This window comes from Nelumbo lutea, chromosome 4, assembly GCF_056320005.1.
Source record: "Nelumbo lutea isolate HS-2025 chromosome 4, American lotus-T2T, whole genome shotgun sequence".
Lineage (NCBI taxonomy): Eukaryota > Viridiplantae > Streptophyta > Magnoliopsida > Proteales > Nelumbonaceae > Nelumbo > Nelumbo lutea.
The window spans coordinates 32,338,675-32,410,763 of NC_142687.1; the positions used below are offsets into that span (position 1 = coordinate 32,338,675).

The window sequence follows — 72,089 nt, forward strand, 5'->3', positions numbered from 1 at the left end:
TGTGATGGAATGTCGGCAGTGGGACTGAGCTGCGTCAGCCCAGAAGAGAGAATTCAAGCTTTACACAACCTTTAATGCATGCTCATGGAAGCAGTGAAAGTGAACTCACCAAACGGGAGAGGAGCTAATCTAATCAGCTAATGACCCATAATTAAGCTTATTATCATGGTTGTTTCCCACCGGCAAGTTTGTGAGGAGTGACTTGGTTCTGTGTTTGCAATGACGTGACTCATTTATTGCATTGGAGTGCTACAGAAAAAGTCCTCTTCTATCACACAGTGCTGCACTGCTGCACTGAATTATGTGACTCCAAAATTGTTTTGATGAAAAGTTTACATCTCCCGAATTTAATCCAGAGTATTTGCACTTGATGATGGCTGTATTAGAGGCTGTTTATAATAGAGTATGGCCAGTTGGTGAGGAATTCAACTGGAAATCCCTAGTGTGGGATATCAAAGTTTTATCCTTCTACTATTTAATAAAGTGATTTTGTAAAAGCATTTTTATGAAAATATTTTTATTAAAATGCTTTTATAAAAGTATTTTTATATAATTTTTTATTGAATTGTATCCAATCCAATCCATTTACATTTTAATGAATTGGATTGGATTTGGTTTGTATTTGATTTTCAGTCTATTTGTAAGTGGACTCACATTGGACTGGATTGGTTTGGATCAAATCCATCCAGTTGACACCACTAGGCGGTGATGGGAGGAACATTATTAAGTCTCACAAATTTCATGAATAATTTGAAGGAGTGATGGATCAAAATCCAATGAGGAAGATTGTAAAAATAACTCAAAAATAAAAGAAAGATGTGACTATTTGCTTTGGCACATATGGAAAAATAGAAATTATAAGAACTTTTCGAATACCTCGCATCCCCCCCAAATAATTATTGATAAAGCCTCAAGGGACTTCAATTCTCAGAATTCCAGAATGTATCTAATGATTCAAAACGAAATCCAAAGATCAAAATCTGGCACAATGTTTGCTGGACTCCACCAGAGGAAGAGTCTATTAAAATTAATTTTGATGCATCCTAAAGGAGCAATGGTATGTGTTCAGTTGTAGCTGTGGCGAGGAATAACATATTAAAATATGTGCAGTTGATGGCAGATAGAGTAAAAGATTGAACAGAATGTTGAGGCTCGATGATGAATGCATAGACCTTAATCGAGGGGTTGTACAACATTAAGAAGTCCATGGAAGATGGAGTTTTACAGATAAAAGAAACTAAGAAGATTACAACAAGTTTATCCTAAGGATAATAAGAGTTAACAAAATAGAATTCTATAGTGACAAGAAATACACTTGGAAGTGTATCTCCAATAATAATGGCTAATATGACTTTATCATTAGTAGATAGACCCTAAAAATATAACCATCATGTAAAAATTTTGCACTGAACAAATTTGTATTTGCATTCTTTTCAAATGGAGCATAGAAATCTTGTTTTGTTGGAATGCTTGAAGTTTGTGTGTTAAATTTAAAATTTATATATATATATATATCATGGAGGGAGATGCAATAGTCTTAAATTTAAATTATATATCTTTTTTTATCTATCAAAAAAATTTATAAAAGATAAAATACAAGCATCAATGAACTAGATTTGGATTGAAACCAATCTAAACTAAAACTAATTTAATAAATTAAACGGTTTAAACATTGAATTGGACCAGTCCAAAATGATCCAAAATATTTGTCAGGTTAAATTGAACCATGTCTATCTATAATGAACTGGATTGGATTGGACCAAATCCAGTCCAATCTAATGAAACATGAATATGCTAGAATTTGAAATAGATTCAAGATATTATGTGAAATGATTTTTTTAATTTTTATTACAACCATTGGTGTGTACGTACGTATTTGGTTAGGGTTTCAAGGGAGTGCTGACACCAAATGTGACTTCCAGAAGTAAAGTAATTCCACTGGATTCGATCGAATTAGAGACAAATCGGGCTGTTCATCCTCTCCTAAGTTCATCATATTGAAAATATATACATGGATTAATGTCCATGATTTTTTCTTAGATCACCTCCATCCATTTTGTGTGTTGACTTTTGGGTCTAATTAACGGTGGACATTAAAGGTGCAAAAGAATTTTCCATATTGATCTGGCTTGGCTAGGGAGGTTCACGCCAATTTTAATCCCAGTCCACTCATATCCAAATTAATTATTTTTACTTGTATATAGATAAATAATTTCGTCATTTTCTGATGAAAGATAGAGAACATTTGGACCCAATTCAATGCAATTAAAATTGACGGGCTTATTTAATTATTTTTAGGGAGATTTTATTTTTTGAATTTTGAGACAGGGAAAATTAACACAATTTTATTGATCGGAAAATTCATTTTTTTTTTTTATATTTATGTAGGAAATTAGGAACTAGGAAAATTTTATTTTCTTTGATATATTTATCTCCCAAATGGATAAATAACTTTTTCACCTGGAGAAAAATTAACTGGATGAGACAAAAATGTCCCTTTTACTAATAAAATTCATTCCTGAAGCAACTTAACCAATAAAGGAAGAGATGCTTTTAAATTGACCATTAATTGGTTACTGTCATATATACCACCTTGTTTCGCTTTATATAAGTTTCTTCTTACTAAGACTAGTCAGAGAAGATTCAATACCTTTTATGGTAAGATAAGAGGATGCCTATTTTTTCCACAAGTTTGGATCTCTTAGGCTCAGTTTGGAAGGAGTACAAATATAAATATATATATTATAAAACCTTGTATTTTGTATTATTTTATATATATATTTGTACAATACATATTTATATTTATACTCTATCCAAACTGAGCCATACCAACAAAATGAGATTAGATTGACGCTATACAGAAGGTGCACCAAAACACCTCTCACCTATCTGTTGGGAACATCTCTTTATGATAAGCATGGTTTTTAAAAACGAAACGGAGATTAAACCGGTCAGGGGTCCGGTTATCGAATCGAACAATCGGCCTGTTTTGATAAAAAAAATAAAAACTGATCAAAATTATTTGAACAATTCGAATGATTAACCACCCGGATCAACGATTTGTTGACTAAAATCAACGGTTTTAAACAAATTTCCAATTTTGAAAAAAACCCAAAACCAATCACCAAACTGATTTCCGGTTTTCCAATCCGATCCTCCGGCCCAATCCGATTTTGAAAACCATTATGATTAATTTGAAAAGTATTCGCACTGAATTATACATATGGAGTAATCGGATCTCCGACAAAATACATTCCATCATCCTTCAAATATGATATGATTAACACCACGCATCATATACATAGCGGTCCCAGTCTCATGCGATGTTACAATATTAATTTAAGTCGTTGCCAACAATATTAATTAATTAAGATGGATTTCCGAGTGGAACGAGGATACTTGCACTACAAGTCACGTCTTGTTTCATGGCAATAGAGAAATATATAGTTATATACAAAGAGACATTTGAAAGGATCTTTTTGGATTCTTCTCTATTTAATCTTTTCTCTTTGTCAAAACCTAACTAACTTTTAACTTTTCATGTCCTCCACCATAGGGACAACCTTTTAATCTAGGTAAAAGGTCCCATCTCATTTCTTACTTTTTTCTGTTCATAGAAAAGCTCAGAAGTCTATGTTTATTGGTTAAATATCTGCTTCATATAACCACTAGCTGCTTGAAAAATGAACTCTGAATAAAAAAAAAATGATAAATATACTTTTTAAAGTTAATTACTTTTTCACTTCAAAGAAGTAATTCTGAGAGTGAATTTTGAACCCACAAAAAGAATAATCAGTGGCCAATGGGTTAATTAATAACGTGCACTCTTCACTCACGTTAGCTCCATACCAAACCAACCACACATCCTCTGCTCCTTTACACTCCGGCAGACATTGAAATCTTACCTTCAATTTTTTAAAGAGCAAGTAAGAGGTATCTATCAGAGAGGAAGGTCAAGATGTCCAGTTGCTTTAAATAATAGTTGTATTTGATATTTATTTGATCCACGTACATGAAATATTCCTGAGGTACTGTTTGGTACTTGTATCGATCATACTTGCAATAACCATGTTCTCGTCTCCTTGATTTCGACTATATATATACAGTACGTCTTTGGCTAGCCATATACAAAGGAATTAATTATATATCGCCAATGAAATTATTTAATTGGGTCCGATTGGGTTCTTTGGACGTTGTTGTTCTTGTTCTCGTCAACATTTCGTGTATGGATCGGTTTCTCCGGCTTAACGAAGAAATGTTCAGTGCAGCGTCCAATCGTCGTGTTGGAATCCACCTAACACCTTACTCCATCCTCTATTGGCATGGACCTTGGCTCCCTACTAGCTACATACAACTTAATAAACAGGTTGATGAGGAAGAAATTAATATGCGTAGTGGCTTTTCTTGACTCTGGATATATTTAATTCGAAACAATACTACTAACCAATGTTGTCAAACCCAGATGGGGCCTGGGCCTAATGGTTAAAATCGTTCAAACTACTGGGAGTCTGACTATGATAATATTCAGTTTCATCTCCTTTGGTTTTCATTGTATAGATAGTCAAGCATGTCTAATAATATTAGCAAGGGCTAAGAAAACAGTATTGTTTCTAATAGGGATTTCGATCGAGCCCCAACATAATCAATCTACATGTGTTGAGCACGTCTGGACTTGAACATATCAAAGCTAGTGTGTCAACTTTCCTTAAGTCGGATCTAGCCCAGATAAAGAAGATACCTGAGGAGTAAGTGATGAATTTTAGGTTCTGGATAGGACATCGGATCATTAAGAGAAATGCTTCTATTATTCTTAAGGCAACTAATTGAGCAATTAAATGTCCATACAGATTGATTAAAAGTTCGGCTTCTGTTCGGATAACGTCCATTCGAATAGTCTTTACAGTTTTGCATTGAAAATATCTCCGTATTTATGTGTTTTATTTCATAGAAAAACATTTCTGATACATTTTAGTCCTGACTGAAGCGATCTATACATTTTAGCCTGTATCTTTGGGCGCTTTTAGTTTTCGTTTTTACCCTTGACTGCTGAGTGTTGAGTTGAAGCTCATTATTGTGTGTGCTGAAGCCTAAAATAGGTAAATTTGATAAACCAAGGCCTAAGCCAAGTTGTGCAAAGCTAATTATACTATACTGTTATAAACAATGATAGCAAGATAGGAATCGTTGTTAACCATTATTATTCCTTGTCATATTAGCTTTTGTAGTGAGCAAAAGAACACTAAATTATTATTTAATTTATTAATACTTGTCAAGTCAACTATGGATTTATCCTATTTTAAATTGTAAATTGCTAAAGAATTGAAAATCATGGAACTGTTTATTGATAGAAAATTGGTAAGTAGTCAATTGTCAGTAGACATCAACATCCATAGATGTTATGTTAATTTAGACCTTGGTGGTTTGGCCTCATTAATTACTCTATTTGAAGAATCCCTCCTCAACCCTTTCCTTGCTGCCGCTGCCATTGAGTCCCTACTCCACAATTCATTCAAAGTTCAAACAACAAACAAGATACATGGCAGAAGAGGTGATATATTGGGGGAAGATGGGGGACGGAAAATTAAACTGATATAAGTAATAAAACCGATTGATTTGTTCTTAAAACCATACTCCGTTGTGTATTGGCATGAATTTTCTTGTTTGGCAAGTTGCCCACGGATTCCATCAAAGAAATTAAATGGTGGTGTCAACGGTTGCTGAAGATTATGTTGACGATAACCTCATCATCTTCTTTGATCAGTCAATCAATGCTGTTCCCCTCTTAATTACAAAATGATAATTTGTGATTATATATATATATATCACTTAGGTTCGTTGTCATAAGGCCAACTGCCACAGATTATTCATACATTGTCCATCTCAGATTTTATCCTTGCATCAATCAATTGCTTCTATTGTTCTTAGAAAAATATTATTATATATTGCCGACACATTATAGTGTGGTGTCAGATCAAATTTTCTAAAATCCTTTCACTTGCCATACTAGAAATTTCAGATAACACCTGAAATCGTAAACTTCTTCAATTTTGAAAAGATGATAAGGCAGAATGACGATACAACCCAGGGTCAGAATGTCTAGGCCCAAAGTACAGTTGAGTTAGTTGCCAGATCAATTGACGTCAATTTACAGGCGGGTATTGATATATAGAGTGGGGAATTTTGATATTTTGAATGTTTATAACTCTGCAATGGAGTTCAGAAATTTGGATTGGACATATCCGTACTTTTCCCTAATATTAATATTTATAGTACATAGCAAGAATTGAAATTTATTTCATTTTACTGTTTATGAGTATGTATTTTGGGTAAGGGTGGCGATGAGTCAAACTTCTCACAAGCTATTTGAGTTTGGTTTGGCACGGTTTAAACCAAGCTTTGAGTTTCGAATCGAGTTCAAATCCGAAATACAGGCTCGTTTGTTAATCGAGCCGAGTTCAAGTCCAGTGAAACTTGACTCATGAGGCCGCAAGCTTAATCAAACTTAGTATAATAAATAAATAACTTTTGTTATATATAATAATATATTTTATATATAATATTTTTATATGTATAATTTTTATTTTTTAGAAAAAGCTTGGCTTGCAGTTAAGCTCGAATTGAATCGAGCTTGAACTTGCAATCTTTTGAACTGAACCCTTATCTATTTGCACTTATAATGGGTCTTCACTTCACCAAGGTTCAACACTTAGCCCTTATCTATTTGCACTAATTATAAATGAATTGACAAAACATATTTAGAAAAACGTTCCATGGTACATGTTTATGAATGACATTATTTTAATTGATTAAACTAATGGAGGATTAAATACAAAATTAAACTTATAGACAAATACCCTAAAAACAAGAGGTTTTAAAATAAGTAGAACTAAAACAAAGATTGATGAGTGGAAAAACTATAAAGAAAATAGATTATGATTGTTTGGTCGTTTGCATAGAAGACAACCAACCGCTCTAGTTTGAAAAAGTGAGAATAACTCTAATAAGTGATAAAATGAAAGAGAATAGACTATGATGGTTTGGTCGTTTGCATAGAATACAACCAACAAGTCTAGTTTGAAAAAGTGATTTGTTACACGTGCAAAGGGATAAAAAAAGCTTAGAATAGACTAAAAACGATATGAACAGAAGTAATAAAAAATGATTTAAGCACTAGGAATTTAACAATAGATGTGAGTTTAAATAAAATAGATTGACAAAATAGTATTCATGTAGTTGGCTCCATATAGTTAGGATAAGGCATAAATGATAGTGATATATATAATCAAAATAAACTTGTGCTAGACTTAAGGCATGGATCCAGTTCAAAAAACCTTTACTTTTGGGCCCAAACCTAACCCAAAAACTGAAAATCCAAATCCATTCCATATAAAATTGAGTTGAGTAAGCCCAAGCTTGGGTTAAGTCCGCCCACATTGCTCCCCTAAGTACGGTTGGACAATGCCTTCATCATGAATTACTCATTTTGATCGCTTAGGTCAACTGCTTGTATGTTCTGTATGATTCTATAAGCTCAAGGCCAATTTGATTAACACACCATATGCATATGCAGGGAAATTTAGAATTCAACCCAACTCAGTAACTTTTATTAGTTTTTTGGCTGTATTTATCAACACCTCCACCTCCACTTCCACCTCTGATTCAGTATATTCCCTTGCCCATTTGTCACTCACTGTTTTAACTGTACAAATTGTACGTAAACATATGGGGTGAGCTGAACAATAAAAACCCGGCCCTCATAAAGTATGGTATGCCAATGTGGGAATGAGAGTCATACCAAAATCAAGTCAAGGGGCATTTGCAGCCACCCAACCAATCATTCAACTTCTAAAAAAAATGAATAAAGTTGTTATCATTACCTTCTTACTAACCTAATTCCTCTCATCAATTTCTTTATTCTTCAGTGGAGAATTCTTATATTTCATTTATGCTGTTTGAACCCAAGTCATAAGTATACTTGAATTGTGTATACATAGCGTGCGGAGCCTGAGCATACGCTTTTTCTCTTTCCTTCTTCTTTTTGCAATTTTTACGTTTTCTAATTTTTTTTTATTTCTCATGTAAATAAAATAATGACCATTTTAGTCATAAAAATTTATTATTAAAAGGGGAAATTTTATCCCATTCAAGTGTTGATAATTTTTTCTCTATGTGAAAAAGTTATTTACTCATCTAGGAGATGGTCCGAATAATTGATACCTAAAAAAATAAATTTTCTCTAATTCCCACATAAATCTGAAAAAAGAATATGAGATTCTTGACAATGAAAACTAAAATCATATTGACCAATTTTCTCAAAATCCCAAAAAAAAAAATGCCCCCTTAAGACAACTCAGGTTTCCTACAAACTTTTCCTACCCACGTGAATTAGGACCACACATCTCCAATTCACGGCGGGGAGAGAGTGGGTAGGAAAAGTGAGTAGTAAATAACGAGTGCGTTAAAAGTATGTATTGCAAGTAAGGCATGGGCCAACTATTCTCTCTCATCCACGTCCATTATATTTCTAATACCTTCAGTTGCTTCATACCTCGGCTGAACTTGTTTTAAATCTTACCACTCACAGTACTGTACTGATGATGATACTGGCCACTGCATATAGCTAGCATATATATATATATATATATATATATATATATATATATATATATTTTTTTTTTTTTTTTTTTTTTTTTTTTTTTCTATCTGTATTTCATTTGATTCTGTACTAATCACTTTCTTAATTAGAATATCTTCTTTCTTCCTTACAGACAAGTAGACAACGATCGAGAATATAAAACATGATATCCAGCATCAAACTTTTGTAGCGGCGCAACTCCACCACCACCGCCACCTCCAGTAACTGACACAACCCTGACTCAAATAGCCGGTTCTTTGCAAATGTTCGTTGATTCTCTCCCGCAGATGCCCCCAGTCTTGAGCTATTCCGGCACAGCCGCCACCTCGCCTCAGCCTGGCAGTCTGACCATTGGCATGTATCAGAAGAAATGGGTATATCCTTGCCCTCTTTTTGTATGGACTTGCACCACCACCACCACGGTTTAAAACCAAACTATCGGTCCAACCGAGACAAACGGTGGAATGACTGGATCATCGTGATTTACCTCCAACGGCAGCGTTCGCTTATGGGACGTCATCCGCTAAAGCAACTGTGCCCGGGAAGGCCTGGCCATTCATGAACGTCCAGAGACGAAGGTATACTTCCACCTCTCGCTGAGCAACGGCGTCTACTTCACCCAAATAGGAGCCGACGCCTCCTACCTCCCCGCACCCCTTCAGCTTCAGACTATCCTCTTAGGCCCCGCCGAGACAGCCGACGTCATCATCGACTTCTGAACTGCCACCGCCACCGTGATTCTAATGAGCAACGACGCTCCCTACCCTTACCCCAACGGAGAACCGGTGGATAACCTCAACTCAAAGGTCATGAAGCTCATCATTGCACCCGGAAACCCCATTAATTGTACCAGACGAATCCACCATCCCGGCGAGTCTAGTGAACTACCACGGGTCCACGACAATATACCTTGCGTTGCACGAGTACACAGACCCATCAGGGTCACCCACACCCACACAACTTTATATAAATGGAAAAAGAGTTGAGGACCCCGTAATAGAGACACCGAAATCCGGCACTACAGAGATATGGGATGTGATCAACTTGACGGGCGATAACCACCCACTGCACATACACTTGGCTACGTACCAAGAAACCAGGGTGCAGCCACTCACGAATGTGGATCACCGGCTGCTTGACACAACAGTACGATGCTGTTGCCTGCAACGCGGAGTCCAACCTCTCCGGCCAAGTGCTTGACGTACCGGCGAATGAGAGAACATGGAAGACTACGGTGAATTTGGCCCCCGGAACCATGACAACGGTGGTCGTCAAATTTAACCTGGTAGAGACCAATTCTCCCTATCCATTCGACCCTAGCTTGGCACCCAGGATATGTCTACCAATGTCGTGTAAGCTCTCATTCATTCCTCCACTTAACCATCACATCATTTCATATTAATTCATGCCAAATTTCTGCTTGATTTCTGACTTGATTCTAATCCCGGGTTGGTTATATATATATTAAATTCCATTAAATTCTCATGATTTTTATGCAGATTCTGGACCACGAAGACAATGCATTAATGATCCGACCATATTGGTGGTGGTACCATGATTTGATCAACAATTAGAGACCAGAAGAGAAGAGTCTGGTGTTATTTCTTCTTTAATTGCTGCTGTTTGGGCTCGTAATATTTTCTTTGTTCTTTTTTAAGATGAGAATCTTATGTATTATTTTTTGGGATTGTAATCTCTCTCACTCTTCAATGGTACTTATTGTAATGAGTGCATGAGTGCATGAATGATGGCACTAGTCAATTTTTAATCATAATTTGTGATTAAGAATTGTACCGGAATTTGAAGATAGCAAAGTTTGGATTTTGGAATAGAGAATATACGAGATATGCATGTGGATCTCTACAAATTAACAAAAGGAACAAATCGGATTAAGTCAATATTGTAAGCATATAATGAAGATGAAATGAATCGCATGTATCCAACCCAAAAATTGCATGTTAAGTTGCTTATGATTGACCTTGTGCAAAATCCTTATTTGCCCCGAACCCACTAATGCCCTGTTCACATTTCGGTAAATTATTTATTTGAGTAAATACATTTTTTCATTGTTTTTCAGGAAAGACTTACTCGAGCAAGTGCATTTATGCATGTTCTTTTATTTTTCATGTAAATAAGGTAATGATCATTTTATCCATAAAAATCCATTATCACAAGGGGTATTTTTGTCACTTTCAAGTGTTGGCAACTTTGCTCTAAGGTGAAAAAGTTAGGGGATGTTTGGAACCGTGGCCATTTTCTAAAAAAAATGGTGTCACATCAGATCCACAGGTGTTTCAACAAACGCCCATGTATCTCATTGTTTGGTTCAGCTGATTATTAAAATTCGGACATACCTCAAAAATTTGGCGTTTCATGCATCGATGAACCGTTTCCCCCAATGGTTGACTAATGTGTATCCTATGTAGTGCTTACCTGTCAGCACATACGTGAAAAACGGTGATGAAGATCACCTTACCAAATAGCATAGTGTTTCTCACTACCTACATGGAAGAAGTGTTTTTTTGTGAAAAGTGGTCTTGGAAGCATGAACATTTTTTCTTGAAAATCAGTCCCAAAAAGCACCCACGCTTCCAAACAGCATGTTATTTACCCACCTAAGAAATGGGTATCACTTACCCAGAAAAATAAAATTTCCCTACTCCCCACATAAATATGAAAAGAGAACATGGGGTTTTTGGCCAATAGGAATCAAAATCATATTTACCAACCTTTCCCCACTCAAAATCCAAAAAAAGAAAGGCCCCTAAATGTTATCTAACTGAGAATTTCATATTTTTTGTATCCGATAAGCCCGGAGCTCTGATGAAATTTGTTTCAGATAGACATGGTGGGGAGTAGGTAAGATTCCCTGCTGGCCTCTGAGTATCCTAGGCAACTTGACAGAGATTAATAGAGCTAGCGGAAAAATAAAAATAAAAAGAATCAGAAGGCGCCCTGGTTTACATGCAATTTGATACAGATGAAACAACTATGAACTTCCTTTGCCTATACCCTCATTCATTTTTTCGGTAAAGTCAGTACCCATGTAAACATTTATTCCATAGATTGATTACCTTTTTATTCAATGTCCATTGGTTAAAGCTTTGGTTTCTTTCACCTCTGAACCTAAGAGTGGAATCCAAATCTAGCTGGGCTTTATTGGACTGATTAATATATTGGAGTGAGATTGAAGATTCTAAGAGGAAAGAGAAAGCCTCCATCAAATTTGCTAGGTGATGGGCGATTTTTTGGGAAATCTGTAAAGCTTGATGTAATGCAATCTTCAACAAGGTGCTTAATTGTCAGTTTGAAACCATGGGTGATTCTTCTAATAATGAGTGACAGTAACTCTCATATCTAAGCATTGGTTGCGGCCCACCCAGCTCCTATATTAAAATAAATTTTGATCTTATGGTAGTTCTCCTTGGCGTATCAAACAGCATATTGCTGACTGCTGTACTACTCTCCTAATTGGGATCCCTCATTCTTCACTACAGTTCAATAAAAAATCTGGAAACCAGGTGGTGCATTTGTGGCTAAGAAGGCTCTTTTTCCTTGTACCTCGTCCACTGTTCCTAATTTCTTGCATTATGCAATCACCAATGACTATATACTCATTTGAGTTGAGAATGATCGAAGCTGACATTTCTGGCATCAAAAAAAAAAAAAAGTAAACATTTATTCCGGTACGTGCATTTAATCTATGTTCTTTTGATCATAAATTTTGTTCAACTAATTTAAACAATTGACATTTTTATACATATAAATTTCATTATTAAAAAGGGTAAAATATAAAAACCTCCCCTTAGGTTTCTAACAATTATAAAAGTCTTCCCTTAAATTTTATTTTAATAAAAACCTCCCTTAAACTTTTGGAAAATTCAACACAAACCTCCCTTTAGTTACTGTTTCAAACGGAAAACGTTTAATTGATTCATTATTTTTTTAAATACTAATTTTACCCTTTTACCATTTCACAGGTTCCGGATGAAGAAACCCAACGCCACCAAAACCTTGCCCGTCGATGCTCCTCCTCACAGAAAAGATTATGTGATCTTCAATGAAACGCTCAGGAAGCCCTTGATTTTGATATTCATGAATGACTCAAAATTGAACTTTGGTAGTTGGCAGACGGTGGGCAATGGGTGCTTGACTACTGCTTGCTTCGGACTTCGCACAAGTTGGGGTTCTTCTGGATCATTCTCCGGCAGGCAATGACTCTCTTGGTCAAGGTTCTGGATGAAGAAACACAATGCCACCAAAACCGTCCTCGTCAATGCTCATCGATGAGGAGGAGCATCAGATTGTAATAAAATCTGTACAGAAGACCTAATACTTGATCCAGCCAATCCCTTTGGAAACCATGGATCACGTGCGCATCCACCATAAGGTTTTGGATGGATCTACTAAGTTGATCTTTCGACTCATCCAACTTTCTCGTAAGCTCTACTCTATCTTGTTACAGGTACTCAACTTTTTTGGACCTAGTTGGCTTGTTCTGATTTTTTACGGAGGCTCAGCATAGCCATGAGAAGAACCCAGGTGATAGTTCAAAGGGCCTTTGTTGGAATAAGGGAAATTAAAGTATCCGAGACCTTCGACTGCTACAGTTCTGGGGGCTCTTCTAGAGTAGGCAAGCTACCAGTTTCTTTCCCCACCTCACCGCAAGTTCAGAGAGTGTTTAAGTTCCTACGACCCATTGCCATTTAAAAGAGTTCAGGATTTTACTTTTCTAATTCCTTTCTCCACTCTCAGCCAACATAAGGTCTCTCCGAAGATGTAAGCTAGTATATTGGTTGCATACTTGCATCACCATTGGAGAAGGAGAAAGAAGAAATGAGGGTGGGGTAAAAAAGCGGAGGAAGAGAAGAAAAACAAAAGGAGCAATGGTACACTAGTTCCGTTGCAGAAAACAAGGGAAAATGAGAAACTTGCTTCTACCAAGAAAAGAAGAAATAGATGGTCATTGAAATTTTTCACCATGTTTTGAAAATTTAACCAACAGAAAAGTAAACAAGGAATTTCACTTGGCGAAGAAAGATGTGAAAGACTTTTCAAATGAAAGAATTTTGTTTATTTTGAAAAAAAATAATGCATCGGCCAAACGTTTTTCGTCTGGTCAGTGACGGAAGGAATGTTTGCGTTGAATTTTTCAAAAGTTCAGGAAGGTTTTTGTTAAAGTAAAACATGAGGGGAGATTTTTATGATTATCAAAAACCTCAGGGGAGGTTTTTTACAAAACGTCAGTTTGAAAAGAGTGCAAATACATACAAAATTCAAGGTTTTGTACTCTATAAATTTGTATTCCTACTCCTTCCAAACTGAGCCTTTTATTCAATAATGTTTTGAAAACTTCCCTCAAATGGGAAAATTACTTATCCTTATCCACATGAGAAATAGGTATCACACCCATGAAAAAACCCATTTACCATGAAACCCATGGTTACCAATACATGAATGCAAGTCCCCTCTCTATTTAACAGAACCGGAGCCATTTGTCCAATGCAGCCTGGTTATTCATTAGCCAACAAGGAATTCCTCAACTATTAATTAGCACATTTCATCCTTAACCATAATTGGACGAATTTAGTAAATATTTTCAGGAACCCTTATTAGTAACTTGTAAGAGATAATAGGTCGAAACTGTCTTCCTTAATTTGGAATTACAGGACTTGCTGATGGGTAGGGTCTGGGATGCTCATTATACGCCATGTCTACCATGCTTCATGCTTTGAAAATTCTATTCACAGATGGCGTTGATAGGCTCAATTCAACTTTGACCCCCTTAGGGTCTATTTGGTTTACAGTCAAAACTGGAATGGCTTATTTTCATAGTCTAATTCAGACAGGAATGGGAATGAAAATTGAAATCAGCTGAAATTAGATTTATTTCCAAGGGAGGGGGTGGGGAAATGGTCATTCCTTCAAATGAGGGAATGCCATTCCACCACAAATGAGAATGGGATTCTAATTCTGCCCAATCCAACAGTTGAAACCAGAATGGCCCATTCCAATTCCAATTCCAGACCCTTATTCCTTCAACTCAAACGGGCCCTTAATCTCTTCACAGGACCCTGTAATGGAAGATATACGATCTATGAATTTTACAAGGATTATTAGGATCCCGTACCTTTTATGGGCCCGAGCCCCAGACCCAAGAAATTGCTGAAATTTCGCACGGTAAATCAGAAGTTGGAATTTAAAGAATGTAAATCAAAATTGTGAATGCAGAAAGCTCATCCGGTTCCATACTATGAGTACACTCAAAATGTTGGGAAGAGTGCAAATAGAAATATCTACCGTACTGAGCTTAATTTACTCGATGCAGATTATGAATGCAATTTTTTGCGAATTCTCTATAAGCTGCCCATTTCTCTGGTTGGGCAGTACAAGCAAAGTTACTAGGTATGAGCATCATTGCAATGGTGCATTTAGCTTGTATATCCTGGCCCAGAAAACAGAAGAGGTCTGAGAAGATCCTTGGCACATCTACAAGGTGCATGGTAAGTAGAACAGTATAGAAGTAACCTGCTATGATTCTTCTGAACGACCATAGTTGTCTATGCTCATTCGAAGGGGTGATCCTCTTCTAACAATCCTGGATCATCACATGGGTATAAATCTAGAGCAAGCTATAAAAGCAAATAACCAAAAATAAATATCTGGTTCAAAAAAAACAGAAAATGGTAAAATTGATAATTGTCAGAACTAGATAAGGTGGAGATTAGCCAGATCATCAACTTCATTTTTAATTAGCTAATTATTTAGTTGTTTTCTGTTTTTCATATTATTACATTGATAAACACACTACAAGTGCAAGTTTCCACTTGTGCCTGGAGAAAATAAATAGATGATTAGTAACATTGTTTTATAGATGAATTTAACAACCACTTTTTACTCATGTTTTCTTGCAACTGTGAATGGAGGCTATTAAAAAAGAGTGAATAACAAGAATAGCAATCATCCTGTCAAAAGAAGAAAAGGACTACAGAGTCGGTACTGGAAACACAATCTGGATCCCAGACATAAGCAGTACAAATCGCCAGTCATAGGTTTCCCTCCAAATATCAATCATTCAATGATATTTCTCTGCCTTGTAATTAACCTGTGGATTGCAAATGTCATCCTTGCTCTGAATCAATCTGATCTCTAAACTACTTGATTGGGGATCAAAGCCCACGCTTTTGTAGTCATTGACTGTTCTGTGTAGAAGTGCCTGCACACACTAATAATGCTTAGGCTGCAAGTAGAAAGTAGTCACTGACTAACTGTTAACAACTCTCTTTGAAAGTAGACTAGTAGGAATAAGCACCAAAGAGGATGCTAACATTTGATGGTTTATATTGATTAGTGATCAAGTATCGACTTATGGACTGACAAGACAACATAAAAGTAGAATATGCTTCTGCAAGAATGAACATAACAATCAATAAATATAAAAATATCATGGGTTATATAACCATATTTGGTGTTGAGACTCAACAAAGATTGCAGTGTTACCAAAACACCTGGGCTCACTTAAGCCAGAGCAGAATGGCTTCCAAAGCAAGAGCCTGACCAACTAGATGACTTAGGTGAACATAAATAGAATATATTACAAATTTAACCTAGCGTACCATACTAAAACTAAAATGCGTACCCATATAATTCATTTTAATATATAAAGGACATATTCACTGTTGGTCCCAACTCCCAACAATGGGTAATGGCCTTTTCATATGTTAAAAAGGGGCATACAAGTTATTATATAAGTTTTATTATATAAATTAGTCATATTATATAAGATCACTTGGCTGGTCAACTGCCTACTCTTGATGATGTCTAAGCAAAAAAACTGATAAAACCTAACGAAATAAAACAACAGTAGCAATGTCACAAAGCATACCTGCAAGCTTGACACAGCAAGCTCTGATGCTCTATCAAGGTCGTCAGGATATTTCTATACAGCACAAAAAGCAATGGAAATAAGTCCAGCAAGAAATGAACTCAGAATAGATAATGATGCTCAGTGACAAGATTAATCTAATATAAAAATCTACGAGGTCTTACATTACTCCATCCCAGTAATAAGGCAGTTGTCAGATCTCCGGTGCCCTACAAGCATATCCAGGCATGTGCATTGGTAAGAAAGATGTATAATGTAAGTTGTCATTTTCCAAAGGCTTTTACACTGTCCATGTTGAAGCTGTTTGTCTTTTCACATGGGAATGATTTTGTATTTATACCACCTTAAAATACATCTCTCACTCATGAGAGTATGATTAGCACTCCTCTTGTAGAAACGAGTAAAACATGAGAAAATGACCCCTAACTTAGTAATTTCTACACCATTTAGCCAAGAAATATATAATACATGTAAATCGTCTATAAAATTTGACCATTTTGGATGTGGTCACGAAAACACAAAATATTGCCTTTATGTGTGAGGTACTTTAGACAAGAGCCCTGTAGATCTCTTGTATTAGGGACAAAGGTGAGCATGGACATACAACACTCTTAGCAATATAGAAATACATGTAATATCCAAAATATGCACATTAGTGTGGCATGCAGAACTTTTCAGTAACAAATAATAGGAAAAGAGTCTTTAAACAATTTTTTTTTTTATCAATAAGAGTCTTTAAACAACGGTAACAAGGTCTATTCAATAACCCAGATCGACGGAAGAGTGAGAATGCATCAAGCGATATTTTCTATCAATCTCATCAAGCGATGTTGACAGAAAAGCAGGAGGTTTAAGTCCTGTAAGTTGCCAGAAGCTTGAAAATGTTGGCAACAAGGTAGGTATTGGTGATATAAAGATCCGAAGAAGTGCTTATCAAGTGATTAGCACGACAGGGGCAGTGGTAAACAAGAAAAGTAGGGAAGGGGGGGAAAGCATGAATGAAAGTGAAAGATTAGAGGGGATAATAGAGGAGAATGGAAGTGAAAATTTAGAAGCAAGAAAGGACATTGAGGTTCAAGGGGTGATGGAAGTGGTAGGGTTTCAAAAAGTGGCAGGGCTTTAGAAGTGGGGTAAAAGACCACAAAAGCTCAATTGAAAACCGTTTAGAAAAGTGAAGGGGAAGGAGGTAGAGATGAAAGAAAAGAAGGGACTAGGGTTGGATACCACAGTGGGTAAAGAAGGGTTTGAGGATGGTGATAGCAAGGAGATTGGGATAAAAGTGTACAGTAGAATGATGAAGAGAATGAAAATGAGATTGAAGGGGAAAGAGCATGAAGTTGGAGATGAATTTTCAGAAAACTGATAACAGATGAAACACATTAATAATAAAGGAAGATCGAGATTGAGAAAGTAGTGAATAAAGAAATGGAAGTAAAATGTTGCATCTGTTTTTTTTTTTTCTTGGGGTGAAGAATTTGCAAGAGCAGTGTTTAGAGAATTGGAGGAAAAGGAGCAGGAGGAAATAAGGAGATGGATACAACTGAATTCAATTTAGAAATAGAAGAGGTTCAAGCTAGTTTAAGAGCATCCAGAGTGATGGAGGAAGGTGATAATGAGGACTGAGAGGTGGCTCCAAGACAGGTTTTTGAGAAGAATATGGTTCTGGAGTTAAAAAGGATCAATGCATGCTATGAGAATATGAAGGATTGTAAGACTGGGTCCTAATGCAGTAAGAAAACTCAGATGGAAAAAGAATCAATTGAAGAGTTCAGGTGTCAAAAATTTTGGCTAGACAGAAGGGGGATTATTTCGGGTTGTCCCAACAAAAAAGTGAAGAAAACAAGGAAGTTTGCAAGAGAAACAAAGCGGTTCATGCTCAAACCACTGGTGAAGCTGAGTAACTGGGATTCTTGTCTTTGAGTTTAATTGGGAGTTTAGGGTTAAGATGTCAAGGGGGTCTCAGTTGTATGTACTATGTAGAGGATTTGGTTTAGAAGCCTTAGGAGGGTTTGGAGGTATCTTTGTGAGTTGTAAAGTTGAATTGTGATCAAAGTTTATATATATCATATAAATACATAATGTATCAAAAAACATTATATGCATATTATATGTTATTTAATATAAAATAGGGAAAATTTCTTAAACTACCCTTACTGTTTAGCTAATTGACTAACTCTACCCTTACTGTTTACATATTGTCTTAAAGTACCCCAAGTTTTCTGACAATTGACATCGGCATTAAGTACTAATGGAAAAAATGAAATGTCAAATTTGCCCTTCACTATTCCTCAAATTTTCAAAATAAAACACAACCGATGAAATTTTCAAAAACTGTAATTTGTTCTACGCTCATCAGACAACTACTGGAAGTTGCATTCAACAGTTGGGCATGAGGATTTGACCCAATTAAGAAGATCGTTGAGCATGAGGATTTGCCGCTGAGAAGCTCCAGCAAGAGAATCCCAAATGAATAAACATCAGATTTCGGGGTTTGCAATCTGTGTTCATTTTTTTATTTTTTTTATTTTCTTTTTGGGTTATTCTACCCTTGTTTTTACTCGGATGAAATTGTCTTTTGGTTCTGATCATGATCATAAATTACCCAAGACAGCGATGAGAAAAATTAGGGAGGTTTAGGTTCATGGTTTATGTGTCTTGGGTTTGGAGTTGGAGTAGTGAGAAGATTAGGAATAGGAGGTATCACCAAGGAATGAGTGACATATGGAAGAGATGTATCTGAATTGTTTTGCTTTTAAGCTCCAAGTGTAGAAGCCCTTTGTATCCCTTGTTGATCTTTTGCTAAGATGATATTTTATGCACCCGACTGAAACTCAGATTTTGGAAAGAGAGAAATGGGAATTTTCCAGTAACCCAGCTGAACCATAGATGATGCTTGACAGAACTGAGCTGAACCATAAAGCCAACAGAAGAAGCCTCTGAGAGTGAAAGAGGGAGAGACTGAGAGAGTTGCGCCGAAACGGAGAGAGAGATAAGCCTCTGCAATCAGGGGCATAACAGATGAAACAAGAACGGAGATAACACACCAGACAATGCCATAAGCACCTCTTCCAACAGGCCATATCGGCAGAACATACTTAGTAGGGACCTCAAAAAGATTCCCATAGACATTGTACTGAATGTATCGACCTCCATAAGTGAGTATTCCCCTGATATTATTTTCTTCAGCAAGCAGCACCCACCTCTGCAGACATGACTGCACAGAATGAAGACTCTCAGGCAAAGATCAAAGAAAAAGACTTTTCCCTGATTTCTTCGCAGCTGAGATTCCTCTAAATTTGGTTGGAGCAAATTACTTTAGGAGTTTAGGGCAGAGCTGTCAGTGGTCTCTTATATGATGAAGAAATTTCTTGTGTTTTATCTTCTGACTTCTGAGCATAAACAGAACTTTCCATCTCACATGCCTTTGAAAATCCATGAGAACTCCAGTTCAGATGTCACCCTTTCTATTTATTTTGCTCTTTTCTCTCTGTAGTCCTACTCTCTTCTTTGGTGTTGTGCTCCTCCCTCTCTCGAACTCTGCATCTCAAGATCCTTCTGAACAAAGGAAAAATAAAAACTCCAGTAACAGAAAGTGTATTAGTGTCATTTTGTCAAAATATAAGTCATGTGGTGTGACATGTGAGCGGATTGTGACGGAACCCTAACGTCAGGGGAGTAATTAGTCAATTGTTAAGAAACTTAGGGGTACTTTAAGACAATATGTAAACAGTAAGGGTAGAGTTGGTCAATTAGCTAAACCATAAGTCTTTTATAATTTACACATAAAAGACTTAGGCCTGACTTGACCCATAATCACCCCAACCCCAACAAACATCCACTAAAAAGAATAAGTTCATTTAAGGATGAAAATGGATAAAATTTGAACAACAAAATAGATATGGATGCAGTGGTAGATTCATGGTCATTGTAATCATGTGACCAAAGTTCAAATCTTCTTATGGCCTACTTTAGATTTTATGCCCAAAATCATGTGCATTGGGTGTTAGTCCAATTTTGAGATTCAAATTTGAACTTGCCTTAAAGATTAAAGAGAGAGCGAGAGCGAGAGAGAGAGAGAGAGAGAGAGAGAGAGAGGGAGTAATTAATGTAATTATACTAATTAATGAGAGAGAGGGAGAGAAATTAATTAGAAGGATTAGCAATAAGAGAAAGATTAATGAGAGGGAGAGTAATTAATTTGTAACATATCTGCCCATACATTAAAGTATCAGCTCATATAGGGTTTGTATTGGCCGACACAAACCCAAAACGGTCCAATATGGTCCTGTATTGGCTCAATACAGGTGAAAAGAAATGAAACAATTGATTTCTATGCATTCCGTGTATCAGGCCCTTAACGGAACGATACATACTGGTTGGTATGAGCCAATACGTTGTGAAATTTTGAACCTTGATTTTGATCGAATGGTGTTTTCTGGGTTTCTTGGTAAAGTTGAATTTCAACCGAGTGGGTGTTGTCTGGGTTTGTTGGATTTGTGACCTATTTTCTGGATAGGAGAGTTAGTTTGTTAGAGTGCGTCTTTTGCTGGAAGTTGATGGTTTGGTTTGGCTGGTGGTTGAATGTAACGCAATTTTTATTCTTCTCTAGGGTGACTTCTGGTCACCCCCCTTTAGTGGATTTCTAAGTTCCTACTTTGTCAGAGGTTTGTCCAGACCTTTGGTGCAGGATATGGGATTACCTCTTTACCACTTCAGATGATATTTGGGCTGTAGTCCTGTATTGAACATCTTAATTGGTGAAGGACCATAAAATTTTAGATGTATTGGAAACTTATGGACTCCTTTTATGGTTGTCTTGTATATCATTGTGTTTTATGTGACCTTATTGCTTTTGTATGTTGGGTTCTTCTTTTTCTCTTTAATGAATAACTTATCAGGAAAAAATAGCATACCGTAAAATATGCAGGAATCTTGGGTATCACAATCTTGAATTGCTGAGGCGGCTGATCCTGCAATTATCATGGACCTAGTCAGAACTTAAAATAGTATTATGGTAACTATAAAAACCTGACCTGATTTTGATATCAGGATGTATGTTCTAACATAAAAGAAAATCACATGGTAGAGAACATGGATCACTTTTAGAGGTTATTGAAACACAATTTTTTCAAATAAACATAATTTAAGATTTGGAAATTATAATTGAACATCAATACAAGGCCTAAACAAAGATAAAAAAAAATGGTAAGCAATCACATCCTGGCTCTAAGGATAAGGCAATTCTCCACATAGGTGACTAGTGAGTATCCTAAACAAATGATAATTATAGTTTACTTTCAAATAAAAGCTCATAATTGGAGATGAATGTCTTATCGAAAACCTAAGTTCCACTTCACTAAGAACACAATTTCCTTCATTAATCCCATTAAGGGATGTATACTTAACAGTTTAACTACCACAAAATTTGGTGTAGCTTTCCATATGGATGGAATAAACTCCTTGTTCAGTAAGAGTATAGACTACATTTTCCTTTTCCTAGAATGGCAGAATAAAGGCTTTAATTGGTTGTCCTTTTAGCAAACATAGACAATGGAAGGGCTGGAACCTTTTCTATATTCTGAATCCACCTCTCCATAGGACAAAGTATTGCATTTCAATTCTTCCAAAGCAAACCATGAGGAAATTCCCAGTTCCCCATACCATGGTTGCCAAAAGGAATATCAGTGAAAATTAAGTTTGACAGTTTAGACCAGAAGAGAGCATCAAACCCTAGGGTGGACTGGAAAGAGGGAATAAGAAAACACTATTTCCTTCCTTCCCATATTATAGGTTATTGACATCAGACACCATGGATCAAAGGAGATGCATTTGCACATTGCATGTGACCACGACCACTAAAAAATAAAGCCTTATCAAATTACAGTCCCCCACAATTGATAACTAAAAAAGAACAACTGTTTAAAATACTTCTATCACTACATATTCATGTCGCACCTCTGAACTGGCTTTCCAAGATAAGTGAAAATTGGATGTACGTGTTACCTTTTCAACAAAAAGTTTTACCTTTGCTTTTTGATGACTTCCAATAAGGAGAAGATTATCCTCTATATGTACACTGGTTATCACAACCTGAAACATGAACCCAATACAGCAATTGCTACAAATAACAAAAAATAAAGTATCTAACTCGCTGGACGAAAATGCTCTTTACACAAAACATGCAGCTCATAGACTAAGTTATTCATCGTTATGGTGCATACATTCTTTAAATTATGTATGAGAAAAAAGAATCAAAGTCCACAGAGATGTGAAATCCTTGATGACAGAACAAGGAATGAAATTAACTATTTCCCACAACAGAGAGAGAGGGGGAGCACCAAGGCTTTTGGCTGTTTGACAGCAATATGAAAAGGAAAATAAAAGTAAAGAAATGGTTACTTAAAAAATAAACTTTTGTGTACCTATTTTGAAAAGATTATCCACAAGAAAACCTATTTAACAATTAAAAAAATAAGGTAGAAAGTAGAAAAATCACCACCCCTGGGTTTCCTTAAGTCAAATACAAAATATATTGTGGCAATGCAGCTTCCTTACAAACACATTAAGCATGAAATCCACAAGAAAACCTATTTAATAACTAAATAAATAATGTAGAGTATACAGACATCAACACGACACACCACCCTTGGGTTTCCTTAAAGTCAAACACAAAAAAATAAAATAAAAATGTTGTGGCAATGCAACTTGCTAATAAGCACATGAAGCATTTCACAAAAACTGATTTCCCATATAGTAGTAGTTTTCAAATAAGTCTGTCTCAGAAAATGAAAGGAGTCAACTAAATCCTTAAAATCATCAGTTTATCTCATAGACCCAATACCTTGTCAAGTTGGATAAATTTATTAATTTTTCTAAAAGAAAATCCAACCTCTCTTTTTCTAACCTAAATATCACTCAGAATATCATAAGAAATTAGACAACAAAATTTCAACCAGGAAATGAAACTCTGAAAACAGCCCATTCACTAGCACAGTGAAGTACTTGGTTGAATGGAAATGTAATTTGTACCATGTATCCATCCATAATTAATTACAATGCCCATAAGAAATAAGATTTGATAGCCCTTTTTGTTAGTAAATGAAAATCATGACTTAAGTAAGCAATAAAATATCCAAGTTACTCAAACTCTAACAAGTTTCATCTTAAGTAGATTGATGGAAGTAGAAAAACCTTTGAAGGTCCAGCAGCATGAAGAATGTTACAAGCTTCCAAGCCATCTCTTTCAGAAGTAATTCTGTAGATATACACGACCCCTTTAGCAAGTGATAACTAGAGCAGCAAATCAGTTGATGGAATAATAAAGAACCAAGATTTCTATATAAAGAATCATATGATATTAGAATACTTCTTGAATTCCAGAGCATCACTCTAGATAGAATTATGAAAAGCATTGCAAGGCAACGGGGAACACCAGGACTGAGAACATAATAGGTAGCCATAATTGACAAGGAATAAGAACAATTCAAAATAGATAAAAACACAAAGAAGTGAAGTGATTATATACAGGAAACTATTCAACTGGAAAAAAAAAAAAAAAAAGATAGATATATGATCAGATCAAGATTCATTGGTTCAAAATCTTGACAGATGTTGGTAGGCATCAAATTTAATGTTCTGTAGATCTTGAATGGAAGACTTAGTATATCATTGTTGGTCAACATCTACAGTAACTTCATACTTTAAATGCATTAAGTTTTGGTTATTTACAAAATCTTGTAAATACATATTAACACAGACCATAACAAAACAAAAACATCTAAAACCAGTCATAAATGATATAAATCAGTTGAACCATGTTTCACACATCAAAAGAAGATGATAGAGAAAAGAAGACTGAAAGCTGTAGAGAAGACCCAAAATTGCAAATCAAGGCTTACAGGCCAGTGGGGCTTTGATCAAATCTATTTTGTTTCCATCCATCAAATCCAAGCCAAATATCAATAGATATATACCCCTCTTATGCATATCTTTGTACATAAAAAACACTTGATTATTGATCAAAAAGATTAAAAAAATCTTATATTTCAAATCCTTCAATACTTGTATCAATAAGACAAGAATTCAATAAGACTTTTAGGATAAAATGAGAAATTAAAAGAAGAAAATATTAGGGAAAAAAGCAAGACATCAAGTTATGCATCATCTAAATGCTTCAAAAGGGAGAAAAAAACTATAAATAGTACCTGAGTCCTGTCAACTGCTCTGCCTCAAATTGGTTAGGGGTCAACATTGAAGCAACAGGGACAACCTATACAAAAAAATATGTTCAGAATCAAAATTTTTGTGAAATCATAACACCAAATTTTCTTACATGTCAAATGAAAGAGTTACAGAATCAAAAATAAATAAATAAACAAGCGCAGAGCTTTCAATATTGGTTCCTGAACTTAAGATCCTGGCATATTTTAGTTCAATTTCAATGACATGACAGGTGTGTGTGTGTGTGAGAGAGAGAGAGAGAGAAAGAGAAAGGTTTTTCAAAGGTGGCCATCTTAAGTTTTATTGGTAAAAGAAAAATAAAATTAGAAAACTACACCTAGCCATGTTGGGACAGGGCAGCATCGCCCCTCAGAAATACAAGGGTAAATCTATCCATCACCTATTCCTGCACGTGTCTCCAAGATTTCATTTCATTATATAAACAGAAAAAATATGCACTATGAGGATCTAGAGGATCCGGAACAGAGATATATGAAATACAATGATTACAATTGTGCCCAATATGAATCACCCCTATTTGCCCCTTGCTTGACTAATGCATCAGCCAAACCATTAGCCGCCCTTGGTACCCATTGAGTTTTTATTGTCATCTCCTACACTATCCATTTGATCTTTGTAATAGTATCTCTATGAGTCCAAGCAGTCTTTTTGAAGTTTGCTTCCTTGTTGAAGTGGCAACCACTTATCTTTCCTCCAACTCCCATCAGGTTATCAAAGGAATAAGGTCAGAACAAGTCCAAAGATTTTACCAGTGAATCACCCTTGTTGTGATACACTCTATAATTGTTTCCATGCTTCTCCCTTCTTCCTTGAAGATTCTTGCATTCCTCTCTTATCACACTATCCACAACATAGCGACCCTGGTACATCTCCACATCAATCTTCTTCTTCCTCTTGGTCAACTGAAGATTCCAGCCTCAAACAAACTAGTCAAGCTTGTAAGTAGAGTCCACCTACACCCAAAGAGAGAAAAAGAGCAATTCCCAAATAAAAGTGACAAATGGACAAGAGATTAGTAGGTAGTAACCAGTTTCACCATTTGCCTTGTAGAGAATGCACCAATACGAGGATAAACAAACATTTTTTTTCTTTTTTGCAACACATAAGGGCAGCCTAGTGTACGAGGCTCCCACCAACATGGGGGTCTAGGAAGGGATAGAGAGGTTGTTTCCAATTTTTTGCAACACACCCAAAGTATTAAATTTTCCATGAAATCCCTCCCATCAAAAAGCCTCAATCTTTAGGGGAACAAGTTTACACCAGAATTCACATACCAGGAAAGATGGAAAAGTATTTGGGGACACAAGACTCTTAAAAAAAAAAAAGCACAAGAGAAGAGACCTTTTGAATTAGGAGTGCAAATCCTTCCATCAGACTTAGAGGAATCAACCATAATTAACTTTAGGAGAAGCAATAACTCACCAATAAGAGAACAATTAACCTTCCTCAAACCTCTTCTAAAGCCCAAATCCTGGGCTATCAATTAGACAAGGAGTAAAACTTAGAGATTGGCTCTTCTTTATAATGGATAAACAAAAAGAGAAGGAAAAGCATCTTTAAGAGGCACCTCACCACTAGGGGTGTCCACAGTTTGGTTAACCAAACCATGGCCATTTTTTTCAAACCGAACCGGTCCTACTGGTTTTTTTATTTCTTTGAACCGAAACCGAACCAGTACAACTGGTTAACTGGTTGACTGGTTTCGGTTTTTGACTGGTTCGGTTCTTTGGTTTTTTGTTTTTTTATATTTATAATATATATTATATAAATATATGTATAATACTATATTATAATAATAAATGAAATATAATATAGTATAAATATTATAAAAATATATAATATATCTCATATATTTATAAATAGATTATTATAAATATAATATATGTATATATTTATATAATATATAGAAAATATGTGAAGGACCATGTATGCTTGTTACCACACTATGCCATAGCTTTTCATTCTCTAAGGACAACCTCCACAACAATTTGCCTAGCAAAGCTAATTTCTTACATGTAACACTCCCTAGTATCAAACCACCATGTTCCTTGCTCCTACAAAAACATTTCCCAATTCACTAGATGATCTTTCTTTTCTTCCCCTAGCTCCCACAAGAAATCCATCATTAACTTCTCCAATTTTCTAGGCACTGTTTTCAGCATCCCAAAAACTGAGGTAATACGATGGAAGGTTGGTCAAAGTAAGACTTGATCAACGTTATCCTTCCACCCAAGGAAATATAGTTATGTTTCCAAGCTGCTAACCTTTTCTTGTACTTTTCTAAGACAAGGGGCCAAAAATTACCACTCCTTGGATTGCATCCCAAAGGAAGACCGAAGAACTAGGCATTTCATAGGCCAAACACTAGTAGAACACCCTAGTGTCTCCGTTATTGCACCTAATTCACAGTCCTCCAAATTTACCCCAGCTACACAACTCTTTTCGAAGTTTATACTCAAATTTGACAAAGATTCAAACAACTTTAGCAACAATCTCAACCTCCTCGTATGACATAAATTACTCCCATCACAAAAGATCATTATATTGATGGAAAATTGGAGATAAGTAACCACAATATTGTTCCTCCCAACTACCCAACCCCTGAACAATGCGTCCCTATTAACTATAGAAATCAACCCACTAAGCACATCCACTATTAGAGTGAAAAGGAAAGGAGATAGTGGGTCCCCTCATCTAAGACCTTTGTAAGTGGAGAAAAATTCCCATACAACACCATTGGCCAAGACCAAAAATGACAAGTTTGTAAACAACCAACAATCCATTTGCACCATTTCTCCCTAAATCCACATTTCCTCATTACCTCTATTAAAGAAGACCTGGCCACAAAATCATAGACTTTCTCGACATCCAACTTACACACAACTCCTCTGTCACCAGATCTCCTTTTTTTTCCTCGATGCATTTGTTGGCAACCAAAATTTTATCAACAATTTGCCTATCTTGAATGAAGCCACCTTAAAGTTGCGTGGAAATGGAAAGGATTACACTCTTAAGTCTCAAAGATAGTACTTCAACAATGACTGTAATGGTTGTATAGATCCTGCTAGATGATATTTCTACATTGTGGATTATTCTCTCATATAGATATCTAAAGTAGCTGCTCGAGTATGATTCTACTGCAGGTGTTCTTCATATATTTGTATGTATGTGCACATGAACACTTTGATCATTTTCAGCATATCCATAGGTATCCAACATCTTTTAGAGGTTAAAATCAAGTTCCAATTTATCATATCCTTTGCAATACCATCACAAGAAGAGAAAAAGTCCCATGGTTTCCCAATTCCTACTACATAATCCATAAATCATTGTAAAGAACTGAAGATAGGGAAGAAAATTCACCATATGCAGAGTATATGGTTTTTCTGATTTGTGAGAGTACAGATATTCTGATTTGTGAAAACAAGTTCTTTATGAACATGAAGATTAGTTCTTTCAAGTCAATGTTCAGAAATACAAATTTTACACGTTAAAAATACTCTTATCAACTAAACTGCTCATTCTCTTACTATCCAAACAATGAAATTAAGAAGGGAGGAGGAGCTCACCTTCTCCCTATATACAGATACCATGTCTGGAGGAACATAAAGCTTTCCTTCATCGCCCATCACAGGATCACAAACTAGACACAAAGATTCCAAATTAATAAAAAATACAACCACCAACACAGTGCTAGATTAACTTATAGCAAGATCATTAGAAAAGATTTTTTTTAATCATTAGAAAACAAGTTACTTCTATCACTAACCAATAGATGAAAGAACAACGTAGTTAGGTGCTTATTTGCTTTCCAGTGTTGTTATCAAGGAACAAGATGACAAGACAAGCAGCTGACAGCCAATTATATTTCTTAAATTCAATAAAGCACAAAAATAAATACAATATTAAAAATATTTAGTTGGTTTGCTTTTCTAATCAATAAGAAGAGAAACTTCCAAAATAGTAGTTGATAACAAAAGAAAAGAATGCAAAGAAAAATGAAATTAGAATCCAAATCAAAATAGGATTTATCATCTTTTGTACAAAACAACATTACCAGTCTCTACATATAGGAATACTAGTCAGCTAAAGATAATATTACATTCCCAACTTCTTTCAGTGTAGGAGATTCACCAGATGCCTTTTATCTTTACTGTACATTCAACAAATCAAATCAGACCCCCCACACACACACACAAAAAAAAAAAAGAAGAAGAAAAACTTATGGTTTAGGGGGGGCCCTTTAATTAAGGCTGTAGTGGCTTAACTAATAACATACTGATTTCTCTTTTAGGGGATAAAATAGTCATATGATAAAATATTTAGGATACAATGAACAACTTAACATGCCATTCAGCCATTAAGGAGCTGACAAACTACTTAAAAGTTCCACTAAAAGATGAGCTCAATAAAACAAAATCCATAAACAAAACTCAAAATGATAACTAAATTCCAACATTATGGTTGAAGATAAGGCTCAAAGGCAGTTTGCACTGAAAGGTAAAATTTTACTTACCATATACAAGTTTAGGGTTAACTGATCGTAGCTTATCAATAACCTTCAATATAGTGTCCAGAAAGGAAACAGAACCAATATAACCTGCAAATACACACATCAGGGATTCAGGGTTGAAACACCCAAATAAAATAGGGATACAATTCCAGCATTAGATATTATTTCTTCATACAAGAAAAGGCATACTAATACCTTACTTGTCATCATCACTTTGTTCTTGATTACTTGACGACTTAGAGACAACAATGCACTGGATATGCATTTTCTACTATGATAGGTCTTTCTCCTTGTTAATCACAGAAGGTGTAAAATAGCAAAATAAAGTAATCTTCTAGTACTGGATATACTATATTACAAGCTTATTAGATCCTCTCTTTGATAAGTGAGAAATTTTATTGCTACATATGTATAGAAGAAAAAGGAGGAGCATAGGTCCACCTCTTTACAGGTTTTAATATATTTTAGATCCTTAAAACTGTGATTATCATATTGTAATTGGTTTATTATCTTTCAAAAATATATAGCAAATAGTTGATTATTATGAAAATTTTAAAATATATTTTATTAGAATTTATAAATTGGATATAATTAAAATAATAGAATTAATTGAGGAGTCCATTCTAGCAGAATGTATTGTCCATTGCAGAAAAAATAATATATGAATACATGCTAATCTATTACATGTAAACTTGCATCATATAATATAACATACATATCCTTTCATACAAAAAAACAAAAGCCTATTACAGAAGAGGACAAGGAATACAAAGGGAATAAAGGACCTTGCCTGAAGGAGAGGGCAGCACATGATTCTATGGCCCACAACAACACAAGCCAAACTACCAAACAACATAAACACTAAGCTGGCAATGAGATTATACAATACACTAGACATCAGCAATCAAACTGACCAAGGCGCCAAACAGAACCAGATGTTCAAGGTAGAGGCTAAGGCAGATTTCAAGGTAGAGGCTTTGGCATGGGACTCCTAAAAAATAATAGCTCAGCCTCAATGGATCACCAGATTTTTCACTCGACGAACAAGTCACCAAATATGAATCATCAATCACCCTCTACTACCAGAATATTATAACCAGGGTATTAAATCTCAAACTTTAACCAAGCTTGAATGCACCTACAATCTTTTGAGATCAGAATTTCATAATGCGCATGGTGAAAGTTATGCCTAATAGCATTCTTACAGGGATGGAAAACCAATAAACAGATCTTCCTGATGGAGTTTAGATCACAATATAATATTACAATTATTAATAATGAAATTAAATGGGTTGCCTTTGAAGATCTCCAAATTGTAACCCAATTAGCCACTCTGATTTAAGTCAATTTCATTGCTTCTATCAATATATAACATAAGCATGCATTTCTGTGATGGGTCACATGTATATTATGTTTATTTTTGTTGGGAATCACATATTAGTAGATAGTGTCACATATTGGAAAGGGATAAGAGAGGCAAGGGGCTTACATACAATATTGGCTTGCAACCTAATAGCTTAAGCTTTTGGGTTAGAGGTGGTGTCCAACTCTTGTAAGTCCTACACACGTCTACAAGCTATAACTTTTGGCAACTCCTCCCTAGTTCCCCCAACAAGTGGTCTCAAAGCTAAGGGTTCACTTGGGTGCAAGCTTTGACAAATGCATGCGATGACTCCCATGGCTCTATTGGTTCCCCATGGTTGAGCACTTGGTGAGTGTTTTCTAGAATGGTGGATGACTCCCGTGGATAAGGTGGTGTCCAATGCATCTATCCAAGCCCAAGCTCCTGGTTTTGGAAACTCCTCCCTAATTCCCCTGTTACAGACTGGTGGATGACTCACGCGCCGCCTAAAGATTCTACCACAGTCACGTCGGCGCGTCTATCGCCGAAAAAAAAAAATTCGGTCATTGTCTTTTGGCTCGCTTCGTCCTATATAGCACATATTTGTGCTTTGTTACATGCATATCCATTCTGGTGTGACTTTTGTTTTGAACAGGTGTGCTCCGTTGATTTTCGGTGTTCAAAATATTCTGTTTATTTGAGTTTTGAGATTATGGCAGACAAGAAATCGGTAGTTATGTCGGATGTTGTTCCGATGATGTCAAAAATAACTGAGCATAAGCTTAATGGCTCTAATTATCTGGATTGGAGTAAAACTATTCAACTATATTTACTGAGTATTGCTATGAATAACCATTTGACCGATGACCCTCCTAGTGATGACTCGAGAAAGTCTTGGTTGAGGGAGGATGCTCGTTTGTTCTTGCAGATACGCAACTCAATTGAAAGTGAGGTGGTTGGTTTAGTCACTCACTGTGGATTTGTTAAGGAATTAATGAACTATCTAGAGTTCTTGTACTCCGGAAAGGGGAATATTTCCCGCATTTATGATGTCTGGAAAGCCTTTTACAGGGCAGACAAAGGCGATAGATCCCTTACAAGCTATTTCATGGATTTCAAGAAAACATATGAAGAACTTAATATGTTGCTTCCGTTTAGTACTGATGTGACTGTTCAACAAGCTCAGCGAGAAAAGATGGTTGTTATGAGTTTTTTAGCTGGCCTCCCTTCTGAATTTGAGACTGCTAAATCACAGATTCTTTCCAGTTCAGAGATCTCTTCTCTACAAGATGCTTTCAGTAGGGTCCTTCGTATAGAAAGTTCTCCACCTATTCAGCCTAGTAGTGCCCTTGTCGGCCACAATAATACATCTGAATCAGGGAGACAACAATACAGGAGTGGTAGTGGTAGTAAAGGGATAGGATCCAACAATTATGACAGGTCAAGTAACTATGACAGGAATAATAATACTCGTGGACAAGAGTCAGGAGAGATAGTGTGTCATTACTGTCATAAGCCAGGACATATGAAGCGGGATTACAGGAAGTTGCAGAATTAGAAAACTCAGTCTGCCCATATTGCATCAACCACGGATACTTCTGAGAAGTTTGTCATGATATCTGCAGATGAATATGCCAAATTTGCTTAGTACCAAGAATCATTGAAACCTCAATCTACTCCAGTTACTACCATCATCGAGTCAGGTAAACCCAATACATGTCTTGTTTCCTCCTCTTCAAAATGAGTCATTGATTCTGAAGCTACAGATCATATGACAGGTAATTCAAGTCTGTTTTCTACCTTTCAGTCTCATAAATCTACCTCTCCTGTTACTTTAGCAGATGGGTCAACATCTTGTGTTATTGGATCTGGCACAATTAGTCCAACACCATCACTTCCTTTGTCATCTGTTCTTAGTTTACCTCAGTTATCATTTAATTTAAATTCTGTTAGCAAACTCACTCGTACCCTTAATTGTTGTGTCTCATTTTTTTCCTGATTATTGTTTATTTCAGAATCTTACGACGAAGAAGATTATTGGTAAAGGACATGAGTTTGGAGGTCTACATCCTTGATACACAAGTTCCAAGATCCATAGCTTATCTGGAGTTGTAAGCCCTTTTGAAGCACATTGTCGGTTGGATCACCCCTCTCTCCATGTGTTAAAGCAAATTTGTCCTCAATTTCAGATTTTGTCGTCATTAAATTGTGAGTCTTGTCAGTTTGCTAAACACCATCGTCTTAGTTCGAGTCCTAGAGTCAATAAACGAGCTAGTGCTCCTTTTGAGTTAGTCCATTCAGATGTTTGGGGTTCGTGTCCAATTGAGTCCAAAACTGGGTTTAAGTATTTTATTACTTTTGTTGATGATTACTCTCGTATGACATGGTTATATTTAATGAAAAATCGTTCTGAGGTGTTTTCTCATTTTTCTATTTTTTGTGTTGAAGTTAAAACTCAATTTAATGTTTCTGTACAAATATTGAGAAGTGAGAATGCTAAGGAGTACTTGTCAAAATCCTTTCTTACATGCTTCAGCATGGCATTCTTCATCAAACTTCTTGTGTAGATACACCATCTCAAAATGGGGTTGCTGAATGGAAAAATAGACACCTTCTGGAAACTGCAAGAGCTTTGTTATTTCAAATGACGGTTCCTAAACCTTGCTGGGCCGATGCAGTTTCCACAGCATGTTTCTTGATTAACTATATGTCTTTGTCTGTCCTTCAGGGTAAGACTCCTTATCATGTTCTGTTTCCAAATAAAACATTGGTTCCTATTGAGCCTAGGGTATTTGGGTGTACATGCTTTGTTCGGGATGTTCGTCCTAGGTTACCAAACTAGATCCAAAATCTTTGAAGTGTGTTTTTCTTGGGTATTCTCATGTTCAAAAAGGGTATAGATGTTATTGTCCTACTCTTCACAGATATCTTGTGTCAACTGATGTTAATTTTCTAGAAGATACACCTTTCTTTCCATCTACTCCTCATTTAAGTCAGGGGGAGGATGATGATTTGTTAATCTATGCTGTCACATCATTTGTTTCACTTCCTAGTGAATCTGCTCTTGCTAGGCCTAAGCCACCTATAGTACAGGTTTATTCTTGGCGACCAACCCCTCCGGATCCATGTCCTGCACCAGCTCCTTCGTCGTCGGATCCAGTCTCAAATGATCATGTTCCTTCGTCATCAGAACCAATCTCTAATGATGATCTTCCTATTGCTCTTCGTAAAGGTAAGCGTAAGTGTACTTATCCAGTGTCTTCATTTGTGTCTTATAATCATTTGTCGTCCTCTTCTTGTTCTTTTATTGCATCTCTTGATTCTATCTCTATTCCTAAGACTGTTAAAGAAGCCCTTTCTCACCCTGGATGGCGTAATGCTATGATTGAGGAGATGAATGCTTTAAGGGACAATGGTACTTGGACCTTGGTAAATTTACCTGCAAATAAGAAGGCTATTGGGTGTAAATGGGTGTTTACAGTTAAAGTCAATCTTGATGGGTCCATTGCTCGATTGAAAGCCTGTCTTGTTGCAAAAAGATATGCTCAGACTTATGGAGTGGATTATTCTGATACCTTTTCTCCTGTTGCTAAACTTACTTCTATCAGGTTGTTTATTTCTATGGCAGCTACTTATAATTGGCCTCTTCATCAGTTAGACATCAAGAATGTTTTTCTTTATGGGGATCTTCAGGAGGAAGTTTATATGGAGCAACCGCCTGGCTTTGTTGCTTAGGGGGAGTGTGGGAAAGTTTGCTATCTTCATAAGTCTCTGTACATGTTGAAGCAGAGTCCTCACGCCTGGTTTGGAAAGTTTAGTCAGGCAGTCAAGAATTTTGATATGAAGAAAAGTAAGTCTGATCATTCTATTTTCTTCAAGCGCTCTACTGCCGGCATCATTTTGTTAGTTGTGTATGTGGATGATATTGTCATTACTGGGAGTGATACTATAGGGATTTCATCCCTTAAATCCTTTCTCCACACTCAGTTTCATACCAAAGATTTGGAAATGTTGAAATACTTCTTGGGTGTTGAGGTAACAAGAAGCAAGAGGGGAATATTCTTATCTCAAAGGAAATATATACTTGACTTGTTGTCTGAGACGGGAAAGTTGGGAGCTAAGCCATGTAGCACTCAAATGATTCCTAACTTGCAACTCACAAAAGAAGGTGAATTATTTGAAGATCCTGAGAGATATAGAAGATTGGTTGGAAAGTTGAATTATCTTACTGTAACTCGTCCAGATATTGCGTATTCAGTTAGTCTGGTGAGTCAGTACATGTCCTCTCCAACAGTTAATCACTGGACAGTTGTAGAACAAATTTTATGCTACTTAAAAGGAGCACCTAGGCAATGAATTTTGTATGGCAATCATGGTCATACTAGAATTGAATGTTTTTCAGATGCTGACTGGGCAGGATCCAAGGAAGATCGAAGGTCTACTTCAGGCTATTGTGTATTTGTTTGAGGGAATCTAGTTTCATGGAAAAGCCAGAAGCATAATGTTGTCTCACGTTCGAGTGCAGAATCGGAATATAGAGCTATGGCCAAGTCTGTGTGTGAAAACCAAGCTGCTCTTCACATTGCATCTAATCTTGTTTTTCATGAACGAACTAAGCATATTGAGATTGATTGCCATTTCGTTCGTGAAAAGATTCAGCAAGGTTTGATTTCCACAGGTTATGTGAAAACAAGAGAACAACTAGGAGATATCTTCACGAAGGCTCTTAATGGGGTTAGGGTTGATTATCTTTGTAACAAGCCGGGCATGATTAACATCTATGCTCCAGCTTGAGGGGGAGTGTTACAAACTGTATAATTAAAATAAGAAGTAAATACTAGGGAGATATGATTTACCTTGATTGTAGGACTGATTTGTAGGAATTTGATTAATCTTCTTTCCTAACATAGAATTTGTAACTTGTATATATACATACGAGATTGATGAATAATATAACAAATTCTTCTTCCTATGTTTACTCTTGCATTACATCCCCCAAGAAGTGTATCAAATCTAACAGTTCAATTGGGTGCATGTTTTGATGGATGCATGAAGTGACTCACATGGCTTTTCCAATTCCCCATGGTTAAACGATTGGTGAGAGCAGTTGGTGAGTGGTTTACAAGAACGGTTGGTGACTCCCATGGCTTCCCCATTCCCCATGGTCGAGTGTGCTCAAATAGGTGAGTGGTCGGTGATTCCCATCGCCTGATCCACCCATGGTTGAATGGTGATAACTCTCTATTAGTAGATAGCAGTTGAGTGTGGGATTCCTACAGGTTCAAGAGCCATTTCTGCAATCTTTCATAAATCCGAAGGAAGGAAATCATCAAAGGCAGACCCTTTGGAGAAGCCTAGACTTTTTCCCAAAAGAAATACTTTTAGGCCCATTAAAAAGAGGAGCTGAAAAAGCAAGGCGGGCCGAGCCCCCCTCAGCAACCCCGTTCAATTTTCAAATTTTCATCAAAAAGTGGGACACCCTCCCAACAGTTCTCTCAAGTTAAGGGACCCAAAACAGTTTAAAGACTTGGACCGAAATTTCTCAAAAGCCCATCCGACAGACTTAAAAGAAGTCCCCTACGGCCCAAGTTCACTTGAGACCCCAAACTCCTTAACCGAGCCCCTAGCTCGAGAAGACACAACAGAAAAATTTACAAGCCTCCATCACCAGACAGTTTAAGCTCCTCTCTCTTCGAGGCAGACGACACCAACACAGCTGAAGATTCAAGCTCTTATGCGACAGAGATCGAACCAGACCCCAAGGAGGTGGCGTTCTCAAGGGAAAAAGATCTTTTCTCTGGAAAGGAAGCTTGGGGAAGTGTAGAAATAATCAAATAGACACTTCTTGTAAACCCTGAGTATGGAATAGACTGTGAGCCAGCAAGCCTAGAAAGAGATCGAGGACGAGACTCACACTCCTACACCAGAGTTTCCCCTTCACCCTCCTCTCCTTTGCCTATAAACTTTTCTTTTTCTTCTTCTAATCTTGGATCTCACCCTACTTCCCCTCTCTGTCTTCCAGGTTTGAATGGAGATCTATCCCAACCGAGCATTAGCCAAAGCTACCAAGAAAGATCTGACAAAGGGCAACATAGTTCGGACAGGCAGAAGGGATATTAATCTGGAAAGAGGAGTCTTTGAGACGGCTTGAAAATTGGGGATAAGTGAAGAAAAGGGAACTTCACACAATCAGGCTCCAAAAAAGGGGAAAGAAGGAATCCAAAAGGTTGAGTTTGTGAAAAGTGGCAAGAAGAACTCTAAAAGGGAGCTAAAGAGACTTTAATGAGGATTGACAGATCAAAAAACAATAGGGCCTAGCGTGGACAAGGGAAAATTAGTGATCAGAGCTTAATGAAACTATTGAGTTGGAATGTTAGAGGGTTGGGAGGCCAAATAAAAAGAAGTTTGGTAAATGGCACATTGAGAAGAGAAAAGCTAGATATAGTCATCCTCCAAGAAACATAAAAATAAGAAAGACAGGAAGCTTCTGAGAGCAATTTGGGGAATCCATGGAAAGAAATGGGCTATTCTTCCTTCTTTAGGCTCCTCAAGGGGAATTATCCTAGCTTGGAATGAAGATGAGGTTTTGGGTATTGAAATTGATAGAGAAAAGTTCTCAATCTCTACTTTTTACCAATAAGAATGATGGTTTCAGCTGGATTTTGACTGGAGTATATGGACCAAATACTCCTTCAAATAGGCAAAGACTCTAGGAAGAATTAGACACTCTACATGAGTTTGATGAAATCCCTTGGGTATTAGGAGGCGACTTTAATAATAACAAGTTTCTCTCAAGAAAACTCCAACAAAAGAACAGCAACTAGAAGCATGAGGGAATTCTCCAAATTTATCTCAAGACACAATCTGTGTGACCTTCCTCTCCATAATGGTCAATTCACTTGGTCAAATCTACGAGAGAACCCAACAAGCTACAGACTAGACAGGTTTCTAGTAACTTCAGATTGGGCAAAAAAGTTCCCAAATCTTCTCCAAGAAATTAACCTCGTTGCACTTCAGACCACTGGCCTTTAGTCCTAAGAACAAACCTGGTCTTGAAAGGTAAACCCCCATTTAGACTGGAGAAAATGTGGACTCTTCATAAAGATTTCCACAAAAATGTAGCTTCCTAGTGGGAGCAGTGTAGAGTCAAAGGCTGGGCTGGGTACAGACTGTCGCAAAAGCTGAAATTCCTGAAAAGAAAGTTGAAATCCTTGGAAAGAGAAGAGTTCAAATTGTTTGCAAAGGAAAAAAATTCCATCCTTCTGGAGCTGGAAGATTTAGATAAAAAGGAGCAATTAGGAGTTCTGGACGGAGAAAGAAGAAGTAGGAGAGATGGTCTAAGGAGTTCTTGGGAAAAGGTAATAAAAAAAGAACAAATCTTTTGGAGGCAGAGGTCAAGGATCAGATGACTAAAGGAAGGAGATAACAACTCAAAATTCTTCCACAGCTATGCATCGGGTAGGCGCAGAAAAAATCTCATCTCAAAAATTAAGGTGGAAGATGCAGAAGAAATCACAGAGGCATTTCTAAACCACTTCAAAAATCTTTATTCTAAGGAAAATGTTAGGAAGTTTAATTTAAGAAGTTGGGAAGGGCCGATTCTAGCAGAAGATAAGAAAATTTGGCTGAAAGGGAATTTGAGGAGAAAGAAATAAGAGAAGCAATCTTCGATATGGATGGAGATAGAGCCCCTGGGCCTAATGGTTTCCCAATCTTCTTCTTTTAGATCTATTGGAAAGTTGTAAGAATGGATCTTTTAGAGGTCTTTAAGGACTTCCACTCCACGGCGGTTGTAAACAAAGGAATTAATTCTACTTTTATTTGCCTCATCCCTAAGAAAAATGGTGTTTTGGAAGTGGAACACTACAGACTAATAAGCCTTATAGGGAGTGTGTACAAAATTCTGGCAAAGGGTTGGCAAAAAGACTTAGAGAAGTCCTAAAAGAGCTGGTTTCTCAAAATCAGTTTGCATTCGTGAAAGGAAGACAGATTGTAGACAGCATCCTAATTGCAAACGAAGTTATCGAAGATAGAAGGAAGAGTGGAAGGACGGGACTCCTTGTGAAACTAGATCTTGAAAAAGCTTACGACAAAGTAGATTGGGACTGCCTTCTCCAAGCTCTTAAGTTGAGGCGTTTTGGAACGAAATGGCTGCAGTGGATGAAAGGATGTATAAGTTCAACCTGGTTCTCGATCATGATCAATGGAGTGCCCAAAGCTACTTTAAAGCTAGTAATGTCTCCAGCAGGGCTGTCCTCTCTCCCCTTTCCTCCTTCACTTTGGTAATGGGTGTCTTTAGCCAGCTCATGGAGAAAGCCAAAAACCTTAACTTAATCAAAGGTTTTGAGGTAGGAAAAGCTGCCATAAATGTCTCCCATCTCCTATTTGTAGATGATGTCATCTTGTTCTTGGAAGCCAATTTGGAGAATATTTTAAATGTGAAAAGTGCTTCAATGTTTTGATTTAGTCTCTGGGTTGAAGTTAAATTACTCAAAGAGTAGCCTAGCAGCTATAAACCAAATTGAAGATTCCCTCCTAGAAAATTTCAAGGAAACTCTGAGTTGCCGAGTGGAAAATCTCCCCCTATCTTATTTGGGCATGCCCCTAGGCATGAATCCAAAAAATCCAAATTTTTGGGAGCCAATGATGGAAAAATGTGAAAAGAAGCTAGCTACTTGGAAAAGTTGTTATCTCTCAAAAGGGGGTAGACTTACCCTCATTAAGGCTTCCCTTGCAAACATGCACGTCTATTTCCTTTCAGTGTTTCAGATTCCTACCAAAATCGGATCACAAATAGAGAAACTTCAAAGAGATTTCCTATGGGAAGGTGGAGGTGTTAGAAAAGGGCATCTAGTAAATTGGAGTCAAGTCTGCAAACCAAAAGAGGCTAGAGGAATGGGAATCGGACACCTAAAAGAGAAGAATCTAACTCCCTTTGGAGATTCCCCATTGAATCTAACTCCCTTTGGGCAGCCATCATCACCAATAAGTATGGGTTAAATGCAAACGGTTGGAACTGCAATTTCTGCTCAAACCGATCAGCTTCCTCAAATCCCTGGAAAGGCATCACTTCCATTCACAACCTCTTTCTTTCTTTCATAAGATTTAGGGTGGGTAATGGAACGAGAATAAAGTTCTGGACAGATCTATGGTGGAGTAATTCCACATTAGCAGATTCTTATCCTAGGCTCTACAACCTTACCCTAAACAAAGATGCAACCATCTCTCAGTGCCTCCCCAATTCTCCCAATGGAAGCAACATAAACTTGAACCTCATAAGAGCCTTAAAGGAACCAGAGATCAGTGAGATAACTAACCTCATCCTCTCTCTTAGAAAAGTCTACATTTCCCCAAACTCCCAAGACTCCCAAGTCTGGAAACTCCACCCCAGAGGTGAGTTCTCGTCCAAGTCTTTCTTTGAAGCTCTGGTTGCAGGAAACAGAGACTGTGACTTCCTTTCAAGAAGATCTGGTGCAAGTTTGTCCCCTCAAGATTGAGTTTCTTTGTTTGGGAGGCTTGTCTGCATCAAGTAAACACTTGTGAGCTACTGTAGAAGAAAAACCTTGGAATGCTTTTTATCTCCCCTCATGTCTGTATCCTCTGCCTCCGTGAGGGAGAGACAACTGACCACCTCTTCATACACTGCCAGGTAACCAGCAACATCTGGAACTTCTTCCTACAGCTAGTTGGCTAAAGTTGGGAAGAGGTCTGAGCAAGAGAGGTAAGGCTTACTAGCTGATAGTACTTCATGCTATGCTATGGGAATTTGGGAGGAAAGGAACAATCGACTGCTTGAAAATAAGGTAAAATCTAAGGATGAGCTGATCAACCACATCACTTATCACTGCAATTTATGGACTTCCAGCTCAGAGGAGTTCATAGGAATCAATGTCAACGACCTTAATAGGAATGTGCATAACTTTCTGATCCCCTCCCCTTCTATTCCAATTCCCCCCTTCCCCCATGTTCCCTCATTAAGAAGGGAGGGAACTTGGGCTCTAAGCTTTGATGGTAGCGCTTGGGTATACAATGGTCCAATTTGGATAGATGACTCCACAAAGGCAGAAGTGTTAGCAACTCTTACAGGGATTTGCCTAATCGGCAAACTAGGTATTCAGAAGTTCTCCATTGAAGGTGACTCAGCAAACACTATAAAATGGTTAGGACAATAGGAGGCTGGACCATGGAGGCTTAGTCACTTTTTAACAGAGGCAAGGGACCTATTGGTTCATACGAATGTTTCTCTATACTGGATTCCAAGGGAGCTAAATGCCATTGTAGATGGTTTAGCAAAAATAGGTGTCATTCTAGGGACCTTGTATTGTGATAATTTTCCCTGTGTAATTCTCAAGGGTCTGGCCCCTGTTTTGTATTTGTACACCTTCTTGTATACCCCTTTTTCTTTTAATGAAATCTGTTAACTTTTCTCAAAAAAAAAAGAGGGAGATTGTTGGGATTCACGTGTTAGTGGATGGTGTTCCACATTGAAAAGGGATAAGAGAGGCAAGAAAGACAAGATTGACCCACAACCTAATAGCTTAAGCTTTTGGGTTATAGGGCCTAACTTTGTATGTAAGTCCTGTGCGCATGTACGAGCTCTTGGTTTTGGCAACCCCTCCCTGGTTTTTTTTTTTTTTTTTGATGAATAACCCCTCCCTGGTTTACCACAAGCATAATTCACTATTTTGAAGAATTTGACAAATCTTCCGCTTCTGATGTTTCAAAAGAATTTACTATCCCAAAAATAAGAAGGAAAACAAAATACTCAAAGCCATGAATTACCATTAATGCAAGCAACACATAAAGCCATTCATACCTGTAAGTAGATGAGTATAGTATAATAAATCATTTGCTTCAAGACCTTCTATTAAATCCCACAGTTGCTGTCCATTTAAAACCTGGCCTTTAAACGTCGGGTATCCTGCACAATCCCATATTTGTTAAGAAAATTTCCTGCCTTACATCCAGACTACAATTGCATGCAGCTATGAACTTATACAGATTGACAGATAAGCTCGCACCGTATATAAAGCAGCTTGCCTGTGTGATTAGAGAACTGCACTGAGTTAATTGGGTCCACGTCATATCCCAGCAGTTGAAGAGGAAAGACAGCTGCTTTGTTTCCAACATATCCCTAAGAAAAAGCAGACAAATATCAGGCATTAATAAACCGTATAACATTATTTGATACAAAAATGGTCAACATAAATAACACATTCATCAAGGAACAACAGCTCGTTCATTCCTCATCCAAACCACGGTGAAAACTGGATAAGGTCAGAAATTTACAACTTTTGGTCACTGCAATTTTGAATTTTCTCGCATTGACTATAATATAGCCATTACTGAAATATGTCCAACAGGTGGAGTTTAAGAATGATTCAAGTAATCATTTATGCTTCATTTGTGATTATCAAGCAACGCTATCTTTACCACCTCCCAGACCCCATCTTGAGTATGGCAAAACATCCAGCAAAGATTTGTCAAAGTACTTGCGATTATAGAGCACATTAACTTGATGGAATAAGAGCAATATTCAAATCTTTTTGTTGAAATCCTTTCAACTGGCCCAGAAAGGCCATAATACACAAAGAAAACAACGATAAGAGAGAGAGAGAAGATAAGTGGATAACGAAATCAGAAACATTACAAAAGAAATATACCTGAACAGTATGAGATTGAATGCTGAGAACTCGACCCGTCTCGGATGGCAGAGCTAAGGACAGGATCGGAGGCGCCATTGCTAGTTTCTTCGAGCTCCTTGGCCTAATAATTGGATCATCAAAGCTCTATTTCAATATTAAAAATTCAAAATTATAAGCACAGAAAGAAAAGAAAGGAAATCATGAATCGGAAAATACCTAAAAGAATAGAGATTTCGCGCACCAGTGCTCTTGGGGCAAGTTACAAGCAGAGAACAAAGCATAGAGAGAGAGAGAGAGAGAGAGAGAGAGATTTGGAAAATATATGTTAGAGCCTGAGCTTCCGTGGTTAATTTGAGTTAAATTACCAAATTGCCACTATGCTTGTTTGTAGACCAAACAGAGCACAGAATGACAGAATACAGATGGATTGCTGATTTCTTCCCACAACTGAATCCAGAGGCCAGAGCTGAGTCTCAAGAACTCTGTTTTTTTCTTGGTTGTTTTTAGTTAAATTACTAAATTGCCACTTTGATTGTCTCTGGACCGCCGACTGAGCACAGCACAGATGGATTGCTGCTTCCTCACCAGTCACCATTGCTGAATCCTGGTGAGTTTCCACAAGGCCAAAACTCTTTTTCTTCACCAATTTCAATGGATTGGGGAAGGGGTGAATTGGTGATTACAGTTCAAATTTGTGGTTATATTTAAGGAAGTGGAGGTATGTATTATTTATTTATTTGATTAAAAGTTATTACTTTTGCAGCGAGGGAATGAACCATTGGACTAGGGTTTTCAGTTTTGGAGTCCGGGTCGGGTTAAGAATGAGGTCTAGAGTCAAAAAAGGCCGCCAGCAGCTGGTGGCTTTTGACTACTAGAGCCGTGACTTGAATAGAAATGGGTACTTTTTTTCATCCTTTTGGAAAATAGAATTTGGGTGACACGTGTGCTGTTTTTTTTCTCTTTTTAGTAAAATCTAAAACTATAACACGTGTGATGTAAACGATACAATTTGTTGAAGGGCTGAGTGAAATGATTTCACAAAGACAGCAACAAAAAGAAGGGGGATGAAGGCAAATGTTAGCTACAATGGGAAACACGTCGTACATATGTGATAGATAGAAGAAGTGAATGTGACGCTCTTCCCATTGTTACGAAGAAAAGTCTCACTTTGACTCACCTTTAAAACGTTTTATGATTTCTTTTTTTTTTTTCATCAAAATCCTTATAATACAGTACACCTGCTTTGCATTGTATCACAATCACGTTACTCCTCCACTAGTCCACTGATGCCAACTGCAACCGCAAGGTGGGGCATTGTGAAAATTCCCCATCACCCCACTCCCCCCGAGTTCGAGTTTCGATGGGCTTTATCAATTATCACAGATCGCGCCCGACGCCCCGTCCCCTCCGTGCAATTTGGGGAGATGTTCCCAATGCCAATGGATTGTTGGATCGTCCAATTGAAAATTGCTCCTGTTATGAAGGGTCTCCAATTCACAATCAATCATACCTTGTTTTTCAAAAGTTTTGTACTTCTCGATGACGTATCTTTGAGATTCACCGTGAATCCGACATTTTTTTTTTTCTTAAGAGTGAACTCTGCCATTGAATTGGCATTGGCAACCCAGTTCAAAATGAGAAGCTGAGGTTGATCGTCCTTTCAGATCAAGTGTACCATCCATATTTCTCGCCAAAACCAAACCTAATCACTGTGATTTAAAAGCTTTTTATCTTTTTAATTAATCAGGTACTAGGGAATAGGGATTGCATCATAAGCTTTGAGGGCTCTTTGATATTTTTCCTCTAGACCAGACTGTATTTAAGACCAAGGCAACCTATGATGATGATAGTGAGATGAGTCTCTAACGTGTAACGACTCGAAGACTCCCTCTGATACACTATGTATATATGTTTGGCGCTGATGTGTGGCTCCAGGAAAGGCATCGTTGGAATGTTGCTTTCTTGGAGCAATAGTATTTTTTTCTGTTTGGCAGTTCTACCCATTATCCATTGCCACATCACTGTCCTATTGACAGCAACGAGCTGCAGCTCGAGGAAACACCAAATTTGGCGTTGCTCCAAGCCATACCTTCCCAATTTTTAAGGCATGGCTTGGAGCACCGTTTTCTATGGAAAAACGGTTCCAAATAGAAGGTTGTTTCTTGGAGCATCATTTTTTCCTACATGGCATTGATGTGGCACTATTTTTTGGAGCAACAGCAACGGTTCCAAATAGACGCTATAGCAAAGATTCCCATGGTTAAGTTAGCCCAAGTAGTTTGAAAGCCAAGGTGTCGAGGTGCTTGAGAGTTAAAAGCAAAGGTGAAACAGTGCATGAGAGACATACATGCCTATTCTTGTCCTACTTAGGTGAGGGCCTTTTAAATGTGATGTTGGTGGGGCTTTGTAACACTTCTCACATCGCCTTGCAATGACTGCTAACTCTATTAAGAATATATGCCACATGGTCAAGCCTTCAATATACATTGAAATCGAGCATAAGCCTTTCTCGCAAAGACCTAGGGGTGAGCAAAAAAAATGAAAAATTGAACCGATTGAAACCAAACCAAAAAATTGGTTAATCGAATTGGTCGGTTCAGTTTCGGTTCGGTGTTTTAAAAAATCAAAGGTACCAATTCAGTTTCGGTTAACCAATATAGAAAACTAGTAGTTAATCGAACCGATAGGTATACATATTATTTATTATTTAAAATATAATATTTTATATATGATGATGTGCATTTTGGCAGTTCCCGGCTGGCTAGTAACTCAGATGCCTAGCTGAATAATTCCTACCTAGAATGTGGCTTAGACGCCTAGTTGAATGGTTCCTACCTGGAAGGTGGTTTGGATGCCTAGTTGAATGGTAACGAGCTGGAGAGGTGAAGAGGTGGCTCTGATGCCTAGTTGAATGGTGACGAGCTAGAGAGGTGGCTCTAATGCCTAGATGAATGGTGACGAGCTAGAGAGGTGACTCTAATGCCTAACTGAGTGGTGATAAGCTGGAGAGGTGGCTCTGATGCCTAATTGAATCATGACGAGTTGGAAAGGTGGCTTTGATGCGACTTGCAAGGAAACAGTGTCATAGTGCCCGATTGCTTTACCTGGGGTGGGCACTCCGATACTTAAGTCAGCGAATTAGAGATTTTTAAGATAGCTAAATGTGAAAGAGGTGGAGAGCTGCAAGAACTAAATTGTGCATCTACCTGGGTCTCAGGGGTTGATGCCCTTATATAGCTGGGTTGTTGTGGGTCTCGCGAAACACTCCCAGAATCCTCGACCCACGATGTAGGGGTCTATTCTGCTTTGGAAGGAGGATAATGTGCCAGTTAATAAGGCTTACTGTTTCCCTCCGATTCGAGCGGGATGAGGATAAGGCCTGCAGTGGCAGAGGTAGGTCGCCAAGTCGGCGGCAGAGGCAGGTCACCAGTAGGGCTGTTCACGGGTCGGGTTGGGTCGATTTACTAATTTTTTCCTACCGACCTGACCTAGTCGGGTTACCTGAAATTGAAACTGAAACCGACCTTGTGTTAAGCAAAACTAACCTAATCAGTTTGAGTCAGTTTGGGTCGGTTTCGGCTCTATTTAGTGGTGACTTAGTTGTTGTTCAAGTGTTCATTTTTAGCCCTACATTCCCAAAGGAAACCATCATTTCCTTAATGTTTTGTGGCCCATCCATGGATCCAGTTGTGGAGGGAGTAGAGTTTGAGAGTACTATTTGCCAACTGGTGTCCACTTACACTATAGAGATGAGAGACATATAGTGTAACTAAGTAAGTTGTAACTACAAACTAGGAACTAACTACTAAGTCATTCGGTTTGGGTTGGTTTTGGTTTTTACGCATGAAAACTAAAATCGAACTGAATCATCGGTTTATGATTTTTTATAACCCGAAACCAACCGGTGCTAAAGAAAACCTGGTCGACTCGGGCTTGTTTGGTCTGAGTTGGTTCGGTCTGGGTTGGTCGGGTTGGATCTTCTTATGAACAGCCCTAGTCACCAGTTGGGACCCCATTTTGGCTAAGGCAAGTGTGTCGCCTATGTGATGCTGCGATGTAGTCCAATTGTTCTGATATGCCATGTGTCATGATGTCAATGGAGGGCAAATCTGCCCTCATCAGTATATATTTATAAATTTTTATTACAAATATATATATATATATATTATAAAAATTAAAAAATAAAAAACTAACAAACCTAACCGGTCGACAAGTTAACCAATTGGTTTTGGCTTGGTTTCAATTATCGGTTTTCCAAAAGCCAGTAGTACTAGTTTCGGTTACAAAAAAAGGCCCATGATTTGGTTAACCAAACCATGAACACCCCTACAAAGAGCTTTCTCTGCTTATTAGTAGGCCACCAGATATTACATTAATGACCCCAACTAGGAGCCTATTGGTTATAAGGTCAGGTTGCTTTGAGGTTAATTCGGATTTTTTATCCTTCCAAATGAAGTCTTTCAAGTACCTTTTTTTTATTAGAGCTTCTATCTTATTTTTAAGTTCTCGGCACTCATTCATGTCATGGTGGATACCTTGGTGGTACTTACAATACTTGTCGTAGTTTCCCTTCGTTGGGTTTTTCTTCATTTTTTGTAGGCCATTGTACATAGTTTTACTTCCCAAACTACATAAGGATGTGGCTTCGGGAGGTGTTCAATGGAGTGTAGGCTTCATACGAGGGTGGTACCTACTTGGATGATTTATCTTGGATTGTGAGTTTCCAAGCCTTAACTCATCCTATCCTTCCTCTAAGGTAGGGATGCAAATAGAACAAATTGAATATGTATGAAGGTATATCCGAATCTGAATCAAACTCTTTCATATCAATAGGGGTGATCCGAATTCGATATGCTTTTTAATTGGGCCATATTTATCCAATCCGATCTAGAAATCCATTAGATTCTTTCAAATCAAGAGGAGTGATCCAAATTTTATATACTTTTTTAGTTGGATAGTATTTATCCAATCCAATCTAGAAATCCAAAAAGGGGAATATTTACCAAAATAAGATTGGATATGATTCAATCCATTTGCACTCCCTACTTCCTCTTCCTACCTTCCTCCATAACTTGCTTGATGGGCCTCTTCAACATTTATATACTTTTTGGCGTAAGATAAGAGCTCAACCATGGTACGAGGTGGTTCCTTAGCTAAGGAAAAACTAATGGAAGGATTCAAACCATTGGTGACTATCACTACCGCCATGGCTTTATCAAACTCCTTGGCTTCAAAAGCATTGACATTGAAGCTCTAAATGTAATCCTAGAGTGGCTCATCCAACTTTTGTCTGATCAACATCATGATTGTTGAGGTCTTTTGGCAACATCATCAATTGACAATGTGATAAAGGCAGAGGTTTACAAATTGATCCCATGAACTAATGAAGCGAGAGGGGGCAATTCGAAGAACCATCATTAAGCTGCTTTCTTCAATGTGGCCTGGAAGGCTTGGCATAATAGGGCATCATAAAAACCCATGCAATAGCATCATAGCTCAAAAACCCATGCCATCATATGTCTCTAGGTAAGGAGACTTGAGATCGAAATGAGAAACTCTTAGGTGATTTATTTAGTGAAAGCGGTCTCCATCGAGGTGGTGTGACTTGAGGAGGCATCCATTCTGCCCTCCTTCACTTCTTTGATTTCTGATGTTGTTCGATTTGAGGTGGTGTACGAACCGAGGTTGTAGTCAAATAGTCCTTGCCAACAGGGTGGAGCCGAGGTGGAAGGACAAAACCGCACCTCAAGACATGTGATCAAGAAAGGATGTTAGAGGCCAGAGGAGTTATCCACGAGTAGATGCTCTGATGCTTAAGTCAGTAGAAGGTAGTGGATGGTCGGGCTAAGAAATGAGGGTGCTAGTCCGAGCAAAGTGACAGTATGGGTGCTAGAAGTCAAAATTCCTTACCTTGAGAGGAAGATGCCTTTTTATAACCAAAGGTTCATGTCCTGGTCGGATTAGGCTTTCGGGGTTGTTGGAATGAGGTTAACCGCCTAGGTTTTTGGGATAGAGTCCTAATCCCCAAGGGAGTTGTCCTCATCCCACCTCCTGTCCTTGGTCGTGGTTATTCGTGTGACATGGGGCGGGCGTGGCTGAGAGGATAAGGTGGGGGGCTACGAAGATGGCGTAGCGCAGTCATGATTGCGGAGTCGGTGTATGCCGTGGAGCTGGCCGGGTGATGTCGACATGGCCATGCTGACTGGGCGATGACTGGGTGGCCATGTGGCATTTAAGTCCAGCTCAACTATGACCTGAACACCACTCCCCCAGTTCTGAAGTCGAGGAATGAAGTGCTCATCCGAGGTGTAGTGCAGCAGGGCGTTTTATTTCTTGGCTGAAGAACTCCAAAATGAAGTCTTGGTTGAGCGTTTGGTCCACTTAGTAGGTGCTTGTTAGAGTTTGGTGTCTACATAATGCGGGATGCGGTTGAGGAGTTTTTTGATCATCGACTATGGAACTTCGAGAATTATAATTTTGGAATCCAGACCACTCTCCCAGTTCTGGAGTCGAGGACCACTCCTCCAAATTGGAATTCGAAATTGGAATTGGAACCCAAACACCACTCCTCCAATTCCGAAGTCGAAGGGAGGAGTGCTTGGTCAAGGTGCAGCGCGGGCTCTTTGGTCAAACCGAGGTGTATCAAGTTCGACGTCGGGTTCATCAAGGAGGTCCAAGGGGTTGGTTGGACCGGTGCCCTTGGGTGGACCGAGGAGGTTTGTAGATTTGGTTGGACCGGTGCTTTGGGGTGAACTGGTGTAGTTAATGCTTGTACCGTTGCTTGTCAAGAATGTCACTTTGATTCCCGAGGCTTCACGCGTGCGGTGTTAGCCGCGTCGATTGGTCTTCCCAGGCTTTGTCATAGCAACGCTTGATCTCCGCCATTGATTTGGCTTCAATTTGTGCCTTTAGAGATTATAAAAAGAGGAGGAAGGGCATTTCTCCTTTGTCATTTGCGAGAGAGACTACTTAGGGAGCTTGGCGAGGGGTTGTTGGCATTGCTCAGTTTCTACTCTAATTCCATGGCTTCAAGTTCGGTAAGATGTCTTCCTCGTCTTCCCGTTCTTCTTTTCTTGTTCTTCTTCTTGTTCTTCTTCCAGCTCTAGTGGTTCTAATTATGAGTCTGAGGCCGAGGAATTTGAGGGGGTAGAGTCGGGAAGACCCACCGAGGTCGAGGAGGCCAGGGTTGGTCCTTCGAGCACGGAGGTAGAACTTCTTGCGCGGGCTGGTCATCGGTTCGGGACCACCCCTTGTGGCTTGACTCTCGGGGACATGGCTTGGATCTGTGCCCTATATGACATTCCAGAGGAGTTTGAGATGAGGTGTCTGCAGGTCGGCGAGAGGCCAAAGGATGCTCGGTCAGGTGAGGTGTGTGTGTATGAGAGAAGCTTAGAAGTTGGGCTGAGGTTCCCTTTGCACGAAGGGGTAGCCGAGGTATTCGAATGGTATCGGGTGTTGCCAGTGCAACTGATGCCGAACTCCTTTAGATCTTTGCTTGGCCTTATGTCATACTACTTCATCCATGATGTCGAGCTGACCCTAGGTATGGTGAGTCACCTTCTCCAACTGAAGCATCACTAGCAAGGTTACTACTATTTCTCAGCCAGGAAGAATATCAAGGTGTTGGTCGGGGCTCCATCCTCAATGAAGGGTTTTTCTTTGTGCGTTGTCCCTGGGGCCTGTCTTTTCTAACTATGCTGCAGAAGCCGAGGACGAAGGTGTCGCAGCCTAAGTGGCACAATCTTACCAGGGAGGAGTGATCGGCCCTGAACAAGATCGGTGAGATCGATGTGATGGTGTACACATGTTCTGAGATGTTGATTCTTATCGGATTGATGCATAAGGTGGTCGGTCTGTCTTGTTTCTTTGGTTTGTTTGTCTAATCTTATTTTTGATCTTATGCTTGTTCCAGCGTAATTCCTTTGTGCAGGTATAGAAATGGCGAGTGAAGAAGTGATTCTCCGTAGAATGAAGGAAAGTCAGTTGAGGTGGAACCGGGCTGGTGCACAGCCCCAGTGGCGCCAGGAGGTAGTTTCGCTGCCAAGGTCTTTGTAGAGGGCGTCCCGGCAGTAGAAGAGGGCCTGGCAGCGGGGGGGTGATGAGGACATGATGGTGGTGGACTTGGAGGGGGCTTACCGGGATGTTGTTCCCCCTTCTCCACGATGGAAGTCAGGGGTAGCAGCTCGACTATCCACATGCCACGGTGGATGGTCCGCTGTGAAGACGGGCTCGAGACGGAGGGGGTGCCGGGAAAACTGGGAGTGGCACTTTGGAAAGTTCCCTCATCCGGGTCGCGGCAAAGGTATGTTTAGGCTTGCTTTTGTTGTTTGACTAAATCGAGTTTCTTTGTGCTGATGTGTCTCTCCTTGTTCGTAGAATGCATGCTTGGTGACCGCTTTGGTTGACCATCTTCGGCAGCTGTGGAGTATGTATGAGAAAGAGCACGCTGAGTACCTGAACATGAAGGCCTAGTTGGTTGAGCTTCGAGCGGCCGACGAGCACACTCCAGTGATTTTGAATAGCCCTTCCAGTTCAGTCCAAGCTTGCCTTCTCCTAGCGTGGGCACTATGACTTTGCGGAGGACGAGGTCACCAGTTTTGAATTCCCATCTTCAGACTTTTGAGTCATAGTATTTGGCCATCCTCTGCTGTTGTGCTGTCATCCTGATATGTGCTTGGTCCCACGCTTCTTCCACCAGGTCTGATTCTGCGTGGAGGTCTTCCTCGTTATGCTCTTCATTGTAAAGTTCGGTCCAGAGAGTTGGTGAGCTTATCTCCACGAGTACCATGGCTTTGGCCCCATAGGTCAGGCTGAAGGGTGTCTCTCTAGTTGTCGTCCACAGAGTAGTCCTGTATGCCCAGAGTATGCTCGGTAGTTCCTTGATCCACCTTCCCTTGGCCTGGTCAACTTTGGTTTTTAGGCCGTGCAATAAGGTTCAGTTGGTCACTTCGGTCTACACATTGCTCTGAGGTTAGTGTACGGAGGTGGTGCGGTGGTCGATCTTCAGGTCATCGTAGAGGGCTTCAAACTTTCGGGCAGTGAACTGCATCCCATTATTTGTGCTGAGGACCTATGGAATATCGAACCGGCAAACAATACCTTGCCAAAAAAAGTTTAGGGCATTGTACTCGATAATGTGTGCTAGTGCATCGGCTTCCACCCATTTGGTGAAGTAGTCCTCTGCCACCAAGAGGAACTTCTTTTGGGCCACCGTAGTAGGGAAGGGACCGAGGATGTCCATGCCCCACTGCGCGAACAGGCATGGGCTGGTGATCGGCTTCAAGGGAACCAATGGTTGATGGTGAAGGATGGAGTATCACTGACAACTGTCACACTTTCGCACGAGCTGAGTTGCATCCTGCTTCATGGTTAGCCAGAAGTATCCTTGCCGAAGTGCCTTGTGTGCTAAGGTACAAGCGTCGGGGTGGTCTCCGCAGATACTTTCATGTATTTCCCTGAGGACATAGTCGACCTCGGAAGGGGGAAGACACTTCAGGTATGGAGGAGTATGTGAGCATCGGTAAAGCTATCCCTAGATAAGGCAGTACCGGGTTGATCTGTGTTGGAGTTTCTTGGCTTCTGTTTGATCTTCTGGGAGTGTGCCATCCCAGAGGTACTGAGTGATCAGATCCATCCAGGATGGGCCATGCTGTATTGGAAGGACAAGGAGGGCCATGGATGCGATGCTCGGTTGGGCCAGAGTGTCTATCCGCACCCTGGAATCTAGGTCGATCTTTGGTGAACTAGCTAGCTTTGATAGTGTGTCAGGTCGGATGTTTTTGGCTCAAGGAATCTGCTTTATGTTGAACTACTCGAGCCTTTGGATGAGTTCCTACACCTTTTGTAGGTAGCTCGCCATTGTAGCTGTCCTTGTCTCGAATTGGCCGTGTATCTGATTGACAACCAATTGAGAGTCGCTGAACGCCTCTATTCTTCAGGCTCTATGGTCTAGGGCAAGTCAAAAAGTCCAACGATGAGGGGTTCCTACTCAACTTCATTGTTGGAAGCCTAAAACTCGAATTTGAGAGCATGCTCCAGTTCTATGTTGTCTGGGCCAAGGAGGGTGAGGTCGGCTCTGTTGCCCTGTTTGTTCGATGAACCGTCCACATGGAGAGTCCATACCTACGGCTCTGGGGTCGGGTCCTGTGTAATGAAGGCACACTCTATGATGAAGTTAGCCAAGGACTGGGCTTTGATTGCGGGTTGAGGTGTGTAGTCGATATCAAATTCGCTCAGTTCTACTCTTCAATATCTTTTCAAATGTTTGAGTCGATATATAGGGGTGTAAATAGGATCAAGTAATATCCGAATTCGAATTTGATTAAAAAGTTTGATATTCAAATTTGATGCGATACCCGATGGATATTGAAAATTACTATTCAAATTTGAATTTGATTAAATATTCGATTCAATTCGAAATCGACTAATTAATTATTTTAGGTGATTAATAAATATATAAAATAAATATTTTATTTATATAAATTATATAAATATATAAATTATCTATATAATTTAATTATTATATATAAATTATATAAAACATTTAAAAATTTTATATATTATATAACCATTTGAATTCGGATATTTATTGAATTGACTAGGTTATATCCGAATTTGAATATGATTAGCTATTCGGTATGAATAGGATATCCAAATTCGATCGGTTAGATATTCGAACTATCCAAATTTGATTCAATTGTATCGAATCTTGAATTGAAAATTGGATTTTCGAACATTGTTGACACCCCTACCAATATGTGCCAAGTGGGCTCATGCTGTGTTGGGCCGTAGGTAGCCCATTCTTTTAGAAAAATGAAAATGAGAATGTAAAAATTAAAATAAATTAACAATATAGACAATAATTGAAAAAAACTTAAATTTTTATTTGATATAAATTTTGATGTATATAATTGTTTATAAAATAAAATTGAAAATAAAAATTTATACACACATGCGCGCACACACACACACACATACTAGTAAATATGCATGTACATTGCATATGCCAATTTTAGATAACATTAATAATTCCAACATCCTTATTAGAACCATTTGAAAATGATAAGTAATTAAAGCATGGTGTGATGGTGGATTTAGATTTTATGTTTCATTTTCATCGCTAATAAAAAAATACTTATAGTTTATCATATTTATTTTTGTTTAATATAATAAATATATAAAATAAAAAATGTGAAAAGAAATTATAGACAATTTTTTGTCTTCTCTATATTTTTTATTTCTATCTAACTTTTGTGTTTTTATTATATAATTATGACAACATGCTTTAATTATATAATATGACCTAAACATAATATTAGAGATGCACCCAAATGCTTTTTTTATAAATTTTTTTTTATGTTTTAATAATTTTTGTGTATCTATTTTTTTTTAATTTTTATTATTTATTTATGATATCATGGGTTAATTCATTTGACCTAAAAGGTTGAACCATTGACCCACCACTTAAATAGGAAAATGGTTTCATTTTTTGGTTAGTTTTAAATTTCGTATTTCATTTGCATTGAAATCCTTGGAGATATCACCCATATTTGCGAGGGCATTGGAAATTGTTGCAAGAGGCCAGGTGGACTGGCTTGTTGCCCCCAACACATTGTCACTTTTTGCAAGACTTGATAAACTCTTGGACATGGTGCTTCATACCCTTCCAATAGAAAGTGTTGCACAACCTTAGTATGTTTATTATTGTTTGATATGATAAATAAATAGTATTAGAGATGTGCATTTATAATTGTTGTTGTTGTTGTGTTGTGTGTGTGTGTGTGTGTGTGTGTGTGTGTGTGTGTGTGAGAGAGAGAGAGAGAGAGAGAGAGAGAGAGAGAGAGAGAGAATGAGATTTAATGTCTTAATGAGAGGGAATTTAATGAAGTGGAAAGTAATAATACTTTAAATTACATTTTCCCTATATAGTTAAAGAGGGACTAAGTTCATAGATAGGGGTATTTTAGTAAAAAAATCCCACAAAACTCATTTATTTAATGTGCCTTAAATATAAGATTTAATGAAAGGAAATGAGAGTCAATACTTTAAATATAGGACTTAATGAGGAGGAATATATTAAACTTAATAAAATTAGTAGTTTTAATTATATTTTTTTGCCCTCATAATATAGGGAGACCAAATTTAAAAAGTAAGGGTATTTTAGTAAAAAAATTCTAGAATCTAGACCTATTCACACTTTTAATAATACTCGTTCGTAGTATATGTGTGTGTGTTAGGCCAACACACAAGTTGTGATGGCATGGCCCACTTTGTTGTGTTGTATTGTACCAACCTGTAGGCCTCAAAACCCAATCCTAGCACGACGCGGGTGTTTAGGTGATCCTAGCACAACCCACTTGCTATAGTGACCAGGTTTAGTTGTGTTGGGCCATGCCAATCCGTAGGGCGAACCCCTTGAGATGGGAGCTCAATCATGGTTCGAGTGGTTTCTTAGCCAAGGAAAAATTAAAAGGTGGAGAGTTCAAACCATTAGCGATTGCCACTGCTACCACAACTTGATTAAGCTCTTTGACTTCAAGGGCCTTGACAATGAACCTTTGAATGTAATCCTAGAGCAATTCACCCAGCTTTTGTCTTATTGACATCAGGGTTATTAAGGTCTCTTGGCAACATCGCCTGCTGACAAAGTGGGAGAGTAAGATGTCTAAAAATTGCTCCCATGAACTAATGGAGCAAGGGACAGTTTAGAGAACCATTGTTGAGCTGCTTTCTTCAGTGTAGCCGAGAAGGCTTGACACATCAGGGTGTTGGAAAACCTATGCAATAGGATGTTAGCTTAGAAACATTCTATGTGGTCCTATAGGTTGGTCTTGCCATCATGTCTCCAGGTTGGGAGCTTTAAAGTTCGAAAGGAGGTGCTCTTAGGTGATTAAAACAATCTCTGCCAAGGTGGTGTGACTTGAGGAGGAGTCCATTTTGCCTTCCTTTACTTCTTTGATTTTGGTATGAATGGCACCTAGTTGGATGGCCAATTCATCAAGTCTCCTACCATGCTTACTTGCGAGAGGTGTTTCTTGTAGCTGTCTCCCGTGGTTGAGGGTCGTTTTGGGAGTATCCCGACAATGTGGGGTTCCCCTCTGAGCTTGGTAGTTGTTCAAATGGTCACAAAGATCTCCTACTTGAATTAAAAGGATAGGTTGGTGTGCCAGGCCACCTTGTTGGTTCATGTTTTCTTATTCCAATTATGGTTTAAAGAAACATGTCTTCTTTTGGATATTTAATACCATGTTCCATTAAATCATATAATTTCTATTCTACAAAATTTGTTTTTTTAGAAGCCATTATTTTAGGAGTTTCAAAAACATATATTGTTTTCTAAAACAAAATCAACTTGTTTTTGCTTTCAAAACAAAAATACAATTCAAGAGCGTGCTTTTATTTTTTTCTACTAATGGGGCAATTTTAAGAACAAATGGAAACAAAAATCATTCATGTTGTAGAATACCCCCTTAAGCATTCTAAATATTAATTCCCTTTTAATTGTATTATTGGATTCTTTATATTTTCCTAATGACTAGCATGTATTTGTAATAATTCCATTATTTTTAAGGGGTTTAGTAACTCAAACTTTTGCTTGAATATCTATATCTTTGCTAGTCTTTGGCCATGTTTGGGAGTGCTTAAAAATAAGTGCTTATTTGGGCCAAGATCACACCATTAAGCACTTATTGGTGTTTGGGAAATAAGCCCGAAATAAGTGCTTTTTAAAAATAAGGGCTTATTTTTAAGCCCAATTTTTTTGCTTTTATTAAGTGCTTATACAATAAGCAGTTATTCAATTTTCTTTCTTCCAAAATTATCCCTAGTTGAATTTTAAAATACCACTCATAAAATTATCCCTAGTTGAATTTTATAAAAGTACATTTTGTAAAAGTGCTTTCGTAAAAGTACTTCCCTAAAAGTACTTTTATAAAAGTACTTCTGTAAAAATGCTTTTATAAAAGTACTTTCATAAAAGTGATTTCATAAAAGTGCTTTCATAAATGTACTTTTATAAAAATGCTTTCATAAAAGTACTTGCATAAAAGTGCTTTCATAAAAGTACTTTCATGAAAGTGCTTTTATTATAGTGCTTTCGTAAAAGTACTTTCTTAAAGTGCTTTCGTGAAAGTACTTTTACTTTTGTAAATTTTGAAAAAAAATGAAGGACAAAATAGTCACAAATACTAATTTAAGTGCTTATTGGAAAGAAAGACTACCAAACGCCTACTATGAAATAAGTGCTTATTTTTAATATAAGCACTTGAAAAAGTTGAGTGCCAAATGCAAATAAGTGGTTATTCTAATAAGCACTTGTTTTTAAGCACTTATTTTTAACACAAGCACTCCAAACATGACCACAAATCTAGATAATTTTCTCAACAATTAATTTACAATTTGGACCAAAAGGAAATGATAGAGAATAAAAATTAAAAACTCCTATTTTAAGGAAAATTATTTAAACTACTCTTGTACTTGAGGAGTACAATATTGTCTGCCAAACAAGATAGAGAACCATATCGTGATTAGTTCTTGGGTTCATTGGTTCAACCATCAAATTCAAATAATTATTTGATTCACTCAAATAAAAAATGTGAAATTAAAATGGTTGGTAATTATATTTGGAAATTAGTTTAAATCAAAATAAGCTCACAACAATGAAAATTAGGGGTATAGCACATGCCACATATTAAAACATGTAAATGGGGTAAGTTTAACCAAGTCCCACTTTGACTATTGAATAGCAGAAATTCTAAAGTCTTTTGAGGAAGCAATTTAGTTCTAAAGAGCATAGTAACTAAAAATTTCAAATTAAGTCATGTTAAAAAATAAAACTAAAAATTAATATTATGTATGTGTTTGGTAGAGCTTCCATTTATTAGCTAAACGTTTGTATTTGATTTGTCTTTAAAACCGAGACAAGTAGGCACCACATCATCAAAATAATGAATAAATGCCGAACCGTTAGGGGAAGCGTTAAAATAAAGCTTCCCCCAACGGTAGGTACGAACATAAATCAATGCCAACTTTTATGAGTATCTATGCATACGGATCATTATAATGGGTTAAATGCTGATTTGGCAAGGACATGATGACGTTTTTATAAATGCTTATTACGAAATGCTCACGAAACAAAACACATGCTATATATTAGCTAATACATGGACTAAGATATACTATGATATTGCCAATTGTACAAATGGTGCAATCTGGCCCATGTACTATTTAGTGATGTGGCTACACCCTTCGATCTAATTAACTTAGGATTTGATGTTAGTGGTCACATGTAAGGATTTGATCTACATTCTCTAGAGAGAGAGAGATAAATCAGGTGCAACTTTAAGTGGATGAAGACAAGAGAGTTGGAACATAAAAATAAAATACAATGTTTGGTTTGATATAATTCGTCTGTAAGCCATACCCCAAATAATAAATAGAGAATTGTTGAGCACTAGTATGAATTTTGGGGTTGTGCCAAGTTAGTCCCTAAATGTGTCTCTATAGTATCCTGAACTTTCAAATTGTGTCTAATAGCTCCCTACTCTTAGTTGACCGTTAGCTAACGCCATCACCTGACATTAGGTGTGCATTAAATAATTTTAAAATGGCAAAATTATCCTTTATGATATTTTTCTGATCATTTTACCCATTTCATCTAAGTGTTAGAAGAAGGAAAGGGGAAGAAGGGTTATGAAACTGGACACCGATCAACTGTGAATCTCCTGCTCCCTTGTTCAACCTCCCCTATTCAACAATCAATTGTAATAGGACGATCACCTATCCAATTTCATAACCCTTCTTCCCCCTTTCCTTCTTTTGACTCTCAAGCAAAAATGGGTAAAATGGTAAAAAATATCATAAAGGGTAATTTTACCATTTTAAAATTACTTAATGCATACCTGATGTCACATGACGATATTGATTGACGATCAACTAATGATAGGAACCTATTAGACACAATTTGAAAGTTCAAAGTATCGCAGAGACACGCTTTAAAGTCCAAAGGCTGACTTAACACAACCCCCAAAGTTCATGGTACTATTCAAGAATTTTCCCAACATTCATGTTTCCATCAATACCCCATGTAGGATGCAGGATGAAAAATGCTTAAAGGGTAAAATTATCGTCATGGGTCAAGTATTTTGTTGAAGGCGAAGTATCAAACTAACAGACTTCCCGGCCGAGTTGTTGGGCTCGTATATCCAACCCAATTATCATCATGGGTCGGGCTTCAAGGTATAGGATAGAGAAAGTTCCGGATTAGTACCTTGTACTTTGTGTTTAGTCACTTTGGTCCTTGAATTTTAAAATGCGACAATTCAGTATTCGAACTTTCAAAACATGACAATCTAATACTTGCCATTAACTACCCGTTAATCTGTAGTTAAGTGATATTTTTAAAAGACACAAATGCCCTTCAAACGTCATCTAAATTTTATTTATCAATTATGTAAACATTAATAAAAAAAATTAATAGTCCAAAATCTTTGCTTTTTCTATTCAAGAAACTTTCTTGAATGGAAAAAGAAATGGTTGATAAACAAAATTTGATGACACTTGAAAGACATTTGTGTCTTTTTAAAATATGAATTAACGACTTATTAATGTGTGTTTTTAAAATATCAGCTAGTTAATGACAGATATTGGATCATTATCTTTTTAAAGTTTGGATTCTGAATTATCGCATTTTAAAATTTGGGGTACTGATGGGAATTTTCTTAGACAATGCAAAAATTCTTAGAGGGTAAAATGGTCTAACCACTACATTTATAAATCGCGATGCTACCCTCTCCGAGTTCAGTGGCCCAAGGAAGGCAGCGTCGCCGATGGCACTCCATCTCGGCGGACCGTTTCACGGTGCTGAACGGGTTCTGCGACGACAGTCACGGCATTCTATCTCCAAAGTACAGTCACGTAATGAGCTACGAATCTTCTGTTCCAGTTATTCTCACTCCCACAAGGTAGTTGCTCCGCCTTTCTTGCTTCTTCTGCTACTCGTCTCTGATGTAGTGTCAGGTCTTTGAGGAGTTTATGACGTGATGTTTGTGGTGGAGTCCAATTGCAGAGACCGTATACGAGCGTGATGATCATCCCAACTGGTGTAGGTGCCTCCATTGGAGGATTTGCAGGCGATGCTCTGCCGGTTGCTCGAACCCTCTCCACCGTCGTTGATTGCCTCATTTCTCACCCTAACGTATCTACTTACTCTCTCCTTGTCTCATTTAATCTTGGGTCGACCATTGCTAAGCTCAGGGCGGGAGGACGAGAGAAATTCGTCATCCCTCTGTCTTTGTAACCCTTATCCAACGTTATGTGAGTTTTCCTGCATTCCCAAAACTTCGAGCTGATTCTTGGTTGTGTTTGTCCTAAAATGATGAAGGGTATTCTGGAAATTTTGTTCAAACGGTAGGGTGACTTGTGAGCTCTGATATGAACCATGTGAAAACACTGGTCCACTTGCTCAAGTGTACTACTGTGTACCGCGTGGCACATCGGCTCAAAATGCAAACCCCACTCCATGCTTAGGGAAGCCTTAAACCTTGAGCCTTCCCTGTGTAAAATTGAAGGCGAAGTTTGATACTTCGATTTATAATTGAAGCCTTTTACTGTGTAGTTTGGTTTACAAGTTGACACATGGGCAGGTGCTCAATGCAGCTATGCTCTACTGGCCCATGTCCAATGTGCTTTACGTCGAAGGTTATGCTCTTGATCGGTTTGCAGAAGGGTCCTGGGCGCTACAACCTGTTCACCAAAACAAAGTCTCTCTCTCTCTCTCTCTCTCTCTCTCTGTTTTTGTCTTCGTAAGGCACGTAGTATTTGATTAAAGATTAGAGGTTTAGGAAAATGGGATGTGCCCAATTCACTCCCCTTAGTAAAAGAAATTTGATTTTTTATGTTGGTCTCGACTTGAGACAGGTAGGGCTGGTTCTTGATGCTGGAATTGAAGAAGAGCTTCGAATTCGGCACTTACAAGTGGCGGATGCAGCAAAGGCTTCCCTTGGATTGCCTGTTTTGGAGTATATAGTCACGGATACCCCTTTGCAGGTATATTGTCACTTGGGTACATATTTTGTTTTATTTGCATGTCAGGTGATCAAATGGCTCATTTCAGTATTGAGGTGCCAGTTCCATGTAATAATAAAATTGCTTATGGAGGGAGCTGCTAAGATTCAATGGTTCTAGTATCAATTTGCTAAATCTTTATTAACATCACCTGTATCAACTTTCACTAGTATGCTGGACAACCAACTATTTTAGTATTTTCACTTAATTCTATTACATTTCTCTATCTTTCTCTCACGGGTTATTCATCTTAACCAGAGTCATAATCTGTTGAGTTACATACTCTATTGTTCAAGATTCAGCTTGACTTCTTTATATGGTATGAAGAACTGATAGAATTTTATCCACCGTGCCTTCTTAAGAAACTCTATATTTTTATCACAACACCTCATGGAAGCCAACAGGTGGCAATTGCCACTCTCCGCAGTTGTAGAAAGAGTAAATGCTTCCCCTAATGTCCCTAGGCTTTTTCTTTGAGATTTTCACTTATTTTCGTCAAACTGAACTGAATCTTCATATACTACTCAATGATGAACTGAAATATCTGTTGTCTGAGGTTCTCTGTTGGACTCCATCCTTTACTTCATAACCATTTTGTAAGAGTTTTGCACTAGCCTTGTTCTCTGGGATGTCAGGTGCGCTTCCCTCATCCCCTCCTCTTAATACAACTCTTCTTCAATGTCAATAAATAAAAGAAACCTATTTCCTGTTTGTAATTGGAAACATCCTATTGTAATCCTTATTAATAAACTGACTTTCAATGCCACAAATCAACGATACCAAGTACCTGTACAAAGGTGTCATATTATGTTGGATATATCAAATTCTAGTGTAAATTTTGTATCCAATACCAATATTAAAAAATACATCAAAGAGTTTTACATGCACCTTGGAGGATTGGACAATGGAAAATTGGGCTAGATATACTTATTTGTGATTTTGAAATAAGTTTAACAATTTTCACAGGTTGAGAAGTGGGTTGATCCGAAGTGTGGACAATCAACAGGAAGGATTAAGCATCCTGATTCACTATTGAGAGCTGTAGACACTTTAGTTAACCATGCAGAAGTCAATGCCATTGCAGTTGTGGGACGCTTTCCAGATGATGACATTGAAGAGGTGGAAGACTACCGACAGGGGAAGGTATATTCTGCGATACCTTTATTTTCAGAGGTTCCCTTTCTATAGCCATTGGTTATGAGATGTCTATATAATATATTAAAGTAGTGACTGCACAGTTGAAGACATGTATAATGTCAAAGATTATATTTTTGAAATATCTAGTGTTTGTGGATTTGGACATGTGAACTTGTGGAGACTGGAACATCAAAATTTATTTTCTGAAAACGTCTGTCACCTTTTATCTTGTTATATATGGAAGCTCTCAATGTGACCATACTTTCTCAATGACCAAAATTTTTACTCTACGTGACCATACTATGGAATCTATACTTGCTTAATCAAGAAAATACTTAGATGCCTTGGATTGCATCTGAAGACAGTCATATCTCTATTTCATTTGGCAAGTTGGTGTTTTGGATTGCATCTGTGAAAGGTCTCCAAACCAGGGTGTTTGGAGCCCATCTGAGTTCTAGAAGCCTTGTAGAGTTGTAATGTTTATTGGGCTTTGGGCCTAGTGTTTGGCTCTTGTGTGGGGTCTCTCTGTATTCTTCATTTCTGTTATTAATAAAGTTACCTTACCTCTTTTCGGAAAAAAAAATAGATGCATGCATACCCTGGAACGATGTAGATATCATCGTCGGAGGAAGGTTCAACATTTTGGCAAGCATGATAAGCAAATCATATGGTTGCTGAAGGTATAAGCCTAACAATGATAAGCAAAGAAATGATTATGGTTAAATTTTCCTAAAAATAAGAAATTAGAATGTTATTGAAGTTCACATATTTGTCTTCAGCAATTATTAGAAGGTTGAGTGTTGTTAATGATTACCTATTTGTCTTTAACGCTACGTCAACAAGACAAGTGTGAGTCTACAAATACTGCTTTCAAGTCAGAGAAGCAGATCCCATTTTGTATCAACTCTTTTCATGCAGCATGCCAATTAGTGGATCCTATCCTAGTCTTGATGTGTACTAGTAAGTGGGTTGCAGTAGGTGAACACTTGGCTAGCTCATAGAATGGTATGGATTTGTTACATTAGGCCCCACTAGTATATCTGAAAGATTTGGAACGTTTACCAGTTGCCTAGTTCCTTATATCTGCTCATTTAACTTGGGTTTGTCATAGAGGATAAGGGATATATCCAATGATGGTCCTGGCTATTTGAAATCTTGGGAGGGTTAGACTGGGAACAGACCCAACCTCCGGCACTTTTTTTTTTTCTTTTTTCTTTTTATTTTTTGTTTTTTTTTTTTTTCACAAAGTTGCCACTGTCATAATTAAATCTGCATTCTCATTCTTGTCAGCCTGATATATTACCATTGCACAATGCAATGGCCCCTGCTTGTTTAGAGAATGAGGATATCCAAGGTTATAAGATTTACTTAGGGTTATAGTTGGTTTCTTATTTTTCTATAATATAGTTATTAACACTTTGGCCTTAGGAAAAATAGATTTTTTGATCTTTATGGCTCTGTTTTAAGTTCAGTAAACATGTGTAATAATTATTCTTTTGGACAATCCATGCTGGCTAGTGGCACTCTAGCTGTTGTAGACTGTAGAGGTTCTTGTTGCAAGACTCAATTATCTTTTTCAATTTTATATTATTTCTCTATATTTGTTGTTCCTTTTATTTTTGTACTCTTAATCTTATATCAAGATTACCTTATTCTAAACCCATAGTTTGTATTTGTCTTGGTTAGACTATCTTTCTTGCATAACTATTCTACATCAACTTTCCCTTTTCCCCTGACACTAGTTATTAAATGGAAATCCCAGTTTAGGTGGGCATTGGAATCCCACTATGAACCTGAGAAGTCAAACTAGGCCAGTCAAGATCAAGCAGAAGAAAAGCCAAATCGAATCCCTCATTCACCCAACTCAGATTCTTCACTAAAAACCTAGCATCTAATTTCAATGATGGAACAACACCAAGCATCTTATAATTTTGGTGGATGCTAGTGTCATGGGTTCCTTGAATCATGAAGGACAAGACACAAAATCCACCACCCCTGCATCTATACAAAAAACACCTGCTTATGTTTTGTACTCATTTGAGGTTTGTGATAGAAGAAACCCATGATGCTAGAATTGCTCAATGAGTTCTTGTTTTTAATATACTGCAGGGAATTGATTTGCTTGCAGGAGTGGAGGCAGTTATAAGCCATCTAGTGGTGAAGGAGTTCCAGATCCCTTGTGCACATGCTCCTGCATTATTGCCACTTCCTATAAGCTTATCTTTGTGCCCAAGGTCAGCTGCTGAGGAGGTCAGTTAAATCTTTTGTCTGGTTAGTAGAGATAATTATTGATCCTTCCGTATGTTAATTTGTAGCTGAAAAATGTAAATTCATAAATAAAAAATATTATTTAGAACATTCATTGTTATCCATTTATGGACATTTTTCTTCCTTTAGCATCTTGCTACAACTAGTGTCTTAGTTGGAAATACCCTTATATTTTTCAATGGAAATGCCTTCAAATTATAGTCTCAAAAACAGGACAGTTCAGTTTCTAGGGTTTCTTTTTGGAGTGTAATGATACAATCCCATGATTTAATTCCTTGAGCAGTCAGAAGTGACACGGTATCATGTGACTTTTAGATAACTTCTGAGCCTAAAATCATCACATGTCATTATATATATCTTAAAAGCAGTTAATTTAAGTTGGAGAGCTCCATATGGGACTGGAAGTTAATTGGATATAATAATTTTCCCTTTTTGGCAACCAGGCCTTGTGGGATGCATAATCTTTAGGGTGTCAGTAAAACTAGTTTAAGGTGTTTTCTGGTCTCTAGGCGACTAGGTATTGAATCAATGGCTTCAATGAAGAAAATTCTCTAAATATTAAATAGTTGGAGGTTTTTCATACTCTCTCTCTCTCTCTCTCTCTCTCTCTCTCTCTCTCTCTCTCTCTCCCTCTCTCTTTTCTTATGGTGTGATTTGGAGGGGTCGGACACTTTAGTTGGGGCATACTCACATGTCTGAGTTTGGACATCTGCTGGGACCCTGGGAGAGCTGCAAATACAATAGAAATATATTTCTAGACATCCTAAATAATTTGATATCTTGGACAGTGACACACTTTAAAGCTACACAAGCACATGTTAATGAAAAAGCAAACCAACAAGGATGGCTTTAGGCATTTTTTTTTTTCGTAGAGAACGATATTCCTTAAATGGATTTCTCTTGTTTACTTCATAATAAAAATTTTTCTTATCAGTCAAAAAGACATACACAGTAGCACATAGAACACAAATGAAAAATAAAAAAAGAAAATAGAAAGGTAAACATCACAACCATTAATCAAGGTATTTCTCAATGGATTATAAAACAAAAAATGCAGATTCTAAATCTCTCTCTCTCTCTCTCTCTCTCTCTCTCTCTCTCTCTGTGACACCAAAACTATGATTTATTTTCTGTGCTCATGCATCTATTTAATTTCTTGCGAAACAGATAGGATATACCTTCTTGCCATGTGTTCTTGCTGGATTAAGTAAAGCACCCCAATATGTACCAAGGAACTCTGACATTTCAGAGAAAGGTTGTCTATTTTCAAGTGATGTTGATAGTGTAATTCTTCCTGTTGATGCTTGTGGTGGGGATGGTGCTCTGGCTTTTACAAGAAGATCAACAAATAAGGTAAAGTACATGAAGTCATATCATTTTCCCTCTTTCTGTGGTTTGTGAAATGTCCGACCGAACTGAGTAATGGGAGACAAATCTAAATCTTTTCTTTCTTCCTAGAAACGGAAAATGTTTTCCTTCATTTGGTCCAAGTTTTGTATTTTTCCTACTGTGAAAATCTGCATTGCATCTGTGACCTGATTACATGAAAGAGTTAAACCAATTATGTTGCAGCCTCTGATAATTGCTGTTGAGGAGAACCAGACGGTTCTGGATGATACACCCGATAAACTTGGTATAAAAGTGGTATGTATAACATCCTTTGCTTGCATTTCCATTTTGATAAACTACTTTTTTCCCTTATATTTGGCCATCTAAGCATTTTGGGTATATCCGTATATGAAAGAATGGTGAATGCCATCTGCAGGTCAAAGTTTCAAACTATTGGGAAGCTATAGGTGTCATTGCAGCTCACAAGGCTGGGGTAGACCCAAAGTCTCTCCGGATAAATGGAATAAAGCAAATTAGCTCTTCTGTTGTACATTCTTATAATGGCTATTTAGCTTGAAGTGCGGCATGCGTTTCTTGATCCATTTTGTTTTTTGAGCATGCCAGTTTTCTGTGTACTACACATTTTTATTTTGTAGCCATTGCTTACAGTGGAAGCACTTTTTTTTCAACAGTAAGCCATTGTTACTGTATAGTTTCCTATCGAAGTATCAATACAAATTTAATTCTTTGAGGGGCTCATGTTTTCTGGAATGAGCAGGTGGTTCAAGCAATCTGTCAAAACTAACTTGAAAGACCGACCAAATAAAGGGCTCTGTAAGCGCTGAAACTTGCTGCTAAAACTTGAAAGATTCTTAGGTAGTAGAGATCTCTTATCTTTATGTTACAAGACTGGAAAAATTCCTTAAGGTGGTGGAAACAACCAATCAAATCTCCAGTGCTAGATTTTTCAAAGTTTGAGTTGGCTAACGATTAATATCTCCGTTAAAATGTTTGGATTTGGATTTGGATTTGCCACCGAAAGGGTGATTTCATGACACAGAAACGTGTGGTCTCTGATCTAATGTCACAACTCTCAATTACCCAGTGCAAGTCCATGAGCCATGAGTTTAGCATATATTGCACCAGTGCTTTTAAAATCTAGCCGGACTGGAGCCAATGGTTTAAAACTGGTTCAGTGGTTTGATGGAGCTGGCCATTCAGCCATTGGTTAAACTGACAAACCAATTGAATTGCACCAAGTAACAGGAATGGTTTCAGGACTGACTTTTTAAGTCCTTGTTTAACGCTTCTCATCACTCTTTACACTACTTTGAATTACAATGTAAAAAGACGAAACCATACCAATATAAGGAATAATGACTACCAATTGAAATCCAATATAATTCAAAGTTTTAACTTTGATGTCAAATACAGATGAAGTTCACTGATCCACAATCCACATAAAAGTTTAATGGCTGCCTTACAAGATTTAAAAAAGAGAGAAAAAAAAGAAAAAAAAAAACAAGAAGGATAAAACACTAGACCCAAACCGAGGAACCATACAATTGAAATAGTAATCTCTTTCTGCTTAGTGACTATTGCACCAAAGCAGATTCAAATAACACATTGGATTTCTTGCATTATGCTGTGCATGAGGAAATCTGCCATGTACTTGTAAGCTTTTTCTGTCAAATGGATACCATCCCAACTCACGCGTGTTTCTGGGTCAGGACAAACTGGAACCCCAGGAGCTCCACACATTTTAGTCAGATCAAAGTTGTAATCACCTCCAGTTCCACAACAGGCTTTCTGTAGAGATTTCTCTTCAAATCCTGTACTCCACGATAAAAATATATGGAATGAGGAGAAAGGGATTGATAATTGGTTTCTAATTTTCCTATCAAGCTACAAAATGATTGTTTGGACATAGAAGATGAAAGCAAACTTACCAAGAGAAGGAGCATGGCTAAGTACCCATTGAAGGGCTGTGTAGTAGTCAGCATATACAATAGTGACATCAGGGTACTCCTTCCTCAGCTGTTTCAAGGCTCTTCGGAGGTTACCATTGTGAAACATTGCCAAGTTATTCAAGCCTTTCAGGCACTTGAGTTCATCATAAGCCGCTGGGTCATCGTTTCTAAAAGCTGTGAGATAAATTGGCATGCATCCTATTGGGAAATTCCCTGGAACAATCACTGTCCGTGCACCATGATCTATCACTTTCTGCACATGCACAACATGAGAGGATGAAGCTTGAGCAATGAAATTTCAACTATAAGTAAAAACTGATCTGTCAAGATTACAAATTAAAGAACCTTTACTCGGAAAATATAAAATGGTAATGTTGAGGAGGTAGACTAGAGACTTACTCTAACAGCATCCTTGATTTTCTGGACGATATAAGGCACGTAACTCTGAATCTCTCCTATGGTTTTTCCTTGAAAAAACGCATAGTTATAGTCATTCCCTCCAATTTCTCCCACTAGAAATAAGGCCCTTCCAAGCTTGTGGGCACATTCTAAACAGAGATGAAAGAAAAAAGGGCAATTCAATAACTGAAACTGAAGAGTAATCTTGTTAATTAGAAATGTAACTGTGGTGTAATTGTGCAAATTTAAATCAAGTGTTCAGTGTGACAAACCTGTATTGGTGTAACAGATGGATTTTAGATGGTCTTCGAACCAACCAAGTTGGACTGAGAGAGAACTGTTGGTGACTGGAGGTATAATTTTGATTTTTGCAAGGAAAGATGTGTCAAGTGCTGTAGACCCAGCCACTGCAAAGTTCACTCCATGACTGAAGTCAGCATCCCTTGCCAAGTAAGGGTTAAGAAAAGGGAGATGGAAGGCCGAAGCTGCAATACATACAAAGAAGAAATAGATATAGAATTAGAATTTTAATGGATTTCTGATGATTATCATGACCAATGGACACTCTTTCATTTTTATCAAGAGAGAGAGAGCGAGAGAAAGCGAGAGAGAGAGAGAGAGAGAGAGAGAGAGAGAGAGAGAGATTATTGTAAAGAACAATGAACAATCTAATAAAAAAACTGACATGGAGATCAAAAACAGAAAAGGACCGTCCAGAAGTCCGGACCATATACAATCTGAATCGGGTCTGATCCAATTGACCCAGCTAACACCCTTACCAATCCTGTTCTAAAGAGAAAACTTATACAACCTGGGACCAGATTATTATATCCTTTGGTGAAGCAAAACAGAAACTGGGAAGGAAATAAATAATAAAAAGAGCCCAATAAACAAATATCAAAGAAATCGTAATATAAAGAATTAAAAATCTACATCGGTTATATCCAAAAGAAGCTAATCAAAGGAGAGAACCAACTACTTGTGATCGATTACCAAGAAAGATGCGAATGAAGAACTAATTCAAAAGAAAATATAAGATGGTAGCCAACTACTTCTGATCGCTGCACTAATCATTGAGAAGGCATAAAAGGAGAATTTTAGATATAAAGAATAATTACCGAAGAAGTCAACCATAAGAAGGCCATTAGAGCAACGACCAGTAGGCTTTTTGAAGAAAGTTTCACCGTAAGGAAGCCTAGCGAATGCAGAAGAAGTCCCGATTGGAGACTGACGGATCAGATTACCAGTATCTGATATAGAGTCTCCCAGTTGATATATGGCATCAAAGGAGCAAACCTTTGGGTGAGCAGAAATAGCAAGTGGAAGAAGGAAACAACTAATAATAAATATCAGAGCCAGAGACAGCATCGACTTCTTGTTGATGGCCATTGTGGGAAGAAGAAGAAGAAGATGAAGAAGAAGAAGAAGAAGAAGATGATGATGATGAAAAAGAAGAAGAAGAAAAGAACTTAATAAACAGAACTGCACAACTAGTGATGATCGTAAGCGAGAGTAATGGTACGTAAGTAGAGGCTCTATTAATTTATAGATGAAGAGAAAAAACAACCTAGTGTTACGTTTTTTCTAGTTGTAGTAGGAAACTGAATTTGTTATGAGTCAAAACAAGAATGGATTCCAAATTTCCAATCCTACCAGTACCAGTAGTTGTATTACGATAAGAATCAAAAAGATGGATTGGGTTGGGTCATTCGATCGAAAACTTCGGCCTTCACTTCACTTTTTGAGTAAGTAGGTGGCTTATAACCGTTAGGAATCAGGAGTGGAGGAGAGTTTTGTTTTTGTTCAAAAACGCGGCTAGGCCTCCCAATCAAAATAGAATTCTTTACCAAAAAAAAGTTCTAAATAAAATTTATTTGAATATTATTATACATAAGCATTGGTGTGTCTCGATCTTCTTCATTCATGCATGCTGATTTGTGAAATTAGAAATCAAAATCAACCTTTGTTTTCTAACTTAAATAAAAATCAAGCCAAGAGAGGCGTTTATGTTAACGTGGGCCCCAAACAAAACACGAAACACTAATGCACTTAATCAACTGGAATCTTATGACTAAAGCAAAGGAAGAGGGTGGGCTTGGCCTTAAAAATGTCTTACAACAAAATAGAGCTTTACTTGTGAGGTTATGTTGCAGATTCTTAAAGAATAATGCTTTATGGGCCCAAATCTTACGAGTTAAATACCTCAGCTCTGGTGGTACGTACATTCTGGACTGGAAAATACAAGAAAAATGCTTCATTGGTATATGGCGCAGCATGGTGAAATGTCGACATGATTTGCGTATGGCCCTTTGGGGTAGTAGGCAATGTATGTAACATTGATACAAGTCTGATCCATGGATACCAGGTTTTTCAAATTCAGTCATGGATGTTGATGCTGTGCAATTCGGGCATTCCTATCTGGCAGCTGACTAGTTCCTATCTGGCGACGGACGATACCTGAGAAGAAGACGGTGAAGGATTCATGGGGGACTTGCCCGGTGGGATACTCCGATGCTTAAGTTAGAACGCTGGAGAAAGTAGTAAATAGTACAAAAAAGGCTAAGAGTGTAGGTCACGCTAGATCACTGAGTTAGCTCGAGAGAAAGTTCGAGATATTTAAGATAAGATACTCAAGATATTCGAGAGACCTTTTCCCTTCAATTAGGGGGCTCTTAAATATGAGCGTTCTTGTCAAATCGGGCATAACTACCACTGGACCTCTGTTGCAACCATTATCTGCCAGGGCTACGCAATCGACCGTTGCAGAGTACTACCCAATCGAATAAGTGACACGTCTCGGAAGGACAGACACGCCACCATCTGTCGAGAGACATGGGTGCAGTCTATCGGGCTGGTAGGGACTGCGCCGCTAGTCAGGAGACGTGACGCAGTCTGACAGGTACGGTCTTGTCAGATAGAAGATTTCTGAAAATGTCGCGTTGCTTAGTAGCGAACTGCCTTGTAGCGAGCTATCTCGTAGCGAGCTCCCTTGTAGCGAGCTACCTTGTAGCAAGCTCCCAGGGGTACTTCGAGGTGATTCCTCTTAAGATTGCCTTTGGGGTAGTTTTTTTTTGCCTAAGTGTTGGAGCGAGCTAATTATCCTAGCTCGCGAGTTAGGATATACTTGTCTTGGAGTATTCCCTTTCAGTACATCGGGGGTCCTCGAGCTCGCGCTATAGTGAGCTCACCCTATGGCGAGTTGTGAGGTGGCGAGCTGTCCTGTGAGCTCGTTACTTAGTTACGGTCAAGTTGTGGTGCTGAGCTGTTACTTGTGCTGAGTCATGTCCATGTGTCACCATCTCAAGGGGTTGCGTCAAATCACCCTCCATCAGATGCAATGTAGGTTCATAGTACCCAATGTACCAAGGTAGAACACCTAATAGATACACACACTCATGAGTGGAGAGATGATGTATTGGAACAATATTATACATTACATACTAGGTGGAATCAATGCTATTAAACAGATTCGCCTCCCAGAAGATATACTCCAGAGAGAGGATTGTTTAGTATGGACCAAAAATTCCTCAACAATTTCTTTATTTGCTAAATGTGCAATCATTTTATGGCACATTTGGAAATCTAGGTGCAAGGCTGCATTAGGTAATTGGGTGGTCACTATTCCATTATCATGAATCGGGCCATGCGCAAATTGAGGAGCAAATTAATTCAACAAATGAATCCAAGTAATATAAAACCAATTCATTAACTGTGCAGTCTCTAACCCATGACCGTAACAGATGTTGGACAAGGCCACCTATGACCTATGGACATGTTTAAACTAAATTTTGATGGTGCTACAGGAGATGCTAATTCTGGAGTAGGTTAATTTTCTTATACGCGATCCTAATGGTGCCTTTGTGTTTGGAAGAGCAATGAAAATACCATGATGCTCCGCTACTGAAACAGAGGCTTTGGCATTACTTGAAGCTTTAAAACTCATCCTAGAATTTGGGTTATATTTGGTCCAAATTGAGGGGGATGCACTTCAAGTTGTTCAAGCTTTGTTGGAGACTGACAAATCTCCTCCTTAGCGACTACAAAACGTTATTGCTGATTCAGAGCTTACTTTAACCAAACCTCTCAGTGCTCAGTTCATTATGCTCCTAGGTCTACTAATTCTGTTGCTCATTGTATAGTTCGTTTTGCTTTATCTATTTCTCAAACTCAGACCTGGACTCTCTGTCCTTCCTTTCTACTCTCTTGTATTGATAAGGACTGTAATCTGTAACCAAAAGCATATGACTAATGAATTTGCCTCATCAGGCAAAAAAGAAACACGAAACACTAACAGTTAGAAGATGGAATTCAGAATGGGGTAATTAGGTAGTAGGATGGTAATGGAAGTTTCTCAAGTCCAAAAGTTCAATTAAGATAACAGTAGGAGAGGTTTGAACGGTGACAGTGCCAATTGGCTCAGTCGGTAAGGTTTCTAGCTGCTTGTATAAATTGGTGGGGTCTAGCTCTTCATTCAACAGTCCAACCGAGTTTCTCATTTGAGCCAATAGACCAGAAAAACGATTAATACTATATATTTTTAGCATCTTTGATGGATGCTGATCAAATCCCATGAGAAAGTCTCACATCATTTCTAAGAGAGCATACGCATTGGTTTCAAAAGGGTTCCGTATGTTTGCGATTTTTCCGGTTCATAATCCAAGA

General features: G+C 37.8%; 3 protein-coding genes and 1 pseudogene across 8 annotated transcripts; 2 read left to right on the plus strand and 2 right to left on the minus strand.

Annotated features, from left to right (window-relative positions):
* The first annotated feature begins 9,005 nt into the window (after positions 1-9,005).
* Positions 9,006-12,853, plus strand: LOC148855035 (multicopper oxidase LPR1 homolog 4-like; annotated as a pseudogene).
* Positions 12,854-15,359: 2,506 nt separating this feature from the next.
* SOS4 (pfkB-like carbohydrate kinase family protein) lies at positions 15,360-42,950 on the minus strand. 3 transcript variants are annotated; one of them, XM_088986362.1, is made up of 13 exons: positions 42,478-42,950; positions 42,280-42,382; positions 41,657-41,750; positions 41,433-41,537; positions 29,278-29,361; positions 28,331-28,404; positions 24,725-24,789; positions 23,712-23,775; positions 22,545-22,610; positions 21,434-21,490; positions 16,685-16,729; positions 16,521-16,574; positions 15,360-15,851 (listed from the first exon to the last, which is right to left on the minus strand). In XM_088986362.1, the coding sequence occupies exons 1-13, from the start codon at positions 42,540-42,542 to the stop codon at positions 15,711-15,713; spliced, it is 1,017 nt and encodes a 338-aa protein (XP_088842488.1). In that variant the 5' UTR covers positions 42,543-42,950; the 3' UTR covers positions 15,360-15,710. The 3 variants fall into 3 exon arrangements, 2 of the variants coding, with proteins under 2 accessions (XP_088842488.1, XP_088842489.1); XM_088986363.1 differs by having other exon boundaries at positions 41,638-41,750; positions 42,478-42,911; XR_016113300.1 differs by lacking the exon at positions 15,360-15,851 and having other exon boundaries at positions 19,943-21,490; positions 42,478-42,935.
* Positions 42,951-59,047: 16,097 nt separating this feature from the next.
* On the plus strand, positions 59,048-65,817 carry LOC148855037 (uncharacterized). Of its 4 annotated transcripts, none has more exons than XM_088941502.1 (9): positions 59,048-59,222; positions 59,327-59,455; positions 59,904-60,020; positions 60,178-60,306; positions 61,291-61,467; positions 63,571-63,711; positions 64,897-65,082; positions 65,302-65,373; positions 65,495-65,817. In XM_088941502.1, the coding sequence occupies exons 1-9, from the start codon at positions 59,088-59,090 to the stop codon at positions 65,633-65,635; spliced, it is 1,227 nt and encodes a 408-aa protein (XP_088797628.1). In that variant the 5' UTR covers positions 59,048-59,087; the 3' UTR covers positions 65,636-65,817. The 4 variants fall into 4 exon arrangements, with proteins under 4 accessions (XP_088797628.1, XP_088797630.1, XP_088797629.1 ...); XM_088941503.1 differs by having other exon boundaries at positions 59,062-59,222; positions 59,327-59,574; positions 59,917-60,020; XM_088941505.1 differs by having other exon boundaries at positions 59,064-59,222; positions 59,917-60,020.
* A 628-nt stretch (positions 65,818-66,445) lies between these two features.
* LOC148855038 (acetylajmalan esterase-like) lies at positions 66,446-68,917 on the minus strand. Its single transcript, XM_088981879.1, has 5 exons — positions 68,546-68,917; positions 67,700-67,912; positions 67,428-67,576; positions 67,008-67,281; positions 66,446-66,890 (listed from the first exon to the last, which is right to left on the minus strand). Exons 1-5 carry the CDS (start codon positions 68,814-68,816, stop codon positions 66,673-66,675), a joined length of 1,125 nt encoding a protein of 374 aa, XP_088838005.1. The 5' UTR covers positions 68,817-68,917; the 3' UTR covers positions 66,446-66,672.
* Positions 68,918-72,089: the final 3,172 nt, after the last annotated feature.

Coding starts and splice junctions, on each gene's coding strand:
- SOS4 (XM_088986362.1), bottom strand. CDS start 42,542: ATGCTTTGTTCTCTGCTTGTAACTTGCCCCAAGAGCACTGGTGCGCGA. Junction 21,491..22,544: donor GAAGTCATCAAAAAGCAAAG/GTAAAACTTTTT, acceptor TGATAATTGCAG/GATCAGCCGCCTCAGCAATT. Junction 15,852..16,520: donor TTGCTGTGTCAAGCTTGCAG/GTATGCTTTGTG, acceptor TAGTGTGTGCAG/GCACTTCTACACAGAACAGT.
- LOC148855037 (XM_088941502.1), top strand. CDS start 59,088: ATGGCACTCCATCTCGGCGGACCGTTTCACGGTGCTGAACGGGTTCTG. Junction 59,456..59,903: donor GCCTCATTTCTCACCCTAAC/GTATCTACTTAC, acceptor ACACATGGGCAG/GTGCTCAATGCAGCTATGCT. Junction 65,374..65,494: donor ATAAACTTGGTATAAAAGTG/GTATGTATAACA, acceptor TGCCATCTGCAG/GTCAAAGTTTCAAACTATTG.
- LOC148855038 (XM_088981879.1), bottom strand. CDS start 68,816: ATGGCCATCAACAAGAAGTCGATGCTGTCTCTGGCTCTGATATTTATT. Junction 67,282..67,427: donor AAATCAAGGATGCTGTTAGA/GTAAGTCTCTAG, acceptor GTGCATGTGCAG/AAAGTGATAGATCATGGTGC. Junction 66,891..67,007: donor TAGCCATGCTCCTTCTCTTG/GTAAGTTTGCTT, acceptor CGTGGAGTACAG/GATTTGAAGAGAAATCTCTA.